The 72,089-nt window shown below is 39.0% G+C and overlaps 1 protein-coding gene across 1 annotated transcript; it reads right to left on the bottom strand.

Moving 5' to 3' along the window:
- Positions 1 to 26,084: 26,084 nt before the first annotated feature.
- On the bottom strand, positions 26,085 to 70,668 carry LOC114261823 (uncharacterized). The gene is made up of 8 exons (XM_082907528.1): positions 70,211 to 70,668; positions 69,907 to 70,048; positions 59,874 to 59,965; positions 36,935 to 37,040; positions 31,073 to 31,281; positions 27,546 to 28,016; positions 27,121 to 27,380; positions 26,085 to 26,521 (listed from the first exon to the last, which is right to left on the bottom strand). Exons 1-8 carry the CDS (start codon positions 70,511 to 70,513, stop codon positions 26,371 to 26,373), a joined length of 1,734 nt encoding a protein of 577 aa, XP_082763654.1. The 5' UTR covers positions 70,514 to 70,668; the 3' UTR covers positions 26,085 to 26,370.
- Positions 70,669 to 72,089: the final 1,421 nt, after the last annotated feature.

The following is a 72,089-nucleotide window of genomic DNA, read 5'->3' as shown; positions in this document are numbered from 1 at the left end:
CATGCATGATCGGTCGCCTCGTTCTGAAGTCCAACGCAATGCCCCGATTTGCCTCTGTTTGCAACTGTTCTCAGAACCTTGCACCAAGCTCCGAAAAGCTTCTAACTTTTGGGGACCTGTAGGAACATGGCCGACCAGTTGTTGATGTTGCCAACCACCTGCCGACCACTTTTCTTTGCTGCAGACCAGAAAAAGTGGTCGACTAGTGTAGACGTCCCCCGAACGCCCCGGGAGGGAATCCCGTTTCGTTCATTTGGGCTCATTACAGTTCAGGACTCAAATGGTCACGGTTCTAAATCTGAACCAAAGAGTCCAAATCCGACAAATCGTTTTTGAAAACAGATTTTTTTGTAAAGAAGTACCAAACATGGACTGCTTTGCCAGATACAGAGTCGCCACCTAAATATTTTTTTATGGGGGAATTTAGGAAACCCTGACTCGTTTGCCTAAGGCCACGTGTCCGTCATCACCAAAGTTGCTTCGGCTCGGGAACTTGGGTACGATTGGGGAAGGTCAGCTATGAGCACCCTTGCTCGCCCGATCCGAAGATCGGCCTCTACTAACCATGATATCTTGTTTTGAAAACCTTATGCGTTCTTAAACCGGTTATTAGCCTAGATTTACTACATGATGCGCGCAACACAAAAGTATAGACTAAATCATCTAATTTGGAACAAAGCATTGCATATCTATTTGTTTAGAAAACGTTTGAAATTTGCTACTCGCAAGTAGGCTAAAACACGGATTTCAACGAGTTGTTCCAACTCAAACAATCCAACCTTCACCCACAGGCATTCATGCAGTTATATCACATAAGCATTTAGCCACATGGTAAGCATGTTGTCATGGCAACACTCACACGCATGCAAGGATGCTAAAGCGAAAAGACTTACAGAGTACTCCAAGCCGAAACATAAGCTATGTTAGAAATCCATGCATGGTCCTAATTATACAAAAATGCCTAATGTATCACATGCAGGAATGCAACTACAATAGGCTTGGCTATTCTAAAATGACATGTGAAATGCTACAGCTAACACGTATTCAATTTGGAATTGAAATACAAATACAGTTAGTATGATGTGCCGAGCCCGGTGCATGCAAAAAGAATGAATGTATGCAAACATGTTATCATAAGTATGCTAATTGAAACATGCCCTGAACTAACCATTAAAAGCTAGTAAATAAAAAGGAAGAAAGACGTGGGGTTGGAAAACATACACACACTCACGCACACTTATTACACAATTGCCCTCGCTCAGAGGATTCGAATAAATATTACAAAACAAATAAATAATTAACACTTCTAACTAATTAAATATTACATATCTTCTATTTAACTAACAAAGTAAATGCAAAAAGAGGATGGCCGCAGCCCCACCTCGGAATGCTAGGATGATGCATGCTCGACTCGCCCCGCCCAGAAACCCGTGCCATGCCAATGTTGCCTCTGTTTACATTGCCTTGCTCCTCTGAAAATTCTGAAAGTCCCCAGACCCATTTTGAATCACCCTTTGAGTGCTCTGGGGGGTCACTGGCCACAATTCAAGTTCACCGGCCATAGGGATGGGTTTATCGGCCAAAAGTTACACCACTGGCTGGATATTGATGGTCGGTCGGCACTGTATGTGGCCGGCCGGCCATTTCTTCCTGCAAAAACCTATTTTTGACAACAACAGAGGGCAGACAGTGCATGGCAAGGAAATTCAAAGCAATGTATGCATGGCCACTCTCCCAATCATGCTATGGACTCGTGGGAGTGTGACCCTTGGTACTCGGGCCACCAATCACGCATTTCGATGCATGATGGCCTAAGGCACCAAGTTAGCAACTTAATGTAAATGCATGCATAAAAGAGATGAATGCCTTATGCCCTATCATGTTGGGGTCAAGGGCATTGGCGACCGAGGGTTGAGGCGTGTTTCGTCACTTTGAGTACGAACACACCTCACCCCTCATGCTTGGTTTGACACCCCAAACCAAACCATGCAATGCATGTATACAAACATGGCTCAAAAATGCAACGTGGCTCAAATATGCAACATGAGGCTAAGTTACAAGGCATGCCAAATGCAAGGTAACCTATCATGCAAGAATGTAAAGTGCCAAGTATGCAATGCTACAATGCGCTGCAACCTAACATATGATGCAAGCATGGTGTAATGTAAGCACGTAATTAGAGGCAATATGTCAAACATGCAACTATACACAAGGAGGGACTTAAACCGAAATGGGAGGCCTCAGCCACACCCCAAAACAGTGGCCAAAAGATGATGCAAAAGGGGACAAATTATGCATGCAAGTGTGCACACACCAAGGCCCATCACCCAAGCATGGAGGGCTACTCTCAAGAACACTCAAAGGTGATATACATGGACATTAAACACTCATGTTAAACTCTGAAAAGCATGCCAAGAATGATGCCAAAACATGCTAGGGAATGGATGCAAAAATGAAAGGGATTCAAGGCCACAAAAGAGAGCGTTGCTCAACACCTACCCTAAGCACTCATGGCGTGAACTAAGTAACCAAAAAAAAAGAAAAGAGTTTCTATGCATCAAAATACACCCCAAAACCCACTGATATGGTAGCCTCAAATGCCTAAACATGGTATCATACACAATGACTCATTTCTAGGCATAAAAGAACAATCCTTCAAGGCATGAAAGGGGTGATGAATGCAAGCATACAAGCATGGATTAGGGACTGAAATAGCATGAGAAGTGATTCCAAATCGCTGAAATAACCCGACTAAAGCATGCTCATGACTCACACCCTCAAGGCTCACAAGCCAAAATACAAAGGGGCTACCCTAAACACGGCAAATATGACCAAAAAAGTTCCCAACAAACCTCAAGCATGGTAAGACATGGCTAAGAACTTCACAAAGTTAGGCCAAAACATGAGAGCATGGTAGACTAAATACATGATGCACTTCTAGGCAAAAGAGAGGAATACAAAGCAAGTATATTAAGCATGGAAGGGGTCACTAATCCAACCAAAAATAGAGGCATAATATGACCTAATAACACCCAAAAACCTCTGGAATGAAGCCAAGAACAACTAATCATACATGCTACCCTTATGGGCCAAAAATGAAAACAAAAGAGAGACCAAGGGAGAGGGGTGTCCCTCCCCTATGCAAGACTTCAAAACCCCTTCTTCACCACTGAAAATCCACTGGATTTCAGTGGTGAGAAGGCCAATACACAAAAGTCCCCAAAGCTTATCAAAGAGAGCACAAAAAAGGCCAAACAAGGCCTAAGAGGGGGAGGTCGACCCCCAACACCGAAATGACCTTAATGAAAGATCTTAAGCAGGAAAATACAAGACTTTTTTCAGTTATACACAAAGCTTAAATCAGTATGCAAGATAGGTTAAAGACTAGTGCAAGATTGGGAAATATAAAGTAAATAGTGTTACCCTTGAAGAACACTTCAAGAACAGCAAGCTCAGCCCTCTTCTTCTGATCAAAACCAACCCAAAGCTCCAAGAATAGACCCTCAAGACCTCCAAAGTCAAAGTATGGTGTAATAGTAGGTGTCTTAGTACAAAACTAAGAACTAAATACACTTTTAGGTCCTCAAACACACACAAAATGAAGAGAGAGAGGGAGATATAAAGAGAGAAGATATATGTATCAGAATATATATGTTTTAGGTCTGATTTTGCTGAACCTTCCAAATGGAGAAGAGAGGTCTCCTTATATAGACCATGGAAAAGGCTAAGCTTCCAAGAGAAGCTATCCTAAAGGGGTCAAGTCTTCCAAGGGAAGCTAAGCTAAGGGTGCAAGCTTCTTGAGGAAGCTAAGACGAAGGGTCAAGCTTCTTCAAGAAGCTTGAGCAAAGGGTGCAATCTTCTAGAAGAAGTTTGGATCAAAAAGGGTGCAAAGGGGCCAAAACAGCCACACACATGTGTGAGGGTAGGGTCTATGCATCCCAGCTGGCACAGCTGGCATGCACCATGCCTGCAAGAGGCAAAAATGTGGTACCGGCCAGAAAAGGAGGCCATCGGCCAACTAAATGGTCGGTCGACCACACAAAGTGCCAACCGGCCATCACCAATGGTCGGTGGGAAGAAGACACGGCCGGTGGCCTCAAGCCATGGCCGGTGAGGAGTAGGGATGGCCAACAAGCCATTCCTTGCCCTCCAAACAAGGTGCAAAACCAAACACAACACAGTCGAGTCGAGAGGTCCTAAGGCAAGGCGCGTAGCCGAGACCTCTGAGAACTCAAGATGAACACAAACGTGGATGATCACCGAGTGTTCAAACGGTGATGTCCAAGTCTTGAGGACGGTCAAAAATGGGGTGTCTACAGCCAGCTAGTTTTTCTGGTCGGCCAACCAGTTTTTGCTGCACTTCTCCAATTTGCTGCAACCGAGAGCAAGAAAGGGCATGGCAATGTATTTGCAAGATATGTGTGCACAACCACCCTCCCTATCATTTCATAAGCTCAAGGGAGTGTGGTTTTCGACCCTCGGGCCACCAATCACGCATCTCAATGCATGATGGCCGAGAAGCCAAATTGCATGATTCAATGTAAAATGAATGCACAAATAAACACATAAAGCCTTGACCTCTATCATCTATGATCAAGAGGGTCAGCGACCGGAAATTAAGGCACGTTTCATCACTTCAAGTATGAAACGTCTCTCGTTTCTCGTGCTCAGATTAACACTTAATCCAAACACAATTCAAGGCAACCAGCATGCTAAACGAAATGCCAACAACAAGCATGCACAATGCAATGTAACATGGCATACACAATGCAAACAACAACATAGCATACACAATGTAATGTAACATGGCATACACAATGTAATGTGACATGATCAACTTAATAAAGCTAATGACATGCAAACAATGCTAATGCAACATAAGCATGCTGTCAAGGCTAATGCATGCATACACAATGCAAGGCAACATAAGTATGCAACAACATGAGGCAATGTAACAACATTCACATAAAATGCTCGATGGACTTAAACCAAAATGGACAGACCTCAGTCATGCCTAAATCAATGGCCATAATGCTAAGAAATGAAGGCACAAAAGCATATACAAGAATGCACATGCATTAGCCTATCCACTAGGCCTAAGAGCACAACCCTCAAGAGTGCTCAAGGAGTGATAAACATGGAAGTGTAACAACACTATAAGCTCTGAAATAAGGTATGAAATGATGCCAAATCATTCAAACAACATAAGCAGGGCATGCAAGAGTCCTTAAGGCATAAGGCTACCAAAGAGGACTACTCTAGGGACATGCAGGACATGGCACAAATGCATGAACCAGCTACAAACAGAGCTCAAGTAGGTCAAAACAAAGACCAAAACATGCTAAGATGAGAGCTCAAAAGTCTAGGCGTGCAAGCATACAAGCTAGGCCATAATCTAGGCGACAATGTATAACCCTTAAAGGCATTCAAAGCATGGAAGAAGTGGGAACATAGCAATGCTATAAGCTCTGAAATATCATGATAAATGATGCCAAATCATACGCATGATGCAAATGAAGCATACTATGGTGCTCAAAACTCAAAGCTAACATAGGCACTTGCACTATAGCTATACAAAACATGAAGCATATGGTCGAGGCAACCCAAAAACGTCCTAGAACATGTCAAAATGAGTCTAAAACATGCATGTAAGAAAGCCAAAACAAGCTAGCATGAAGGGCATAAGTCATGATACATACAAGGCCAAAAGGGAGGATTACATTACACCTACCAAGACCAAGCATGAGATGGCTTCACCAACAAAAATCAGAGTTATATCATGGCAAAATAACCCCAAAAACACACTAAAATGATAGCTCGCAAGCTTAGGCATGAAGGCATACGCAATGGCTCATGTTTAAGGCATAAAGGACAAACTCTTCAAAGCATTGAAAGAGTGATAAATGCAAGTGTATGACCACACTATATGGACTGAAATAACATTTCAAATGATGCCAAATCATGAAAATAGTCCAAGTAATGCATACTAGTGGACTTGATACACAAAGCTAACAAGCTAGAATGCATTATAGCTATACAAAGCATGGCATGCATGACCAAAACAACACAAATCAAAACTAGAGCATGCTAAAACATAGACAAAAGCTTCTTAGAGTTAAGCAAAAATCATGCTAGAATGATGGTCTAAAGCATGATACACATTAGGCTAGTTCATGGAATTGCACTACAAGTGCATGGAGCATGCATGAGGCTATCAAACCAAACCTTAACAGAGGTATATCATGGAAAAAAAACACCATGAACATGCTGAAATAGAATCAAATCATGCTAGAAAGGCATGCTACTTCATGAAGCATACAAGACTAATTTGCAAAATTTACACTACAAGTGTATTAAGCATGCATGAGGTGACAAAACCAAACCAAAACAGTGGTATGCCATGTCAAAATAACCCCAAATACATGTTAAGATGTAGCCAACAAAAGCTTAACAAACATGCTCACACATGAGGCATACAAAGCAAGTAACCAAGAAACAAGGAGAGGGGATGACCCTCTCCTATTTGGGACCTCAAATCACCATCTCCACTACTGAAATTCCTCTGAGTTTCAGTGGTGAGAAGGCCAAAACAAGGTGGTCCCAATAGCTTAAAAGGAAGGTTCAAAACAAGGCCTAACAAGGCACAAGAGGGGGTAGACCACCCCCAACACAAAAGGGACCTTAAACAAACATGTTAAGCCTTAAAAATCAAAACTTTTTGCAGCAGGAAGTTAAGCCTAAAACACCATGCAAATCGGGCTAAAAGCTTAAGAAAAAAGTAAGGTTCAAGAGTAGAAACTCACCCTTGTAGAACCCCTTTAAAGCTGCAACTACAGCAACTTTCCTTTATCAAAACTAGTCCAAAGACCTCAAAATCAACCTCAAAGAGCCTCAGCAATAAGAGTATGGTGTTTGTGTACAATAGTATAATGAATATACACTTTAAGGCACAAAATAAGAGCAAACAATGAAATATAGAGACAAGTGTGTATCTATAGCTCAAGCCACAAAATCTGACCCTAGAGGAGGCAGGGAGGGCCTCCCTCTTATAGAAAAATAAAGTGTAAGCTTGTTGGACAAGCTTAGGCCTAAAGCCATCGCTCCATACACGTGTATGGAGGATCACTTCTGTGCCCTCCAGCTATTACAGCTGGCTAAAAAATATCTCCAAAAAGGTGATGGAAATTTCAAGTGGTCGGCCAGCTACTTCTACTGGTCAGCCGACCAATGGAAGTGGTCAGTCAGGGCAAAAAGTGGTCGGCCATGGAGGGGAGATGGTCTGCAGCATGAAAGCAAGGCAATGGTGTGGTGGCCGACCAGAAAAGGTGGTCCAAAGACCAAGAAAACTAGTTAGCCTACCAGAAAACTGGCTGGTAGGAAGGAAAGTGGTCTCCAAGTGGAAGAACTGGTCTCCCACCCTTACACCATCCAAACAAGGAAAACAAGGTTTGTACCAAAAACAAACCAAAAAGGATGTAAGACAAGAGTCCGGGAGGCAAGGCACGCAGCCGAGAGCCTCGAAAACTAGTCTACGGGCACCAAAAGTGGTTTACAACCACAAAAGTGGTCTCCAAGACCACAGTGGCCCTCTAGGCCAAGGCAACAAGGCATGGTTCGAAAACCAAGCCAAACGGAGAACGTTAAGCGGTCCCGAGACAAGGCGCGCGGCCGAAGGCTCCAAAAACCGAAAACTGGTCTCCAAGCAGGAAAAGTGGTCTAAGACCACAAAAGAGTGGTCCACAAGACCTCTCCCTCCCTCCAGGGAAGAGAAACAAGGCTTGGTCCACAAGCCGAGCCAAAGCACAAAGAGTTCAGAGGCCTAGAGGCAAGGCATTCGGCCAAAAACTCCAGAAACTCGAAATGAGCACAACATGCGCAATCACCGAGCGCTCAATCGGTGACGTCTGAGTCTTAAGGTCGGTCAAAAATGGGGTTTCTACACATGTCGTATAAACATAGGCTGGAACATGCGAACATTCAAAATAAAATGTGTCCTTAGATTAATCGATTGGCATGAAGTGTACCAATATAATTAGAAAGTATGCTAACACTTGAAGGAAAAAATGTACTATTATTTAACTAGCCAATAATTACATAATTTTGCATTGTAATGTCTACAATGTCTACTTTGAGCATTACAATGTCTACTTTTATCCGGCGTCTCCCTCATCGTCACTCTTCTCGACTTTGAAGGCGGAAAAGGGAAAGTGATCACGTTGGTACAGCGGCAACGCCGAATCAACGCCCGCTACTCGGAGAGCCTCCGTGGCTTGAAGTGCCTTGATCCAACCGTGCTTAAATCCACGATTTTCACATCAGCAAACTTCCTCGGTGAGCTTTTCCTTGGTCTTCTCTATCCCTACTTTCCGGCCTTCATGGAAGCCTTTTTCATAAGCCCTCCCCTTCGCGGACTCTATGGCAAACATGCTCGCCGTATCACGATCAGCAATTGCATTACTGATAAGGCGCTGGTTCACCCTTTCTTCCACAACTGGGTTAGCTTGTCCGGCTGGTTGTGTCTGACCGGCCTTGACCTTCCTTAGCTCGCACTCAGCCACTTCCGTACGAGCTTCCAAATTTCGAATGCATTAATCCTTCTTCTCTATTTCTCGTCACACAGCACGAAGGTGCATGCTGATTTCATAGGCGGTGTATAGCCCTTTCACTGCCCCATAAACGCCCTCTCGAAACACCTCGAAGTCAGGTCGACCGACCAGTGACTGCTGGACTTCTGGCGGAAAGATCTATCCTGCAAATTCGACCGCCACGTTTAGGTCACGGATGATAGAATCTGCTTCTGTCATCGGTTTGTTCCCAACAAAAATAGAAAAGTTCAATGGGCGTGGTGGTCCACTGGCCTCACTTCGCAAACGAGGGGAGCTCCCCCGCTGGCACTTCTCCTTCCTTGGTGATCTGCTTCGTCGACGTGGAGAGTGGCGCCGCTCGTGCTCTGCAGATACCCTACCTCCAGTACGGGGAGGCTCGCCACCTCGATTCATTAATGAGTCCAGCTCCGCCAGAGTCCTGCCCTCTCCCTTACTATTAAAGAAAAGTCTGGTTGACATTCACACTTTTCCGGCCACGGAGGACGAGCAGCATCGAGTCGCTTTATGAAACTCAGATGGAATCTCTCACCTCCTTTTTAATCACTCAGGGGTGCACCCCACTCCCGAGGCGACATCATCAATGCGCACACTCCTGCAGCCACCAATATTCGACATTGTTGATTCATTCTGATCTAGAAGACATATTCGGCTTTCGGAGTTCATACATTGGTTGGGACAAAGGCAGATTTATTAATCTGATTGGCCAAATACCTAAGCCCAATGTCGATCGACTTGTACCGCAGCCACTCCATGAACTAATTATATTTGGCTTTCGGAGTCCATACATTGGCTGGGGCAAGGGCAGATTTATTAATCTAATCGGCCAAATACCTAAGCTCGATGCCGATCGATTTGTGTCGCAGCCACTCCATGAACTAATTAGATTCGGCTTTCAGAGTCCATTGGCTGGGGCAAGGGCAGATTTATTAATCTGATCGGCCAAATACCTAAGCCCGATGCTGATCGATTTGTGCCGTAGCCACTCCATGAACTAATGATATTCGGCTTTCGGAGTTCATACATTTTCTGGGGCAAGGGTAGATTTATTAATCTGATCGGCCAAAAACCTAAGCCCCATAAACTAATAATATTTGGCAAGATCACATTTATTAATCCTTAATTATCTAATCGGCAAGTGTACACAAACGTTTATCTACCGCGCGACAGACAGCAATAGTTTTACCCAAAATACCAAAAACAAAACAGTAATCTTCATCGATAACCACAATTAAATACAGGAAATAATGCAAGGCAAGGAAAATATTCATTCATAAATTGAATACAGCATAGTCATCATTTTATATATGAAGATTACCCCAAGCAAATAGATGTCTACTAGGAAAACAAAACATGTTTACAAGAACATAAATTGAAAATACCTAACAAAACTAAAATGTCTCCCAAATCAATCCTCGGGATCAGACTCAAGCGGCACAACGTCCACTTACTCGTACGGAATTGGCATGGCCAATGTCACTCCAGCGGCAGCAAAGGCTTTAAGCCAGCCGTGGTTGAATCCCCGATTCTCGAATTTGGGGACTTCTTCTACACAGTTTTCAAAGGCGACGCTCTTCCCAGCCTCAAACGCCACGGAAGCCTCAGAGTCGGCTTTTTCCTTAGCCTTCTTCGACTCTTCCAATTCAGCCTCCAGCTTGGCAAGCGCCTCCTTGGCTAAATTGAGCGATTCCTCACTCGCGTTTGCCCTCTCCTCGGTGTCAGATTTGAGCTGGTCAGCAGTCCGCGCCCTCTCTTTCTCAGCTTCGGCTCATGCACTTTCCATTGTGGCTCTCGCCGCCTCGAACTCGGCCCTGCTCCTCTCACCCTCGACTTCCGACTTCAAACGGCCAATTCTTTCAATGGCATCATGCTGGCGGCGGCCTATTTCAGCTATCCTTCCAACTGTCTGCAAAACAAAGAGTTGGGATCGTCACATACCAAGAAATACCATCTGCAAACCAAACCAAAACAAGGAGTTAGGATCAAGTCACATACCAGAAGGGCCGACTAGCAGCTAATGCTACTGCTACCAAATCCAGCTCCGCACGAAAGGTTGCCTTGTCAGCCGGCAATGAGACCGAGGCAGCCAAGCTCAACGCCACAGTTGGATCTTTCAAGGCCGACGCATCAGAGGAGATCGGCATATTTTTTATCTTTGGTTCAACAACAAAAGGAGCAACCACACCCGACTCCTCTAAGCATGGTCGTTTATTAATGGGGTTCTCCTCAGAGCCGACCTCGCTCTCGCTGGTACATTTTTCTCCTCGATCTTCTGGAATTGTCCATTCTTCTGGAATTGGCCGTTCGGCATCCTTCTCCGTCTCGGCCACATAAACTTGAGCTGTTTCTTCTACAATAATAGGTTTAAAAGATTCAGTCGGGGCAGGTCCAGAACGAATGGCCTCGGCTTTCCGTCAGGCGGCCATGCGTTTGGCGTTTTTCTTTCGTGCCAACTGCGTGAGACTTTCCCCTGCCATACCCTCAGAATAAGTTCAGGGAAGGTCTCTCAAATTTGTAAAAATATCTCTGATGGAGGCGTCCCCTCGGCCTGATGTGGACGGAGGGTCGAACGAGTTGAGTCCGGCTTCTTCAAAGGCCGGGTTAAGAGCTTCGTCAACCTCCACTGCCAACTGGTCCGGGTCCTCGGCGATTGGTTCGGCCGCTTGTTCTTCTACGTGTTCCGAATCGGATATTTCTAAACCAATCTGCCTTAAGTTCTTAAAGCTGGGGAAGATAAGGGCTGTAAGATGGTTGTCGCCTCGCGGGATTAGAATGTTGTCTGCCGCCGAAAATGTCGTGTAACTCGCCTCGTACCGCAGGAGAATGTGGGCCGCCCTCCCTTATTTTTGAAGGTTTGGATGACCGACAAATTGTAGCGCGGTTTAAATTTCTGCAAGCACAGCGTCGTCGTCTAAAACCAATACTCTCTTCAAGTCGCTGCCTGCATAAACAAAGCGATTAGATGTATATAGTGCCGAATACAGATATTGTAATAACAGAAACAAAAGTGATCTAATCGGCCACCTGGTTCGCCTTTTCGCCTTGGCACGGGGTCTAGGCGATCTTCACTCTCGCCGAATTCCCAATTGCCTCGGACAACGACCATCACGTCATTGACACGCTTGCCAGAGCTGGCAAGCATAGTCACTAAGTGATGATCAGTATCCTTGGCTCTAAAAAAGTAGCGTCCTAGCCGAACAGTAGATTTGGCTAGGACATAACAATGCCGAACAGCGGGTATACCTAAATTAATCCTAAGACGCCGGTTTTGCTCTACAATCCCCATTATGATGCAAAAAAAAATTCACATTGGGCTGGGAAGGGATTAGACTCCTGTATCGAAGAATGGCCCTCAAAAATGGGTGAAGGGGAAAGCGGACTCCGCCCTTAGCATTTGACAAGAGAGGAAAGACGATTGTGCTCTCATCATCCCTCTCCATATCAGTGGTGCTGTCTGCCAAAAATGACAGATGGACGTCATCGAGGATGGAAAAATGGCGTCGAAAGCCAGAGATTCAATCCGCTGAAAAGAGCTCCTTCAGATGTTTTGCCATCCCGGCCAGCCCAAGGATTATGGGAAACTAAAAGCAAATAAGGAAGTGGGATAGGAAGTGAAGGAGAAGAAAACTTACAGGAGATGAAGGGGAAAACGAGAAACAAGGAGTTGCAGAAGCCGCGAAGTGAAGGAGTTGCACTAGAAGGTGAACCAGATATTTTTTAGTATTCAAAACATACATTCGAAGAGACAATTGTAAATCACATTAAATGGAGGTAATGTACGAAGGGGCGGGAAATCGTTATAATGACCAAAAAGCGTGTACGCGTTCTGACATGCATTGGGAGGAGGATTAACCGCTGAATTTTTTACTTTCCAGGCTCGAAGCAAAACATGCCGACTAACTGATGCTAGTGGGGTGTTTGGGGGGCAATTATGGGAGCCGAATTTCATTGGATCAATAGGGACGAATGGATGAGTCCAGTCCGGGACATAATCTTTATTCAGCATTGACCCTAGTCAATGGAAGAGTCGAATAAAATAATCGGCTTTCCAATCAGTAGAACAAAGGCCGAGTAGAAGTACATGTAAAGGATCGAGGATAGGACTAGCCCTAGGGCCCAAAGAGAATAATATAAATACAGGATCATCAGTCAGAAAGAGGTATGTGAGAACTAGTATGTTTAACTTAAGATACAAGTAATCAAGAGAATATACACTGACTTGTCCGTCGAAGTGCTAATTCTGGAACCTCACGAGCGTCCCCCAGGATCTGAAGAGTATTTCCAAACCACTTCCCCACAGCGAGCATGCGAAACATGGTATTTATGGCAATTACACTCATGCAATATGCTAAAGCATAAAAGCTTACCGAGTACTCCAAGCCAAAACAAAAGCTAGTTAGAAACAATGCATGATCCTAACTATGTTAAAATGCCTAATGCAACACATGCAATATGCAATTAATAGGCTCGGCTACTAATATGGCATATGAAACAATTTGATAACATGCTTTCAAACACGTATTCAAATAAGTATTGAATTGACGATGCAGTTTGAATGATGCGCCGAGCCTCGGTGCATGCAAGACAAATGAATGGATGAAAACATGCGAGCATAAGGTATGCTAATCAAAACATGATCCCTAATCTAACCATCGACAGCAGATAAATAAAAGGGAGAAAGACGTGGGGTTGGAAGACATGCACACACGCACGCACACTTATTACAACATTGTGCCCTCACGAATGAGGGTCCAAATGAATAAGAGCTAAGCTAATCTAAGCTAAGCTAACTAATCTAATTAAGCTAAACTAATTAGACTAATTATTACAAACCAAATGAATAACTAGCAAACTAATTACTAATTATTACAACACTTTAACTAATTAACAAACTAGTTAATTAAGACAAATATGCACTAATTAAACATGCAAAGCACTAAACTACACTGCCACAGCTCTGTTTCGGGAAGTGAAGGATGCATGCACTTGGTTTTCGCCCCAAAAAGCCTTTCGGTTTGCTCTTGAGAGGCTCTGTTTGCAGGGTTGAGCTTATTTCAAGAACTTTCTGCTCCACCTTACCAAATCAATGCTGAGGACTGCAACAGTGGCCTGCCGGCCATGGGAGCTTGCTGCCGGCCCCCTGCCGGCCAAGCGTGAGCCACTGCTGGCCATCAATGAGCCACTGCTGGCCACTGGTGCTCTGAGTCACCACTCTGCAACAGAGCACAAATAGACGAAAATGAAGGGTTTTCCAAGGGTATGTTTGTACTGTGCCCCTCCTTATCATCTCAAAACATCAAAGGAGTGGCACTCTTGGATCCAAAACCACCAATCAAGCATTTTCAATGCATGATGGCCAAAGATCCAAGAAGAACAATTTCAATAAATGCACAAAAACAAGACTGTAACGACCCGAAAGTGCGTATAGAAAGTTATCCTTATTTAATTAGGGGTTAATGTGTTTGCTATTGGAATTAAAGAACTATCCGTTGAGTTATGTCTTTGAAACTGGAATTGGTGACCTTTACCAAACATTCTGAAATTTTTCCCTCCGCTCGAGCGAAGTAGTTGGCGCTCGAGCGTACTTTTGGGGTTTCCAGTAATTTTGCAGGCTGACTGAAATTCTGGGAGAGGTGATTTTCCGCTCGAGCGTATAAGTGGGCGCTCGAGCGGGTCGCTTGGTTAAGTTTCATTCTGAGACACGTGGACTCATTTTTGATGTTCTTCTTAGTGTGTTTGGAATGTTCTTACCTTATTTTGGGTTATTGATTGAGATGTTAATATGATGGTAAAGTAAGATTGGATCAAAAACTTTAATTTGAATATTTCGTTTACGACCAACCGTCACTCTTTTTCCCTTTTCTTTTTCCACACTTGTAATTTGGATGTGAGGTTAGAACCATTGGAAATTTTATTTTCGGGGCTTCAATTTGGACACAAGAACGACCTAAAACGGAGTCCGGATGGGAGAGTTACACCTGTTTGAAGTTTTGGAATCTATGCTGAGAGCAGGTCCGCTCGAGCGGGTTTTTCGGGACAGCAGCTTCAAAAACGAGATTTTAGATCATTTCTTATATCTTTCTTCCTCCCTCTTCCTTCCTCTTTGCCTAAGTCCGAAACCCTAACTCTCAAACCTTTGATTTCATCTATTTTTACCAACAATCCACCATGGATCGTGCATCAAGGGTGAAGAAGAAGTGAAGATCAACTTTTCCAACCGATTAGATTTTGGGATTTCGAGAGGATGCATTCAACCTAGCTTCTTTGCTTCCAATTTCGAGGTAGGGGGTTCTCTTAGCCTTGAATGTTTATGATTCAAAGTGATTTTGTTGGTACTTTGGGATTTTATTGACATTTTGGAATCTTGAGTTGATTATGGGATAGGGACACTTATGGCTTTATGTTTATGCACAATTGGGGCTTCCACTCTACTTCACAAAGGATGTTGAATGTTTTTAGCATATTGGCATATAGTAATTGTTGATTCGGCGATTTCACTAAGAAAAGAGGAAAACCCCCAATTTTCTTGGAAACCCTAGGTTGATTAATGATGACAACCAATGAATTGGCTCAAGTTGAAAGTAGAGTAATGAAATTAAAGTATTGAAGTATATGTGTTCAAGTTGAATTGGAATTTGGGAATGTTGAAACTTATGTTTGGAATTTGCGAATGAACCTTGTTATAAATGTTGAAATTCATGCTATCATGTAAAGGAAAATTAGAGAAATAATCTATTAAGGATATAGATGATATGAACTTGGTTTTAGAATGTTGAAATAGGATTCAAGGATTTATTGTGAATTATGTGAAGTTGCAAATGGTATTGATGAACCAAGTGGTGCTGACTTTGTTGGATCATGTTGCATTGAATAATATTGGAAATTGAATGGTGTTGTACTATGATGAATTGTGTAGGGTCAACTACAGGGGTGGACCAAGCATCGGAACACTGTGAGTAATAGTACTGCAAATGCACCGTAATTACTGTTAAGAAATATTATGAACAATATTCTATTCTCCGTGACCTAATATGTTGACCTGTGTGTTGATTGAGAACTGACGTGAACATTGAAAGAGTTAGCGCACATCAGTATGATTCTGAACCTACTCCGTATTCTGAGTTATGGCTAATGATTACTGTCAATGTGCCGTCCTAAGAATTACCTATACTTCTGTATAAAAATTGCATACAACTATTAACACTGTGAAGTTGGTTTATGAATTGGTCTGATTTACCTTCGGAGTATTGGTAATGTCAAGGTTCTGTTAATTACAAAACAAGTATGTCTATGTACAAAGAACCATGAGGAAATCTAAGCCCATCATTGTACCATATGTTTAGTTTGCTGTTGATAATTAATGTTACGACTCTGTTATCGGCAACGTTCTGTTAAGCTTATGTATCTATGTTTATTGATGTGATCAATGGGAAGAATGTGCTTATCTGTATTAATCTGTTCTGATGTTTTCTGGTATGGAACAAAGTGCTGTACGGAACTAAGTGCTACACCTTGGTGGGAGCCACCTCTAGAATTCGTACGAGCCACCTCTTGAGTCCATACATCTGTTATTTCTGTTACCCACGCTTATGCGTTCTGTTACCACGCTTATGCGTTCTGTTACCCACGCTTTATGCGTTCTGTTACTACACTTTATGCGTTCTGTTACCCCCGCTTTATGCGTTCTGTTACCCCCGCTTATGCGTTCTGTTATTTCTGTTATTTTTGTTAGTTCTGTTATTTCTGTTAGTCCTGTTATTTCTGTTATTTCTATTATTTCTGTTAGTTCTATTATTTCTGTTGTTTATGTTATTTCTGTTATTTCTGTTATTTTTGTTATTTCTGTTATTTCTGTTATTTCTGTCATTTCCGGACCCATGGTCGTTCGGCATCTGTAGGCCTATGGTTGTTCTGTATATACTGGGCTTAAAGCCATTCTGTTACGGAAATTGAATCCATGGCTGTTTTGGACATAATTACGGCATGTAGTTAATCATATGTATCTGCTGTTATATGTTTGATTATTCAGGTTGAATATTACATTATTTATGTACTGTTATTCACTGAGTTCCCTCATTCTGTATTTTGTCTGTTTATTTCTGTAGGTAACCAACCGGGAGTTCAGTCCTAACCTTAAGGCTTGTGTTTCTCTTGTCAACTTTGATGCGTCCAGGCACCACCTGAAGCCGTGCATTATGTATAGTTGCTGAGTTTTGATTTATGCTTTGAACGTCTATTTATGGTTGATTGTATATAATTCCTTCTTCATTAATATTTTTGTTATCAACCAATTTGTGGGGTTGAGTCGAGGCATATGTGTGTAAACTTTCTGTATAATATTTACTTAGTGTGAAGTTGAGATCCTGGCATGTTAGGAATAGCTCAATGGATGTTATTCTATGGATTTTATATTATTGAATGCTTCCGTTCAGGCCCCGTATGATATGTATAACAGGATTAGTGTCTGTTTTCGAATGGGTCATGCCCAAACTTTTAGGGGCAGGTTTAGGGTGTGACAAAGACTCTAGACCACTACCTTATCATGAGTGATCAAAGGTAATGGAGACAAAGGAGATTGGCTCATTTCATCACTCTGAGTATAAAATGCTCAAATCTACCTTGTGTTCAATATAACGTCCGATTGAACACATGCAATGCAAACACAACATGCTTATCTTGTTCAAGTTTTACTTGTCTTGTTTTATTTATACATTTTACATTACCAAATCATTCTTTAACCGGTTAGTCCAAGGTGAGTGTCCTCTAATGAGAGAGGGGTCAACCAAAGGATGATTTAAGACATGAGAGAGATCATGCCATTGGTTAGTAGAAACCCTCAAAAGAGGATTAAAACCATTAAGCACAAGTCTCAATCTCAAGCTTAAACACAACCTTAAGGCTAACCAACCCTCAAAGCAAATGAAAAAGTGAAGAAATGAGGGAGGTTGTAGATATTTCAGTGCTGAAATGACATGCAAAATGATACTACAACATACAAGCAACTCATGCACAACATGTTTAAAAGCCAAAAATACCAAACTAGTGAAGATCACTACACAATAGGCATGCAATACAAAGCTCAAAAGGGATAAACAGTCCAAAACAGTCCTAAAACAGCCTAAAAGGAGTCCTAAAACATGCTTGAAGTAAGCTAAAAAAGGCTAGAATGAAAGGCCAACACATAGCACAAACTAGACTACTAAGCACAATTGCATTACAAGCATGCAAGGCAAGCCTCAAGGGGCCAAACCAGCTCAAAATAGAGCTTAAACATGCCAAAATAATAGCAAAAACATGCTGAGATTAAGTCACAAAAAGCTAGAAAAACATGGTCACATGTTAAGCTACCTACTCATGCAAACAAGACACAAGGAGGGGAGGCTACCCCCTCCCATTTTGGAGCTCAAAATAATGTTTTTACCACTGAAAATCCCCTTGAATTCAGTGGTTAAGAGAGCCAAAAAAATTGTTTTAGAAAGCTTTGAAAGATAGCACAACAACTTAACAAGCAATCTACAAGAATGGTGGACCACCCCTAACTCCAATCAAACCTCAAACCACCATTTTAGTCCATGAAAATAGAGATTTGTAGAGGTTAAAACCAGCCTCAAAACAGCATGCAAAGATGGCCAAACAAGTATTTAAATTAGGCTTAAAATACAAGTGTTCTACCTCTTGAAGACAAGATGCTATTTAGGAAACAAAAGCAAGTCAAACCAAGCCAAGATCCTCTTCTAGAGCTTAAATAGGACCTCAAACAACCTCAACTCAATGGTGATCAAGTTTGATCAAGGACTCACATGCAAGAGTGTAGAGAATTTAGGCTTTAAGGCATAAAATATCAAGAGAGAGAGGATTCTAGAGAGAGAGAGAGAGAGAAATTTTTTTGTCTTCAAAATTTCCAACCCTTCACATGCAAGAGGAAGGCTTCTATATATAGAAGATACAAAATCCCCTCAAAGAGATCCAGCCATACACGTGCAAGAAGATGGCTCAACCTGTGCAAACAGCTAGCACAAAATATTAGAAAATATCTACTGATACACTGGTGGCCAGCTGGCCATCAGTGATGGCCAGCAGGGCACATCAATGGTCGACAGACCAAAATCCATGGCCGACAGTGCCTCAACATGGCCAGCAATGCATCAAAAATAATATGCTGAAAGGACCAAAACATGGTCCAAAAATGAGATAGAATTGATGCAGGGATTGGAAATCTCAAATCTATGGCATTCCGCCGCGAATTTCGAGTGCTCGACGAGCAATCAAACTTGTCACTAGATGTACCTGCAAGAACATCCAAGTCTTGAGGACGGTCAAAAATGGGGTGTCTACACCTCCAATGCCAACAAGTAAAAGCTGAGCACCAGAAACCGGAGGCTTACTTCAATCCCTCTCTATTCTATAATGGAAATAGGAGCATATAACCATGGACTTCGTCGTCGGTCTACCCCAAACATGTAGAGGTATGAATGCTATTTGGGATATAGTAGATTGTCAAAGTCTACTCATTTCCTCGCTGTGAAAACTTCCTTCAATGCTTATAGACTTGCTACAATCTATATAGATGAAACTATTCGATTGCATGGAGTTCTGGTGTCTATAGTTTTGGCTAGATATCCTAAATTCGTTTCTAGATTTTGGAAAAGTTTGCAATAGGCAATGGGCACAGAGTTGAGATTCAGCATTACCTTTCACCCACAAACTGATGGCCAGATCGAGAGGACTAACCAAATGCTGGAAGATATGCTTCATATGTGTGTTCTTGAATTTCAAGGAAGTTGGGAAACTTGCTTGCCAGAATTTGCTTATAACAACAGTTTCCATGCTAGTATCGACATGGCACCATATGAGGTGTTATATGGAAGGAAATGTAGGTCTCCAATTTGTTGGGCTGAGGTTGGTGCTAGGGCATTATATGGGTCTGAACTTGTGCAAGAAACAACCAAGAAGATAAAAATCATCCAACAGAGGCTTAAGACTGCTTAGAGCCAACAGAATAGCTATACTAATCAAAGAATGAGGGATTTGGAATACAAAATGGGAGATCACGTGTTCATCAGAGTAAATCCTATGAAAGGGCAAACAAGATTTGGCGGAAAAGGAAAGTTGAATCCACGTTACATCGGGTCATTCCAGATTCTAGAAAGACTTGGCCCTGTCTCTTACCATATTGCTTTACCGCGAGAATGGAACAGGTGCACAATGTATTTCACGTATCAATGCTCCATGGGTATCTTAGGGATCCATTCCATGTCATTGACTTCCACCGAATAGCCTTAGACGAAGATATGAAGAATGAGGAATGGCTGGTACAGATCATTGACCGACAAGCAAAGCAACTAAGAAACAAATCGATCTCAATGGTGAAGGTAGAGTAGAGAGAACATTTCAAAAAAGAGGCTATGTGGGAAAAAGAGGATAAAATGCAACAACGATACCCATGTTTGTTTCCAAATGAATGTAACTTAAGTTTGGAGGACCAAACTTTCTAAGAGGGAGAGACTGTGATGACCCCCAACATGCATATTATTTTTATGTATTATTTCATTGAGCATATTTGCATAATTATGTTTTAATTTATTCTTATCTGTTTGTTTATGGAAAATCTGTCTAAGTGCTTACTTTGAATTGGAAATTGCAAGCCGAAATGAATTCAGAAACTGAAATTGAATAACTCAATAAGCTAATTAGAATATTTAGAACCATATGGTAAGTTTAATTGAAATTTGATTCAGATCAAAATAATTAGAATAAATCAATTAAAACTAAGCTAGATTGATTATACTTAAGCTTAATTAATTAACCTTAATCTCACGTAAATCACTTCAGCTAATTAAGCGTATAAATATGTTATAAGCTTAAGCATTGAGTTCATTTTACTCATATTTAGCTAAGATCAGAGAGAGAGAGAGAGAGAGAGAGAGAGAGAGACTCTTCAACTTTGAGAGAGGATCTTGGAGAATTGTAGAGAATTGAAGGGGATTTGAAGAACTTTAGCTAATTCAAGTTCTAGGTAAGATTATCACCCTCAATTGTTATAGATAACTCATGTAGGAAATTGAATTCACTAAGTTCAAGGATCATTTGTATGAATTTGAAAGGAAAGAGTTAGAATTACTATGAATTTAGTGAGCTTGAGCTAATTGGGTACATGGATGCATAATTCATCATTTTCAAGCTTAATTCTTACATACATGATGTTTTACTAGCTATCTTTGAAGGTTCTTCATGATTTCACACTAAAAAATCTCATATGAACATGTTTTGAAATGAAAAGAATTGAGTTCAACTCATGCATGGCAAGAACATTAAATTTGGAGCTTTGTTTTGGATAATTGAAAGAGTATTTGAGGTTATGGTTTCATAAATTCCATGAATTCTTGTTTTATAAAAAGTTTCTTCACATTTCTAACAAGCCATGCAAGTTAGGAACAAGAGAGTTGTATTTTTTAACTTCAAATTCTATTCTGGAAATTCTAAAATTCGTTCGCTTCTCTCGAGCGATGAAGTTGTCGCTCGAGCGTACTTTGTATGCTCTCAATATTTTTTGCAAACTTTAGCAGTTGGCTCAAGCGACCAAGTGTGCACTCAAGCAAAGTCAACTTTGTTCAACACTTGGCTCGAGTGACCATCGAGTGCACATTTCGACCATCTAGAACTTTTGAAGACAGGCCACACCGCTCGAGGGACCAGAGGTGAGCTTGAGCGAACTGCTCTATTTTCAGGATTTTTGAAACATACTCTCATATACGTATGCATGCTTACATTCCCATGCTCTTTTAGGCATCAATGGGTATTGTTTAGGCATTCTTAATAGGGAAATGAACTAGAAACACATTAAAAGCAAATTAAATTATAGAACGTTTGATTGAGCTTTATGTTTCAATGTGTATTGTGTAGGGGGGACATCTGAGACCTAATATCGATTTAACCCACTATGAGTAATGTCTTCATAAAGCTATGTTCATAATGTATTTTGAAATTGTTTAAGATTGGTATTTTGAATTCTCTTTTGTTATGTGATACATTCAATATAGCATCAAAGAGACAATGTACCGAAGCCAATAGGACCGCAAGGGTCAATCCAATGGGACCACAATGGGTCAATCAATAATCCATAATTCATTGTGGACCATTAAGGTCCAACATCAGAGATCTCTGTGTTTCAATTAATCCAATGGGCCATGATATTGTCTACCCTAAGCAAAGGCCAATTAATCAATGGGCCACGGTATTCTTTACTTCAAGCGAGGGCCTCACTAAATTGAATGAATGATTATTGTTATCACAAAGAGATTGATATGATTGTTTATTCTAATGGTTTGCTTATTGATATGAATTATTTCAGAAACGAAAGATACGTTTGTAACATGCTGGACTTCATTCATATAAAACCTTTATACTGACATAACTCACTAGGCTTCCATTCACCCCTCTCCCTTATATATATGTAGGTGAGCAAGTGGGACGTCAAGTTTAAAGTAGCCTCAATGTCTACCCCTGTGAAGTCGTTTTTAAAGTGCCTCCGTGAAGGGGCGTGCTTGGACTCAAGAGGAGCCTAGCTTTGTTGACCCATCTTTTGTTTTGTTTTGTTCCTTTTGATATTTTAGAACTTGTATGGATGATGTTATATGAGAAGTCTAACTTTGGCGTAGTGTATATAAGTTTGTATGAAGTTTGAAGTTTTTAATACTTATGAATTTGGCATGTATGCACCCGTTATTATATTATAATTGTTTTGTCATTGAGGCTAACGGTAATCTCGGATTACTTTTCGGTCATGACCCAAGCCTATAGAGGTTGGTTTGGGTCGTGACAAATAGTGTGTGGCACGACTTTAGTTTGGAAAGCATTCTATCTCTAAAAAGAAGGAGAAATCATTTTTGTCAAAATAAGTTTGATTTTTTTTTACTACAAAAAATACTTTCTATTAAATTTTATTTTTTGTTTTACCAAAAAAAAAAGGAAAAAAACAAAAAAGATAACTAGTAGTACTTGCAATGCTTGGAAGCCAATCAAACAACATAGATACGCTATGTGCTCGAGGTCTACTTAGAATACATTTCTCTTGCATTTCTCTCTAGATTTTTCCAGTGGTTCCCCCACCTCTCTGATTTCCCTCTACTCTCCCTCCCTTCGATCCTTCTCTTAACTTAGATTTGATATTTGCCTCACCAATCCGGCCATCACCGCCTTACCTTCTCTACTCTCAAGCCAAAACTTTAAGATCTAGCTTCAAATCTTCTTACAGTCTGAAGGCTAGTGCTAGATAACGCATTTGTTTTAAGCTAAGTGACTAGTCCTCAATGTTCTATCTTGACTAGTAGAAGTGGGGTTTTCAAATTCCAAGTTGAAGGCTACAAAGCAATGGAGTTTTGGATGAGCTCAGTGGCGACTTGGATCTGATTTTTTTGTTTGGTTTTCTTAATTTTTAGTTTGGTCATATAATAATCCATCATGTGTAGAGGTTTGTTTCCCTCCCTTGTGATGGTCTTTTCTTCTCCTCTATAGAGGGTTAGATACTTCCTTCAATGGAAATTATTTATCTCTTTTTGAGATTGAAACACTCCAAATTTTATTACCCAAAACCATTACCATATCCATTATCAAGTCCATTTGAAATAACAATAAATATGCTAAAGCAATAAAGAAATAAATAAATTACAAATGTTCCTTTTTGTCTATACAATGAATTACTATGAGTGCCCTTAGGCTTCCATCAATAAATATTCAACAACTAAATGAAAGAAATGAATTAATCTCCTTTTCCCAAAAACATAGGCAATAACCTTCAAATAATAAGCCCCTTGGTTAACAATTAAAAGACACTTTGGTCATGAATGAGTCTTCAGCTCCATACTTGAAAAATGATTAGTAACATGGGATGAACATAAAGGTCTAGTAGAATCCTAACACATAGATAGCTTTATGATCATAAATGCTCCACATTATAATTATAATAGTAAAGTGACTTTTTGTATCCAAAATATACTTACATACGTATGTTTTTTCAAAAGATCCTCTTTAACAATACAAGAAACAAAACTATTCCTTATTTTCTAACCTTTTCATTTTAGTTCAAAATAATCCTATGATAACATTTATTTTCGAAAACAAGATCATGTGTTCAAGTAATACTCTCATCTTTACCGAACACGAGCCAGAAGGAAGCATAACCTATCTCAAAGTACCACGCTTTACCGGATCTCATGTCGAAAGGGAACAAAACCGCAATACGCTTTACCGAGCAAAAGCTAGAAGGAAACAAAACCTATATCAATGTGCCACGCTTTACCAGGCTTCATGGAAGGAAACATACCATCAAACCCATGCTTTACCTAGCGCAAGCTGGAAGGAAGTGGTACCTATGTCAATGCGGCACGTTTTAGTGGGTGCTAACCGGAAGGAAAGCAGAACCTCCATATAGCACTTCAATACCCATCATCACATGACACATTATTCTAGATTACACAATTTAATCAACTACACAAGACTTACATAATCCACTCTATAACAAGCCATACCATCATCCTCCTATGGCCAAGAACAAAACCTCTACTAGTAATTAATATAAAGCTTCATAATTAAAACAAGATAGGTCTCATATCATCCCTCAACTATCAACATGACATATAGAATATTAACTTGGCAATTTGGTTCATTATTCTTCAACGATAAGAAATAGTGAAGTCCTTGCTCTTCTCAATTTCTCAACGAATATAATAAAACTCAAATTCATGGTACTCATTTCATGTTTTTAATTCTCAATAATTACTATAGATCATCAACTATTACGACATTGCTTTTAATTCACACTACATCAATTCTCAATAATCGTTCAATTTCCTTCTCTACCCATTTTACCTTGTTGGTTCACTTACTAAATATAACCCGACAAATGTTTAAAACATCAAAATTTATCTCTTTACTCAAACTCATTAAATAAACAAAATTAGGGCTTTCCCCTTTCTAACAACATAGATGGGTCCCATTACCCCAAAAAGGTCAATAGTTAACAATAGACATGAGGTTGAACCCTAAAACTGGAAAACCTTAACCCTCACTTGCATGTTTTTGTAGAAAATTTCATAACAATCATGTTTTCATATAATAAAAGTACGACATGTCTATCTATAACAAAGTATTGAAGATCAAATAAATTCCTACCTCAAAACAAAAAAAAAAAAAAAAGAAGAGGAGTAAAAATCCCAAAAGTCGAAAGTGGCATAATGATGATCCACCTAGATTAGAATGAAGCCCTCGACATGCTCTATAATCTATCTCGAAGGAGCAAAGTGAGGGGATTACCATATGTGAGTAGATCTGAGGATTTGTGTGAAAAAGTAAGAGTTGAGAGAGAGAGAGAGAAAAGTGAGTTACGGTGCAAAAGGGGAGAGAGAGAGAGAGAGGAGGGTGTAAAAGGGCCTATATATACTAGGACAAGTGTGGAATATTTGCCCCAAAGTCAACTAAGAAAATAAGTCAAAGATCCCAAAAAGAAAGGCCTAAATGGTAGCTGAAATTCTGGGTTTTCTGTTAAGTGTAGACACCTCCAGAAGGGGTGTCAACACCCTTAAGCAGTGACGTTTCAAATATGTTTAAAACGTGTCGGGTGTCAACACCACCATGCCCCGTGTTGAGACCAAAAGTAGTCCTGAAAATTTGGTACACAGCTCTAGCACTGTTGACACTAGGACGGGATGCTGTTGACCCCAGAAAGCAGAAACAAGAGAGAAAAAAAGAAAGAAATGTTAGTGCTGACACCCTGAATAGAATTTCAAGGTTCTAAAACACGTCTTGGATAAAAGCAAACAAAAAAATACATCTCAATCAAGTCTAGATCGGATTACTACTCAACAAATACAACGACACACCAAAACAAAGACCCCAATAACAAAAGTAATGGAATTCTATACACTCTTGAATGGCTTAAAGAATATAGGCCTTACAGAGATCTTGTGATACCGTTGTACCAGATTGATCCGATCTTTTATTGGTTTTGCAATGAAGATTTTCTTCCTAATAAAGAAAAAAGGTCTATTTAGAATTGTTTTCATTTTTGATGTTTTCATTTCATCTTTGTTTTCGTTTGTAGTGTTCTCAAAAAATAAAAACAGTGAGAAGTTCCAAAACACCCATCAAACTGTAAATATCTTTCATGCATTGCATTTTTAAACTTTCTGTTTTTATTTTTATAATTGCTTGATGAGACGATTCCAGAGAAAATTATGGATCTAAAATGGTGTTAGAATTTGTTGATGTCTCCAGAAACCATCTTGTCAAGTGAAATTCCTCAAAGAGCATGGCTCAACCATCATGTCCTCTCATACATATAACCACATCCACTTGTTAAGAAGGAGAGGGAAATTTTTTTATATTGCAGTACCCACTTTGTTCTTGTATATATATCAAGTTCTTTGAGTAAGCCTATTACTAGATTTTTCAAAACCACAAGAAGTAGGAGATAAGAAAAGAGTATTTATGTTTCTCAATAGCACATAGGAAATAATCTCATCTTTGTGTATACAATTTAACAAAAATGTTCGAAAGCAGGATGTGACATGTTCCGACAAAACATAATTGACAAAAAGCATTGGAAATATGGCAGAAGAACGAGTGCACAATGGAGTATTACATTACCCTACATGGTTCACTATTTGACGATCCATTGCAACCAAAAAAACACAAATATTAATTGTAAAGCTCATAACAAATTAATTAACAGGTAGAAGAGGCTAGATGCCAAAAGAAGAGAAGACGGTGTTCAAAGTGCTCGTCCTTTTATAATGTCAAGGCTCATTTCACTAGGATCTGTTGCTTGCAGTTCAACTTGTATGCCATCCAGTTCCCTTTTGAATCTATCCTTGGAGCTGGCATAAACCATCTTCATCCTCACCTTTGATGTTTCCGGTGACCTACAATACGAACACAAGAAAATCAACCAAGAAAAGGAAGTAAATCACACAAATGAGACAATGCTAATGTACTTCTATTAGTTAGGCATGAATTCTTTTGTACTTTAAATCCATGGTCCTTTATGCTATTACTCAAACAAGCATGAAATGTATGCTTGTATATTTGTCCGTGGGATCCTCCTAAACTAACCCTAGACACTATAAAAAAACAATTTTCAAATTTTCTCCCATTTCGAGTTAAGAGATAGATATATAGACAAATCTTATTGGGGGCATCAGAGTAACTGAAGGGCACCAAAGACTAGAATTAAGGTATTTATACCAAGCATTCTTCTCCTGGTTCTTACTGAGAAATATTTTGTTTTCTTTAGCTCTTGCCTCTGGAGATTCTTATATGTTTTGATATGCCCAACACATCATATAGCTGAGATCAGTGCATTGGATAATGGGAAATGAAAATTTTGGATATGGAGAATTCCTTGGCGTCTGATAAAATTTTTGGATTTAATATCTAAACAAAGAAAATAAAATTTTGACCCTGCATTTTTGATGGAATGTGGCTTGAGATAAAGAAAATAAATAATTGACTGATATATTACCAAGCAATAAAGAAAATTTTGCTCTTCTGGCAATTTTCATTAGTAATGAAATCAAAATCAAAGACAGCATAGCGGCACTCATCAGCAGGGAGTGAGGCATTGAAATCCTCATAGCTTTCCTCTGGACCCCCAAGCTTTTCCACCACCACATTTTGGCCCTCAATCTTGAAGATGATGAAACGGTAGTTCCTCTTTGTTTTTAACTCCAAGAACTTCAGCTTACATTCGTCTTCCACGGCCATTCCAGACGCCGCATTCGCCTAAACCGCCCCCCCACCCCCCCCCCAAAAAAAAAAAAACAATTATTAAAACGAAACCAATAGGAAAGAACAGAAGAGACACAAAGTATGTTGTACAAAAATTGCTAACAAGAATAATGGTTAATATTTATTGTATTAAGGCTTATGATGGATCAGAAAGTCTACTTGTACAGAGTAACTACCACCCTCTTGTCTCTCTTCTTTTGTGTAAGTTTCTGTGAAAAAAATTATCGCAAATAACACAACTTTTGATGTGGCATTCATAAAACAAGAATGTTCGTGCCAGTATGATGGAGCCCACCAAAGTAATCGTTGTTCGCAATACCCTTTTTTTTTTTCACCTAAGTGTCTACACCATGTTGACATGTATTTTTTATTTTTATTTTTATTTTTTCCCCTTCTTTCCCCTTCAAAAAAAACAAAATTAAATGAAATAATAAATATGTCAACCCTGTGTTTGATGCTATGTGGTGCAAAGGAAACACAAGAGCTTCGCGGAACCATTTCTATTATCAAATACCATGTGCTCAAATAATGATTGTGGGATTCCCCACACCACATTGATGTGAGATTCATTTCTTCACAAAAATGACAATACCATCTATAAATGCGAAATTTCACCATATAAATTTTGTCCTTCCATTACAAAGAAATTAAAGAAATGTTCTCTATGGATCTAGAGAGAGAGAGAGAGAGAGAGAGAGAGAGGGAGTAGTACCATGGTGGGCTTTTGAAATCTGATAGGGGGTAGCAAGGTCTGTGAAATGAGAAAGAGAAGAAAGATGAGGGAGATTAGGGTTGGAGAGATCCTTGAATTTGGAAAGACATGAGATGAGATGAGATGAGATGAGATGAGAGAGAGAAAGAAGTGGGCAATTTTTAGGTGAAGAGAAAATTGCGGTGAAGGGGCAGTTTTTGAGGGAGGAAGTAAGGGTTGAGGATTGTCCAGGCCTCTCACAGGCTTTAATCATTTCTGCCCATCACTTCACCCTTCCTTGTTACACTATACTACACGTTGTCGCTCGCAACATGGGCATACCATGTCATTGGGATCACTGTTATATTGAATTTTTTTTTCTCCTGCATCACTTCATCACCATATTTTTCAATTTTTAAGTTTTCTTGCTCACCTTTCCTTTATTTTATTTTTCTCTACACTATTTTTCCTTCTCTCTCTCTCTAATTGAGTTTTTTATAACACTATTATTGTTTCCCTCGTCAATAAATTTGCCCACATAAATCAAGACCTTTAGCCTGATAGTTTGTTTATTATCATTTTACAATATAAGGTTGCGAGTTTAATTTCTTTTGAGAGGAGTTTGGCACCTTTTGTAGGATTACTACACAAACCAAGCTACTCGTGCTCAACTCGTATTCGGCTCGTTAAAAATTCGTTCGAGATCGGCTCATTATGTAAACAAGTCAAACTTGAACACAATTTTAAGCTTTTAAGTTCTCAAGTAAAACTTTAACAATCTATTGTTTGGTTGAGCTCGACTTGTGTTTGACTCGTAAAAAGCTCGTTTATGATCGACTTGTTATGTAAACAAGTCAAGCTTTAACACAATTTTAAACTCGTTAAGTTTTCAAATAAAATTTGAACAATCTACTTATTCGACTTTCGCTTTCAACCCTAACCCTTTGCGATGACAACAGCATAACAACGCTATCCTATTGCATCTATTACTTAGTAGCTTCCCTCCCCATCTCCCGTAGACTCCATTCATTTGTCAAGAATTTTGTGTGAGAAAGTTGTTTTCAATAAATGTGAAGTTATTAAAATAATAATAATAATATTATGTATATAAAAGAACTTTTTCAATGTGCATTCATTGGTCAAGAAAAGTGTAGTATTGAAATTCTTTCAAAATTATGTATAACATATCCTATTACGAAAGTTAAATCTATGAATCCCACAACTTTAAAGTTAAATGAATATGAAAAGAGTAAATAATTTTTTCCGTACTTCACTTTTTTTTCTTAAAAATAAATGAACTTTCTTTCCTTAAAATAAATAGATAAATTGAACGTGACAATATGTTCACATTGGAATTCATTTATGACGATGATGTTAACATGTACATTCTAACTAATATTTCATGATTTAATTGTCATTGAAAATACTGAGAAATTAATAAATGCAGTCACCCTATCAAATGTGAAAATTTTCCAGCAACAGAAAAATGACTGCCGAAGCGCCCCAACCAATCCGCCCCCCCCCCCCCCCCCCCCCCCCCCCCTTCCTTCCTTCCTTCCTTCCTTCCTTCTCCCAGAACATTAAAGCAAGGAACCCATATGGCCCAGTACCCCTTAGAAGCCTTTCTTACAATCCAAATGAAAAAAAAAAAAATGAAGAAGAAGAAGAAAGACTTACATGTAGATCTTAATAAGGCCAAGTTTGAGAAGACTAAAAAAGTGTACTTTTTGTCTTTTTGGACTAAAAAATTGAGGTTGAAAATATGGATGTTTGGGTTAACTTTTTGACTTTTTATTGAAAAATGTGTAATAAAAAATTATAAAAATTGATTTGTAGGAAAAAATTTGAATTGAGAGTTGTTCAGCCGTAATTGTTGACTTTTGGTGAATAGTGTTAACTTTTTAGCTTTTTGAGTAACTTTTTGGCTTTTTGACTTTTTTGGATCTTCCCAAACTTGGCGTAAGTAAATTTATTATCTAATAGATCCTATGATAATTAATTTTTCATCGAACACTATTAAAAAATGTTATTAATTGTTATTTTTCGGCGACAATTTAAAAATTGTCACAAAAAATATCACTAATTATAAGTTTTAGTGACATTGTAAAACAATCATCACAAATTTTCTACTTTCAGCGGCAATTTAAAAAATTCATCACAAAAAATGTCACTAATTGTAAATTTTAACAACAATTTATAAAAATCGTTGACAAAAAAAAATTATTATTTGTCAATTTTTAACATGCAACAAATCATCACAAAAATTATTTACAGTGACAATTTTACTAGAACTTAATTTTCAGTGAGACTTGATGAAATTAAATCTAACTATTATGACCTATTGGTAGTTTATCCAAAAAAAAACAAAAAAACCCCACAAAAACAGAAAAGTAAAATACAAATATATTTGTTTAAGAATATGAATTGTCTCTTGTAGTTTCTAAGTACTTTTTTATAAAACAATAAAATTACCCAAATTAAATTAAAATATATTTATGATATCATTAAAACTATTAATTGACTTTATGATTTATTAATAAAATGAATCATTTGTTATGTAATTAGAAACTTGAAGGGATGAGATGTATTTTCCAAAACCACAACACAATCGGTATTTTAAACAAACTTCAAGGGATGTATTTATAATTTATCCCCAAAAAAATAATAAGAACAAGAAAAATGAAATAATGCTGCGTTTGGCAACATAGAATGCCTCAACTTGAAATTGAATTGGTGAATTGGTGAATAACTAGTGGTTGAACTAAATCCAATTCCAAAGTGTGAAAACCATGCCATAAAAAGACATCAGCGGTATATTTTGGGAGAATCAGACCTAGCAATTTCATTCCTGAAACAAATCATTCTCCCAACAGAACACTATAATCAATGTCAAAAGACTAGGTCAAAACTCAAAATCAACTTAGACAATTCAATACATTTGGAACATTGTAATTATAGCTTATCAATGTGTTCCATACCAAGACATGAGTTATCAACCTACAAAATTCACTACTTTGGTCCCCTGTTTCTTCTTTGATTTTACATTCTTGTCTTTAAAATCAGTAGCAGGAGCAGGACCACCTTTTGACTCAGAAGATTTGTTATTCTTACTGCTGTGTGCGTCCTCTGTAATGAAGTCATCATCAAGATCATCCCCACTAACAAACTTGGTCACCTGTCCTCCTGGTGTTTCTTCTTCGTTTGCTGAAAAAAGCAATAGATTAGAGTATGAAAACACAGTTCTCCATCCAGATGTCTGTAGCATGAAGTAAAAGCTCACTCCGCATTTTGAATTATTTATTGAACATATAAATCACTCCAAAAGAGTACTCCATAAAGATCAAACAATAGATTAGAGTATATTTAACTCAATTAACCGATGATGCAATCAAAATTGGAGGACCAACTTTGGGAACAAAAACCCTGATCTAGCTTCAAGAAAAGAGATTGTAAAAAGCTGGATTTCTTCTAACTCTGTTACATGCTTAATTTAAGTATTTACTATTGGGTTTAGGCTACAATAAAGTTACTTGGAAATTGTTGAAGTTTTCCCAACTTAAGGCAACCTCCTCAAGAGGTGGTTGCTTATTAAACTGCTAATAATAGAGTTTACTACGTCTAAGCAGCTGATCACCTAAAAAGTTGGCTTTCTTTATTCCAAAGTATTTCATCATGAAATAACCCCCCTACCTAGTTCATAAATAGGGCAGCATTCTCTGTTTTGAGGAAGGTTTTTAAATAACAAAATTTGAAGAGATATTAAATCCACAGCCACAACGGTTATCTTGTATCCAAAACATCCTCTATCACATTGTAGGGTCGACTTATGTGAGAACAAGTGTCTTGAGAGCAGCCATTAGAGATGTGGATCTAGCACGTTCCTAAAATTTCTTAGTCGAATGTTTTCTTGTATCCTAGTTTTCTGTTAGCTTGATTTTGAGTCCCGTAGCTCATGGAATTTAAGCCTTCTTTGCTAGAAATTACAGGATCTGGTCATAAAATCTAAGTATTGCTTATATTTGGCCTTTATTGAAGTTTATGTGGGTACAGCATTTATCAAATTGCCACCATCCACCAATCAACAACATTTAGCAATCTACTTCTATGACCTTGTTTTGGTGAAGCCAAGTGTATTTCCAGGATTTTCTCACATCTATAAGCATGTCTGCTTTAACAATTAGTTAAAATGCCATGGTGAGAAGATCAAATGTTTGTACAAATTTAATCAAATGATTGGCTTCACAAACCAAGCAGGATTGTTCAACCTATCTGTAGGGAAAAAATGCAGTGAGCTAGCAAACAGACCTAGCGAAACTAAAAATCGGGGTCCCATTCATAGGAAGAACCTCCACAAAGGATACCAATCTTATGAATTTTAAGTTTTTTAATGTAGTATCAATAACCAAAAAAAACAAAGAACTTAACTGGGTATGAAATGAGCAAAAATGATCAAATCCTGAAATATAGCTCACAAGTCCGGATAGAGAAATATTCAACCTGAATATTACAGTGATACATAGACACTACTTGTAACACATCTGCCTATTTGATTCATTGGAGGCACAACTCATTGTACCAAGAAGGAAAAAGGAGCTAAGAAGGGTATTTTAATTATGCACAAACCACATAATGGGATGGTAAGTCAAAATGTCTTTTTCACATGCACTTTACATTTGAAATTGATACATGAATGGCACAAAATGAGACCAATCCTCTAATCCACTAGACACTGGCAAAAATAAATGAGTTTGTGTCAGCCTGCCAAACATCTTAAACATGAATCGACTTTGTGCATTATCTCTCTGTAAAGTTTATGCTGACAAACAAAAAAACACCATATTTTATCCGCAAAACCCATGATACAACATTCCCAATAATACAAAGTGCCACTTATTGTAAATAGTTTCAGTTAGCTACTTTATTGCATAGCAAATTAATTGATGTTTACAACTATAAAATTTATTACTATAATAATGAAGACGGTGTTGGCACATAAATTTCAACCAAATTTATATTAAAATTTCAAATACGTTCAATCAGTCAATGACACTTATAGAGCCTATGATAGGAATGTTATTCAAGACGTTATTCAAGATACTCAAATGACACGTGGAGCCTACAAAGGATGACACTTGTAGAGCCTACAACAAGGACACCACATGGGATGAAATCCAAAGGATCAATACGGTGATGATTAATCAAATATGATGACGCCTAAATTCAAACGGCGTTATCATTCAATTTGAAATTCATATTGAAGATAGTGCGCTCCTTAGTAGCAAGAATCGCACAAACAAGTGTTGTTTCTTTCTAAGAAACGCGATTATGCACTTCTTAGAGAGAAAGGTGTAAGTATCGCGTTTCTATTGAGAGAGAATTGCGTTTCTGTTGAGAGAGAAGTGAGGAAAAGAAAAACCTAATCTGGTCTTGCGATTAGGTCTACGAAAGTGAAGCTACTTTCCATGTATTTGCTTCGCAGGCTATTTATCTTCATCTTCTTCGATTGTTGAAAGCAAAATCCCCTCCTCTCTCTCAATCGCTGCCAGACCTCTCTGTCTCTCTCGACTCTCTCTCCCATCTTTTTCTTCATTAGTATTAAGAGACTGAAAAGTCTAACACTTAAATTTATTAATTTTTCTTTACATAATATTAGCGTATGCCTGTGCCTGAAGGCACGGTGTAAACCCGTGCATTTAGGCACAATACAATTAATTTATCAAATTTGTTGCTAAAATATAAATATAGATCCAGTTAGTTTCGACTTTCAAATTTCAAATGAATTTTGTAAAATTATTCGGGCATAAATGCACCCCAATAAATTAAAGTAAAAACTGAAAAAGGTAATTTATTGTAAGAATATGTCGCGTGAACTTTGTCACCGAGGTGGATAACAAAGTTCTTGGTGCTTGGATCTTCAACTTGAATGGATAGATAAAAACAAATGACCCGTGAGAGAGAGAATGAGATGAGTGTGATTAAGAAAAAAAAAAAAAATTAGAAAGGATGATGGGTTTAATTAATCAATTGTGGACGATGGGTTGTGATTAAAAAAAAAAAATTTGTGGGTTTGGGAGAATGGAATTCAAATAAAATGTATTAGATTGTTTCATGTGATTTTAAAAATTGTAATCAAATTGTCCCATCCAAATTCTAATAATAACAAATTTTAAAATCAAATGAAACAATTTAAATGATCCATATATAAAAATTAAAATAAAATATGTTATTATTATAATTTCCCTAAAAATGTATTTAAAATCACATGAAGGCACGGGCATACATGTCAAAAGGATTAAAAAACCTCAAGCTTCTCAATAACCCACATTAGAATAACGAAAAAGAAGAGAAAGAACTGAAGAAAAACCAATGTAAAGTACCTCTATTTTGGTGTTGAACATGGGTCTTGAAGCCATTATCAGAACCTTGAATCTCCACAGCAAAGATGACTCTCTCTCTCTCTCTCTCTGTGAGAACACACCCCTTTTTTAAGCTAAGAATCTTTCATTTTCCGAAGCTAATATCGCCGACGAATTTGAATGGTCTACACTGCGAAGGGAGAGAGGGCGGCTGGGGAAGGGGGGCTTGGGGGCGAGTGGTATGTTTTTCAAAAAGTTTTGAAGAGAGAGAGAGCAGAGAGTGATTGGAGGGGGGGTTGTTAGAGGCAGTGATGAGCGTAGGTTGTTGCCATGATCTTGGTTGACCACGGAGAAAGGGATGGCAGAGGAGGCGGCCATGGTGGTGTCCAAAATCCAGAGCCCAATCCACCTATACCGATCAAACCCCCCCCCCCCCCCCGGCGGGCGCACGCGGGCGGGCGTGCACGCGCCTCAAAACCCAAATTTGTAATATAACTCTGTTAAATCACATCAGTCTACCCAGCAATTACATGCACCATAGCAAATTTTAAGCACATAATACGTCATTTAAATAGGCAAGTTTGATGTATGTGTAAGAATCTGTATGTTGAATTGGATGTGTGCTGTTTGCTGAATTCGATCTTCCTCTTCAATGGTGGTGGATAGTCGCGGAGTTGCTATGGCAGTAAACTGATGTTGATCAATGGCGATGGTGATGATGAGCAGCGGCGGTGGTGATGGGCGGCGGCGGCATCTTTAGCTACTCTTTCTCTCTTGGTCGATCTTAGGCTAGAACACAACACCCATCTCTTTCTCTGTACTACAACACCATTTGAAGAAGATTATGGGTGATGAGAGAACATGTGGAGAGAGAGTTGAAGAGAACGTGTTTGGTACTTAAACTTATGGGCAGACGTGGGAGAGAGAGAGAGAGAGAGAGAGAGAGAGAGAGAAGAGCGTTTGGGGGGGAGCTAAATGTATCTGAACCATTGATATAAACTTAGAATTTATCTAGACCATTAAAACCAAATGTATCTCTGATACATTTTGGACATTTTCAAAAACGCTTCTGTCTTATTATATATATTATAAATTAATTTCTTTTCATTTAAGTTGTGCCTTAATACCGTATTTATACCAAATGACTTTTCATTTAACCTTTCTCTTTTACAATTAATGAAATTTGTCCCGCTAGTTGTGCATTGCACGAATACATATAAATTTCACCTAACTAATTTATTATATTGGCGAGATCAAAAAAATAATATATACGTACTTATTATTTTATATTTCCATAACTTTTAAATTCTACCTAACTTTTTTTTATTTATTTTTTTATTTTTTTGTGTGATTAAAATGAATGTCTATTTGCTATTCATTTTTAAAAAAATATTTTTTATGTTGTATTTAATTAATTAAATATTATATTTAAAAAAATTAAAACTCATTTACAGTACTTTTTCTCCTCTCCCTCTCTCTTCTTTTATTTTATTTTTGTAAGAAGATAAATAAAACAAATAATTTTTGACAAAAACATTTTAAAATAGATAGATAAAAAAATAATATAAATATTTTAGAATAAATATTCTATAATAAATGAAAAAAATCTAATAAAAGTATATAATTATAACATTTTAACATATGATTTTTTATAGTACTTTTTTTATAAAAAAAAAATTATAACATATTTTCATTATCATTAGAGGAAAAAAAATATACAATCTTGCAATATATTTTTATATATTATATTATTTAATATATATTCAAATGCTCCCTACCAACGATTCTTGGAATGTCTTCAATTCCCCGATCCTGCTCCCGCTTTGTACAACTAAGGTGCGCTCTTATCACATAGATGGCCCTCTATAAATACGAAAAAAATGAAAGATCAAAAGATCAGGGATTGAAAATCAAAAGTCAGAAAATCAAAGGTGAGAGAGAGAGAGAGAGAGAGAGAGAGAAATTAAGAGTTAAAGAAGTTTTCACAAGAAAGAAGAGGAGAAACCCAGACGGTCAATCCTAGATTGGAGAAGTATTGGACCAGAGTGAGTATCATTCTGGTTACCAACTTACCATGTAGTCTTTTTCATTTCAGAAATTTCCAAGTGAATCCATGGTTTTTTTATTTCTGTAAACATGTTCAGTCTACAAACTAAATAATGAAAAATGGGATACATATATCAATACATAATGGTTGGGGGAGCTCTCGACTCTTAAATGATACCGTGACCGAGGGATGTCGAAGTAGATATTATCATGTTACGCATTATGTAATTGAATCATAACAACCACAATTTCAAGGGGTCACCACACAGTATTGGGATTACTTACATATTTTACTAACTCCGCTAGCTGCTGAATTAGTTGGGGCAGCTCTCGACTCTTAAATGATACCATGATCAAGGGATGTTGAAGTAGATATTATCATGTTATGCATTATGTAATTGAATCATAACAACCACAATTTCAAAGGGTCACCACACAGTATTGGGATTACTTACACATTTTATTTACTCCACTAGCTGCTGAATTATAACCTTTGTATCCTTTATTAGGACAATCTTTGGCTAAATGTGTTACACCACCACAAACTTTACAACCACCACCCTGCAGAATAATCCATTTTGAAAGATGTCAGATTAAATCAATGAAGCAAACTGAGAAAAATAAGGATTAGTTAAAATAATAGGAAGAAATTTAAGAGAGAGAGAGAGAACTCGATTTAGAGAAAAAGAGGCATAAAACCAAAAATTAGGTTTTTCCTCTACAGATGTATTTATACTAAGTGAACAAGTACAAAACTACCCTTCACCAAACTTAACACTCTCCCTCAAGTTGTGCATATATCTCTCACGCCCAACTTGCATACAATGGGATGAAAAAGCTTATTACATAATCCTTTAGTAAAAACATCAGGTAATTGATCTTTTGATTTTACAAAAGGCATACAAATCATGCCCCTATTTATTTTCTCCTTGATAAGATGTCTATCAATCTCGATGTGCTTAGGCCTATCATGCAAAACTGGAATACGGGCAATGTTAATAGCAGCCTTATTATCACAATTCAATCTCATTGGTCCCCCATTTAAAAATCCTAAGTTGGCCGATAAAAGTTGAAGCCACATAAGCTCACAAATGCAGGCCATTCTGCCTCTGCACTCGACCTTGCTACAACTGCTTGCATCTTACTTTACCAAGTCACGAAATTCCCTCCTACAAAAGTACATTAACCGAAGTAGACCTCCTATCATGAACTGCACCAGCCCAATCTAAATCAGTCAAGGCCTCCAACCTCAAATGATAATGATTGGAGAACAAGATCCCTTTTCCAAGCATTGATTTGAGGTATCTCAAGATCCGATTAACAGCATCCAAATGCCCTATTCGAGGGTCATGCATGAATTGGCTTACAACACTAACTGTGCACGCAATATCTGGCCCTATGTTACCAAAAAACACTAATACCCTAGCAAATTACGTATTGGTACACGTTCCAAAACATGGTACACTTTCGTTCCAAAACGGTAAATTTGGTGATCCAAAGCAATCCCAAAAGTTGTTTCCAATATATTTGTTTAAATGTTACCGTAGGAGAAAAAAAATCAAATATATTAACTAAAATCTACAATGAGTTAAGTTTTGACAAGACAAAAATATAAAAATGGGTCATAATTTTCATAGAAATGATTTGCTACATGAAAATATATATATATATATATATATATATGTATATATATATTGGATACCTATATATATATAAGTCTACTCTTATCGTACCACATTAAAGCATGTGGCATACCACATTTCCATTCCCATTTTATGTACCGAAATGATCCACGTTCTAGGTAACATGGATCTAGCCTAGTATGAGAAACATATATTAATCTTCCTACAAGCCTCTGACATCTTCCCTTAGCCACATGATCTCCATCACTATTGCTAAGTCTATGATTAGCCTCAATAGGGAAATCTATTGGTCTACATCCAAGTATGCCTACTTCCTCAAGTATATCTAAGATGTACTTTCTTTGGGAGATAAAGATGCCCTTATTTGATCTAGCAATCTCAATCCCAAGAAAGTACCATAAAGGACCAAGGTGTTTTATTTCAAATTCCTTGGAAAGTCGACCTTTGACTTGGGACATTTCTTCTACAACGTTACCAATCACCACTATATCATCCACATAAACAATGTGTATAGAAATTTTATCCCCATACCATTTGGTGAACATAGTATGATCAACATGACTTTCTTTGTATCCAAATCTTAGCATTGCCTTCAGAAACTTGTCAAACCAAGCTCTATGAGATTATTTCAACCTATACAATGCCTTCTTTAACAGACAGACCTTCCCATCAGTGGTTGGAGAAGAAAATCTTAGAGGAACATCCATATGCACTTCTTCTACAAAATCACTATGGAGAAAATCATTCTTCACATCTAATTATTGCAATGGCCATCCCAGAATTGCTGCACAAGAAAGGACGCTAATAGAATTTATCTTAGCCACCAGAGCAAAGGTCTCCTAATAATTAATGACATAAGTCTAAGTGAACCCTTTAGCTACTAGTCTCGCCTAATATCTATCAATAGTCCCATCAGCTCTCTGCTTAATTGTGAAAACCATTTGCAACCCACGGATCTTTTACCCGATGATAGAGAAACTAACTCCCAAGTGCTATTCTTACTCAAAGCTCTCATCTCCTCTACCATACCTTCTTTCCACTTAGGATCATTGAGTGCTTCCTTCCAACCCTGCAGAATAGAAACGGGACAAAGACGAAACAAAGGCATGGCATGATGGAGATAAGGAATCATATGACACAAATTTGAAAATAGGATGTTGAGTACAAGTTACACCCCTTTCCTGATAGCAATAAGGAGATTTGAATCATCAACTTGATGAACATCATTAACAGGAATAGTAGGAATAGTAACCAAAGACTCATTAACTAAGGACTTCATAGAAGAATTAGTAACTGGAGCCGGAGATGGTGATTGGCATGGCAACACATAGGTCGATTGTTCTTTGTCGCCGAGAGTAGGTCTTGAGATCTGGCCTATCCAACCTACTAGACTCCTTTAAACAAACTTATTTGTATCCTCCTCACAACAAGTCTCCTCCCCCTCATAACAAATGGTAGGGAAAAACAATATATTAGGAGAAACAATCTTTTTTGTAGTAGGGACCTCCCCCTGAAAAGATTGACAAGAAGGGTTTAGACGCACAAAAGGTGAACTCCATAGTAAAATAGGCTTTATGAGAGTAAGGATCAAAACATTATAGCCTTTTTGGATGGAGGAATAACCAAGGAATACACACCATAGAGCCTTCGGGTCTAGTTTGCTCTGAGTGGAACGAGGAGAATGAACAAAGCAAACACAACCAAACACCTTAGAAGAAAGAGAGATAGGAGGAACAAAAGTGTGGGGAAGAAGGTCACGAGGGCTTTGAAACTAGAGAACACTAGAAGGCATATGTGGTTAATAAGATATGCAGCGGTGAGAATGACATCACCCCAGAATGGTTTAGGAACACGCATTGTGAACATAAGAGCACGAGCAAACCCAAGAAGATGACGGATTTTGCATTTGGCAACTCCATTTTGTTCAGGGGTACCAACACAACTGGTTTGATAATGAATACCATGTGCTTCAAGATGTGCCTGAAACACTCCATCAATATATTCAGTGCCATTATCACTCCAAAGGACTTTCATTGGGATGGAAAACTGATTAAGCGCCATCTTATGAAATGTCTGAAAGCAAGAAAAACTTCACTTTTGGTGCGAAGCAAGTAAATCCAAGTTACACGAGAATAACAATTAATAAAAGTGACAAACCATTGATAACCAAACACAAACATAACATGAGAGGGACCCCATACATCATAATGAATAACCATAAATGGAAACATACTTCTTTTATTAACGGAATGATAACAAGAATGTTTATATTTGGCAAACTCACATGCATCACAATGAAAATTATTCCTATGACAATCCTTCACTAAAGTAGGAACAATTTTTTTTTAAACAAAATTACAGGGATGTACTAAACAGAATGAGAAGGATAAAAAGTTATGGAGTAGTTTAAGGACTAAAATATAGTAAATTAGTAGAGAACTGGGAAACATGAAGAACAAACAACAGGGAAATAGAGGGGGAACAATGAATAGAGCCTGTTCCAGCCACAAAGGAGGACACATCAACAACTCTTACTTTATCCTTGCCTAAACAAGGAGAGTAAGAGTGAAAAAGATTGAACAAACCTATCATATGATCGGTAGCACCAGAGTCAATAATCCAAGGACATGAAGAGACAGCACTCATGGCACTCATAAGAATACTTGTGGAAGGAAAGTTGGAAGGAGGATCAGAAACAGTGGCATAAGAAGAATCAAGTCGAGCCATCATACGCCGAAGACTGTGTAACTCATCCTGGGAAAGAGCTACAGAATCACTCGAAGTGCTTGCAGAGGACTCTAAGAGATGAGCATGAGCAAACAGTACCGCCACGACCACTTAAACCACCACGGTCACCACCTCACCCGCAATTAGGACGACCATGTAACTTTCAATAATGTTCCCGATCATGCTTTCTTTTTTTTCTTTTTTTTTGGGGTAAGTCCTAAAATAAAACAATGAAATATAAAAGTTTACAAAAGGCAGGTCCCAGGCAATTCCTACTGTTGGCTACATATTTTGTAAAAGCTAATCGCAGCTTGACACATGGTACATGAGGGGCAATTCGGAAAATTAATACAAGTCTCCAATCAAAGACAGACACCTGGCAGGTCATATTGGTTATAATGGATCTGCGCAACACTGGAAAAGCTAGAAGGCGCAAGATGACGTGGCCTAACAGTTACTCATGAATTCAAATTCAAAATCCAAGAGGGAAGCCTAACTGCAAGAATGGCGTAGTGAGACTAACTGTGAGAAAGAATGGTCAGCAATCATGGAAGGATATTTCGATGGTTGGAAGCCCACTTCCACGGTTACCCTTGGAGAGTACAAATTGCAGGGAAGGCCCCAAATTGAAGGACTCAGACTCAGATTTAAAAACCAGTTTATTTACTTCATATTTCTTTCCAGTTTTATATTTCAGCATTTCAATTCCTGTACTACACTTCATTTCTTAAGAGTAGTCTCAAGTAGTCGTTGCTGTAAACCTATTCAAGGCTGGGTCATTTTATTGTAAGTTCTTATTTACTCAACGAAATTCAGTTTTTGAATTGTTCTGTACATAACTTCTCATAAATTACTTCTGAAACAAGTCACCAGTAAAAGTCCTCTTCATTGAGGCTGAAAGAACTTCTACACAATCGTCTGATAATTGGTTGGCAATTAAAATTTTGTAAGGACTGATTGATCCTTGTTGGCACGCTTCAAAGTACATTATTAACCTTCAAAAGCCAAAAAAAGCCAACAATACCCCAATGTATGAAATACATGGGGAAAGAGAAATGAATGAAACAGATAAGGCTCTTAAACAAACAGAATTTGAATTGAAGGCCCAGCATCTCTTTTTCCAACTAAAGGCTCGTCAGTTAGATAAACCAAATTTAAATAGGATAAAAGATAAGTTAGGAAAAGAGTATGTATTTGTTGAATTTTGCTGAACAAAGTTCCATGATCTGGTGACTTTGTCCATTCCTTAATTTTATGAAATTGAGAATGTAACCAAGTAGGTGTTCCCAATGTAAATATTGCATATCAATAAAACTGAGCTTTTCAACCATCATTTGTCATGATCTGGCTTTATATTCCAATTGTATGATCGATTGCATGGCGAATATGGCTTTATGCCTTACTCTGTTTATGTAATCTGTGAACGACAACTTCAAAGCAACCAACTTGCTTTGATGCCTGGTTTCAAATGTTGCAAATCATAAAATTCCTCATAAGAGTAATGGTATTTATCTTAGGATTTCACACTCCAATCGTATGGTTAATATAATCTGTGTGAATAACAGCACCAATCTTGCTTCGAGGCCTGATTCAGGTATTTCAAAGTATGAAATTTCTCTTAAGAACAGCCCTATTTGCCTTCAAAGGATTTATATAAGCAAAAGCGTAAGATCAGTCCTTTGGACATTATATAATGCTTGACCAAGAACTGGTTTCATAGTACTTATTTATGTTGAAAGAATAGGCAAGAACCATATTCTAACTATAAGTCATTACAAAGATCCCTTCGAAGGAAACTTCCTTTGTTGGAAAGTTTAAAAACACACCTCCAAGATTCTTGAAGTGAGCAAATCTTAACTATGCTTGAATTCAAGGTATAAGACTGGCTTCGAAGCCAACTACCCGTTCTCAAAGTTAAGCTAAGTATTTGAAAACTGGCTTCGAAGCCAACTAACACCTTTCGAAGCCAACTATCTGTTTTCAAAATTAAGCTAAGTATTTGAAAACTGGCTTCAAAGCCACCTAACACCTTTCGAAGCTAAGCTGGGTATTTGAAATGTGTTTCCCTCCTTCATAAAGTATCTATATTCTGGCTCAGAGGTAGTTGTCTTTCTTGTGTTCTCAGGGATATAAAATAAAAGCCTTGATCACACATAGGTTAGAACCTAGGTCTATTTAACCCGTTATGTTAAATAGGTAACTTTGGACAGAAAGGTTTTAAAACCCCTTCCCGCGCTTTATCTACACGCTTGTCCAAAGTCTCTCTTTCACTCTTGTTGCTCTTATCTGAAGCTCTTTGCCCTTCCGTTCACTTTCTTCTTTCAATTCTTTGCTAATGGCTTTTTCTTCTAAAATACCAGTCGTCGAGCGTGGAAGCCCATCTATTGCTTTGAAGAATGTGACAAATACAAGACTGGGGAACGGTGTGCTATCAATTGTCGCATCTTTATTCCCCGACACCATGCTCAAGGGGAGATTGTCCTTGGTCCCATTTTCAAAGAAGCCCCCACCCAATTCCCTGCTCTGTATCCGCGCTTAGAAGATCAATGCCTCCTTTACGAGGGTGGCCTTGATTTGGGACGTTGGAAGATGAACCGTCCCCATTGCTACCGGCCCACATTAAGGCCAGAATGGAAGGAATGATACGACCGAGTTGTTCCTGCCCGGAAGCTAGACCTCCAGGAACTCTGTCTCCTTAACGCCCTTCGATTAGCCAAGTTTTCCATTCCTGAAGACCCTTTTCTCATACCCGCTACTCTTTGTTTTTGGAACCTAACTTTCAATTTCTTTCAATTTCGGTGTGGTACGATGGCCCCCATAGTCCTTGACATATGCCATCTTCTAGGGTTATTGCCCGCTGGTACTCCCTTCGGTCCTGATTATCTTGATATTAATGTTCCTTTCTCTGTTCCCCCTTTGACTTCTTCCTTTAGTGATTTTGTGAAGTCTAAGAATAAAAAGGAAGGTCCTATGATTGATCGGGAGTTCTTTTCTTTTCTCTTATATTGGCTCTGCAAGTTTTTATTTTGTACCTCTTCATAAAGGATTATGCCTGAATTCGCCTCTTTTGCTAAGGCTCTCGCTTCGATTAAGAAGATATCCTTAGCTCCTTATGTACTGGGTCATGTATACAGAACTTGCTCTCAGTTTTGTAAGAAACCTCTTGATGCCAGCCAAGGAGAACCACTCTAGATGTTGCAACTCTGGCTTTTCGCATACTTCACTAACTTACATTCCAAGTGCCTGAGATTCTTGGTGCAAAACCCTAGCACTTATGGAATGAAGTATGCCAGAGTTTCACTCTACCCTTCCAGCTTTGCTTATTACCTTACCTTCTTCCATCAACTTCCAGTTTCCCGTTCTTCCACCTTCTTCTGCCCCATTGTGGCTAACACAGGGCCAACATGGCTGACTTTCCTGGCTGACAACACCTGCTCCATCTCCATTCATACGGATATATGGGCCTTGATTTTGATTCCAAGGGAGCTCTACATTGGTACCTTGAGCTTTCGAGCTTACAAATGCATTGTTGAACCTTACTACCTTGCCCACTTTGCTAGGCAATTTGGTCTTACTCAAGGAATTATTGTCCCTCTCTGTAGCCAAACTAACACAAATCTTACAACCAGAGAGCTGAAGGTGCCAAGAACCAGACTGGACGAGGCAACTTCCAAATTGATACAAGACTTTGTCGAATTCAGGTTCACTCCCTTCATCCCACACAACACTGCATTGAGGAGGTACTAGAATTAGTGGACAGCCAATATGGAGGTGCTCCTGGCCATCTCTCCTCGGGATCTATTGGTTAGGCTGGATGTACCCTCTCAAGCTAAGTCCAAAGAGACTGGGACCACTACTATTGCCTCTACTGCCCCTGTCATTCCAACTCTTACTCCTGCTGTCACTGTGTCTGCTCCTGCTACCTCACCTCCTCCAAGAGTTACCAGAGCTACCAGAGCTACTTAAAAGAAGGGTATGCATTTCTATTTACTTATAACTATTCTTTGGTGCAGGAGCCTCACAGGAAGACTCTCCTCAGAGAGTTCAAGCTTTGAATATCCTCAAAGGCAAGCAACAACAACAGAGGAAAAGAAAACTTTTGCTTGATCCTGAGAAGGAGATACCTGAGGCTCACTTGGAAGAGGAAGAAGCAGAGAAAGGGAAAGAAACTCCATTGAAGAGAAGGAAGCAAAAGACAGTTTCTCCCTCCGACCTTATTGGGGACTCTACTCATGAGGCAGCTGCCAAAGCAGTGGAAGAAGAGCACTCCAAGGAAATCATTGTATTTCAGAGGTCTAAGAGAAGAGACAGCAGCAAATACTAACGGATGAAGCTGCTGCTGCTAATGCACTTCAAAAGGAGGCTACAAGGAGGAAACAAACTGCTGAGCACTACTCCATTCGCAGCTCTCCAAACAACACCACCACCACAATCTTTGAAGCTGGTAACCTCCTTCAATCCCTTGTGATAATTTCCCTTTCCAGGTTTCAGCATAGAATTAACACCCCCCCCCCCCTTTTTTTTTTTATGCAGCAGTAATCAGTTCATTCCCTCTTCCTTCGACACAGGCCCCTCCATCTTCATCCGTGGATGAAAGGCCTTCTCAGACTTTTGCAGAATTGCAAGCAGCCTCAGAAGGAGAAAGGAAGACTTATAGTGAAGTGCTAATGAAGATAGAACCTATTCTGGCAATATTTCCACTTTCCAGCTCTACACCTTCCATGCCCTTTTCCTCGCCTCTTGTGAGGCAGTCTTCCACCTTCCTTGTGTCCAGGCTTAACTCTATATTTTCCTCCTCTATCCTTTGTCTCATCCCAATATACTCCTCCTATAGTCCTGGCTGCCCCTCTCCCAATTGAGAATACTCCAATTACCAGTTCTACTTCAGTGGTCATTGGCCTACCCAAGCTGCTCAACAACTTCTTTCCAACCACCCAGCTCCAGTCCTTCTTCTTTAGACTTGCTGGTAGCCAGGACTATCGACTCTGTGAGGGGAACTTCTACTCCTTCACCTACCCCTATACTTCCATCTCTTCCTTCAACCAGCAATTCTTCTATACTGATAATGTCAGAAAAGAAGATGGACATCTTCAAGGCTTAGCTGGCCAGTTTGTTTGGCATCTCTTCACTAGCTCGGGTAACAAACAGTGAGGCTGAGCCATTGCTCCTTGTTGATTCTTTGCTAGAGATTATTGAGAGCTCCTCCACTGCTGCTGAAGCCTCCTTACCTTGAGTGGACTTGGGCACTTGCTTGGATTTACTGCAAACATTTTCGAGGATTCCATTTGAAGCATTACAAAGGCCTATCATCAAGAAAGGTTTCCTTAAATGTTGCCAGACCTTCGAGCAATCCAATCTGGCCTTTTCACGCCACCTATCTCAGGCAGCAGCCACCATAGACTTTTACATCAATATCTGCTAAATGGCTAAGGCTGCAAAAGAAAAACTGCTGAAGGATAAGGAGTTTGTATCCCATATCCATGCTTAAGTGTTTGAATTGAAGGGACAACACTCCTATGCATCCCAGTTTTGATCCCAACTGTTGGAGAAGAAAGCTCAACTGGAAGAAGAGCTAGCAGCAGTCAACCTAGCCTTGGATCGAAATGCCAAGAAGTTGCAAATTACTAACTAGGAGATGGCTGACAAAAGGCAAGACATGGCTATAGCCATTTAGTTGTTCTCATCCCTTAAAAGTAGAGAATCAATTGTAAGGGAACAACTAAAACATTGTACTATTTTTGGGCCAATTTGTGGCTGTGTATTCAATTCTTTATGAAATGAGATCTTTATTTGTTATTTGAGTGCTTCATGCCCTTTTATTTATTTTTACTTTAGCATTTCTCACATTTCTTGTGTTTCCCACACAGTTGGATAGTAAGACTTCAAATTCCTGCCATTGATTTTCTTGGGATACATATATCCGTTTAGATTTCTCAAATAGTATGCTCCCTAAGGCAAGACTCTATGAATTTGGTATGGTCCTTCCCAATTAGGTGACCATTTACAAAACTTATAGCTTTTAATTCCTATTGAAAGTATTGTTTTCCATACTAAATCTCCTTTATCAAAGCTAATGTGCCTAACTTTCTTATTATAGTTTTTGACTGCCTTCTTCTTTTGGAAAAGAATACTATTTAATACCAAAATTTTAGCTTCATCCACATTTTTTAATTCCAAGAACATACTTCGATGGTACTGCTCAGAAGTTAACTGGTCTTAACATTTTACCCTCAAGGATTTAATATTAATTTTCACAAGCAACACTGCATCATGTCTATATACTAAAGCATAAGGAGTGATTCATGTACTTGACCTTGGAGAAGTTCTATAGGCCCACAACACATCTAACAACAAGTTATGCCAATCCCTAAGATTGTCTTCAACAACTCTTTGTATTCTTTTTTTCAAGGATTTGTTAGATGACTCCGCCTGACCATTTGTTTGTGCATAATAAGGAGTGGATAACAAGGCTAATTCCAAACTCTACTACGAAAGATTTTACCATCTTTCCATCAAACACAGTCTCATTATCTACAATTATGGTCTGTAGGATGCCAAACCTATGGATCAATTCCTTAATAAATCCAATAACTTCAATCTGATCTGCTGCCTTATAAGGCTTAGCTTCTAGCCATTTAGTAAAGTAGTCTGTGGCCACTAGAATGAAACAATGTTGCTTCCAAAAGGAAGGATGTATTTTCTCTATCATATCCATTGCCCATCCTCTGAATGGCCAAGGCTTCACAACTGCATGCAAATCAGTTACTGACACATGTCTTATCATGCCATGCTTTTGGCATGCTTGACATCAGTTTACATACTCTATGCAATCTTTTAGGATAGTTGGCCAATAGTAGAAGTACTTTCGAAGCAACCATCTCATTTTCACACCAGGCTGATAGGCACCACAAATACCTTCGTGCACCTCAGCTATAGCAGTCAATGCTTCCTTTGGCCCTAAACATTCTAACAGCTACCCATCTGCACCCCTTTTGTAAAGAGCATTGTTATACACTATATATTGCATAGACTGTAATTTAATTTTCCTGCTGGCCTTCGAAGATGGGCCAGTTAAATATTGAATAATTGGATGTCTCCAATCATGCTCTTCTAAGTTATTCTGGTTAACTTCTACCATAATACCCCTTTTAGCCAAAAGTGGTATTAACTTCTGATATATTGTTTGACTTATGTCCACTTGGGTCTTCCCCTTTCTTCTGAAATTCGAGGCCTTTTGAGCTACATCATTGGCCTCATGGTTCATGAATCTTGGGATATAAGTCACATTGGCTATCTGAAACTGAGAAAGCAAATGCAGTGCAATAACATAATATGGTAATATGCTTGCACTTTGACATTTGAAGATTCCTTTTACTTGGTGGATTACCAATTGGGAATCCCCAAACATATCAACTACATGAGCTTGTAATCCAATAAGTATCTCAAGTTCCATTATTAAAGTTTCATATTCAGCTTGATTATTAGAACAAGTAGTTTCATCCACTCTGAAACCACGTGTGGTTTCTACCCTCTATGGTGATTTAATTATAACATCAATTCCAACCAAACCACTAGTTTTTGATCCATCAAACAACATTTGTCATGATTCAACATTGACCATACCAAGGTCCATTATCTCTTGGCTTTTTGTTTGATATGGATGATCTGCCAAGAAGTTAGCCAAAACTTGTCCTTTTACTGCTTTTTGGGAGACATATTCTAGATGAAATTTTGATTAATATCCATTTGTCAATTCTTCCTCTCAACATAGGTCTAGATAACATGTACTTAACCAAGTCTGTGGTTGCAATTACCAAGACAACAGTAGGCAAAAGATAATATCTTAACTTCATTGCTGCAAAGTACAATGCAAGGCACAGCTTTTCTACAACTGAGTATTTACATTCACAAGAATTTAAAAACCTACTACAGTAATAAACTGCTTGCTCCTTACCTTCTTCATTGTCCTAAGCTAGGAAAACTCCCAATGAATCTTCTGTTGCAACAATGTATAACTTCAAAGGCTTGTCTCTCATTGGTGGCATCAACACTGGAGGCTTGGCCAAGTAGGCTTTAATTCCTTCGAAAGCAACTTGATGCCCTGCTATCCACACAAACTCTTCTTTATTTTTCAACTTTAACAAAGAAGAAAATACTTTAATCTTCCCTGCAGTGTTAGAAATAAATTTTCGAAGGAAATTAATCTAACCAAGGAATTTTTGTAATTCTTTCTTACTTGATGGAGGTTTGGCCTCAATGATGGTTTTGGCTTTATTCTGATAAATCTGTATTTCCTTCTTGTGCACTACATACCCCCAAGAAGTTTTCAGCTGATACACTTAAAGCACATTTGAGAGGATTAAGCTTCAACTTAAACTTTTTCATTCTTTCAAAAGCTGCTACCAAGTGAATCAGGTATTCCTCCATGAACTGGGACTTTACAACAATATCATCAATGTAACACTCTAAGTATCCTCTAATAAGATCATGAAAGATAGTATTCATTGCCCTCTGATATGTTGCCCCAGCATTCTTTTGACCAAATGGCATTTTCACCCATTCGATGGTGCCAATATTCTTAGGACACATGAATGCTGTCTTGTGGACATCCTCCTCTGCAATGCACATCTGGTTATAACCAGAATGCCCATCCATCATAGACAAAATCTTGTGCCCTGCTGAACTGTCCACCAATAGATCAATTATAGGCATGGGATATTCATCTTTTAGAGTTGTCAAATTCAGATTTCTAAAATCGATGCATACCCTCATCTTACCATTCTTTTTAACCACAGGCACAATGTTAGACAACCATTCAACATACCTGGTTGTTCTAATGAAACCAGCTTTAAGGAGCCTAAGAATCTCCTCCTTCACTTTCTGAACCACTTCAGGGCTTATTCGTCTTGGTTTCTGCTTGTGTGGCTTGAAGTTAGGCTTCATAGGGAGCCTATGTTCCACTAATGACCTATCTAATCCAGACAGTTCATTATAAGACCATGCAAAACAATCCTTATATTGCTTTAGAACTACCAACAACTGGTTCCTGTCAATAGGACTTAACCAAGCACTGATATAAATGGCTTGTTGTGCAGAACCCTCCTCTAAATTGACTTCTTTCAAAGGGTCTTGTACTTGAGCATTTACTAATGTTTCTCCTTTGACTTCTTTTGTCTTCAAAGCAACTTCATTTTGTTCTGCTCCCACCTTCTCTGGTTCAACATCTTTGCTTTCTTCCTCATAGACAAAATATGTCCGTAAGGCTTTTTCTTCCTGTATTTCCTAGACTTTTGTATCGATATCCAATGCACAGTACTTATCAAGGGCCAAAGGCCTGGCCTTTTGTTGCTCCTGATTATAGCCAACCACCATGGCTTCCTTCTCTTGTTCCTAAACCTTCTAGACTATTGACTTTACGTCCAATACTGAAAACTTGACTAAGGCCAAGAGCCTAGCTTCTTGGTTCTTATCTTCTTACCTAAAACCAGGCATCATTGTCATCTTTGGTGATTAACTCTTCATCAACACTCTTCTGCACTAAGTGCTTCAGGTGTGCTACTTCCTCATCAACCGTCACTTAGGCTGTTCCATCAGGCTTCCTTAGTACACTGAGTGGTGTCACTCCTTCAGTGTATAACTTGGCCTCCACAAAATCAGCACAAGCGATAAAGGGTTGGGGGTCTACGTTGATCTCCTCTGTTTCTCCATTGCATAGTGCTATCATTATTTTCTGATGTAGAGAGGAAGGTATACATTTGTTGATGTGGATCCAATCGCTGCCAAGCAAAGCATTATACTTGGCATTACTGTCTATAACAAAGAATGCTATCATGCAATCTCTAGTCCCCACACTCAGGTTGATGGGCAAAATGCCCTGAGCCATCTGCTTATCCCCAGCAAAACCAACAATGGTTATGCTGGTTGGAATTAATCTGGGGTTTCTTTTTCCCAATTTCTTCAAGGAAGACTTCGGAAGCAAGTTCACTGCTGCCCCATTGTCCACTAACACCCCATTCATTTGTATCCCATCGAAGTAAGCCTTAATATACAAGGGCTTAACGTGCTGAGCCATAGATGTTGTAGGGTAGGGGTGGTCACAGGTCGGATCGGATCGGGTTCTTGGTATATCCGTCACTCGAACCGATCATATCGGATGAGAGAATTTGTCATCCGATTCCGACCTAGCAGCTCTTCAAAACCATCCACTTCGGGTTAGGGTTTTGGCAGTCGAGTTTCGGTCAAAATTGTAAAATCCTTCAGACCATGAAAAGATTTGAGAGGGATGAAGGAAAGAGGATTTTGGAGGAGGGCATGAGGGAGGCGGTTTCAGAGATGAGCATATTTAAAAGGAAAACAGAGAGATATGAGAAAGGCAGTTACATTGAGGAGGATGCAGAGGAGGAAGACTTCATCAAGGTTGTGCATTGGAGCCATCGCCGGTGTGAGAGATGTGGTGACAGAGCTTATGTTCTCATCAATCCAAGAGAGAGATCTAGATAGCAACATAACCACTTCTTTGTGATTGAGAGAGAATACACAGTAGAGATAAATCTCTGTAGTAAGGTAAACAATAATAATATTGATTGAGAAAATATGTTGGGAAGATAAAAGGACCTCTTTTTTAGAGAGAGAGAGAGAATATAGAGTGAGAGAGTGGAGATCATCTCTGCAGCAAAGAAGGTGATAAAAAAGAAAGAACAAAAAGTGACTGACAAATAGAGAGAAAAGAAGTTGAAAAGAAAAGGTGTGGTGAAAAGTTAAGTGTAATTTTTTAACACCCAATCATAGTGTATACGGAAGAAAGAGATTGGTCTAAGAGCATTAAATATATTTTAAACTTTCAATCCTAGAAAGCCACGTACAAGATAATCGGACGGTTCGGGCGTAGGCAGTAATTTTTTTTTGAAATTCAAACACCGACCGATCAACTAATTTTTTTTGCATTTTTAAACTGTGGTTGGACCGTGTAACATTCGAAATCGGCCATTGCTCAACAGTTCAAGTCGGTTTGGTTGGTTAAGTCGAGTCCAACAGGTTTATCAATAGCCCTATTGTAGGGTACTCGAAGATATATGAGAGGTTAATACTCACCTCCTTACTTTCTTCTTCAATTTCCATTGGTGTAGCCACTTCAGACTCATCTTGAATCATACTGGCCTGTGAATCTTCACTAGAAACCAGAATGGCGTCATTTTCCTAGCCTTCTTGGTTTCCCTCTTCAATCTAGAACTCCTATGGCAGTATATATACCATGTTTACTAGCACTAGAAGAAATGGGCCAAACTGAACTGCTGGCTGTACTTGTTTCTCTTTTACACTAGCTTGTTCTGTTATTTATGAAGCATCTTCCATGCTGCACTTTAGTACCTCTGTGCTAGCAGATTCCTTTGAAGCAACCTGTTGGTGATCTACCTCTGTTTGCTTGTCAACCAAAAAGGTTTGTTCAGCCATAAAGGGCTCAAGCATTCCATCTTCAACCAATGTTCTCTCTTGGCCTAGCTCAGTCCCTTCATCTGTTTCATCATCACTTTCCATTAAAGCCTTCTCGAGGCCTGCTAAACTGAATTTTTCATTGGCTCTTAGTTCAGCATGAACTTTAGCCAACTGCTCCATACTGGCGCTCCTCTTGATCTTGAGAGCAGGCTTCGAACCTAGCCCTTCATCTGTCTGGTCTTTTGCTTGTGCCATGGAAGTGCTCTCTCCACTTTCTTTCAGATCCCTTTGATACTGGGTATATCTTTGTTGGATTTTCCTCCTTTGAGAACTAGAAATTATAGAAACCACATCTGACTTCCTTGTTTTTTGGATTCTTTAATAACACCCAGTTATTTGGAGCCACCAAGGGAGGTTTGATCATTGTTCCCTCGTCTCTAAAAACATTTGTTTGAGTAGACATTTCCTTAGGTTGGTTCTGCATGACAAACCAATCTGGAACTCCTGGGACCCATGAGCCCACTGGTCTGGCTACTAGATCTGCTGCCACCCTCTTTGAAACAGTCTTCGAAGCAGCTCTTCGAGTTATCAGTCCTGGTCCCATGCCCTGCACTAAATCCATACTTCCTTTCAAGCTGGTTGTTTACTTTGTAATAATTGGGTGGCCTAGTTTCATACAGAGGCCTCTTTCCTTTTGATTGCATCCTGGTGTCTGGTGGCGCTACCAAGGATGACTGCTGTCTAGGGCCAGTTCGGTATGGCCTGTTGTTATGGGTACTGGTTATTCGGTCCCTCTGCACCTCTTTGTAATGCTGCTTCCCATCAACTGGAAGCCTTTTTAGCCACTTGTAACACATCCTACACCTGAGACACATCCTCTACACTATAGCAACTTCAAGAGAGTCATCATCCAACATCTCTTCACTAGAGCCTTCTTTTAGGCCTGCAGAGCTTTGTCCATCAGCTGGTGAACTTTTTGGGTTCTTCCTGAAAGCAGCCTGGCTAGCCACATGCATTTGCACCGTAACTTCCTCCAATTCTTTCAATGATAGGTTTTGGAAATCTAGCATGCCAATATTGGCTGCAGCCTCCCCAATCTCTGGAAACAGGTTGGTGTCAATTCCCATAGCTTTCTCAGACTTGACTGGAAACTTTAGCCTCCCCTTCCGAATCTGTTCTTGGATCTGTCTCGAAAAACAATACAGTTTTTAGTTGAATGAGACCAAGAATTGTGCCATTTACAATACAGTTTTCCTTTAAGTTCTTCAAGGGTAAGTATCTTAACTCCCTTTGGTAACTTTAGGAAATTTGCTGCAAGCAAATAATCAAAAATGTCATCTGCTTTTGTTAAGTCAAAAAAATACTTTCTATGCAGGTCTTTCTTTTTAAACTGTTGGTCTATTGTACTGTCTTTCTGAATTAATGTCTCACAAGTCATAGGTTCTTTTTCCACTATCTCTGCTGTATCAATTTCATAATTAGGGTCCCTATAGTAGGTCTTATATGATGCATTACTTCGATCTCATTCTTCCTCGAATAGAGTTTCATATCTAGACACTTTATATGTTAACTCTACTAAGTCTTGAAACTCAGTTGAGTCAAACTTTTTTCAAAACCTAAACTCCAAACCATTTTGAGCCAATCTTACAAATTCAGGCTTTGGTAGCATGACCCTACATTTGTTCTGTGTCCTTTTAAATCTGGCAATAAACAAAGCAGCCTTCTCATTAGGCTTTTGGCTTAATCTTGCCAAGTCTGCCATGGAAACTTCGGGTTCTGTTTGAAAAAATTGGGCATAAAAAACTTTCTCCATTTGCTGCTAAGTTTGGATAGATCCAAGTGTAAGGTTTATGTACCATACGAAGGTTGCCCCAGTTAGAGAGTTTGGAAAAAGTCTCAGTTTTATATAGTCATTATTAGTGAACTCACTACACTGGCCTGTAAACCTAGCAATGTGTTCTATAGTCGACTGATTTCCATTTCCATAAAAGAGTGCAAAGTCTGGTATTCTAAACCTCCTTGGATATTCGTGTACCCTGTCTACCTATTCTAGGTAGGTTTCCTGTACACCGGAGTTTGGACCCCCCGAGCCATAGGTCCACACTTTTCTCTAATGATGTCAACAATCTGATCCCTAGGAACCATATTTTGTGCTGGCCAAACCACTACTGGAGGAACAAACACAGGGTTTGGCGGAACTCCATGTGCTTGTGGGCCTCTTGGTTCATATATGGGTACATTCAGGACGGCTAGCTACTGTTGAAGGTATGGCTGGCCTCTTGGGGCCTGCCCTGTGAAAGGTACCATAGAAGGAGAAGCAGGTGTTGCTTCTCTTCCAACTGCAGGAAATCCTTCCAACTCCCTAGGTGCAAACTCAAACACAGGGTTGGTGAAACCCCTTGTGCCAGGCATGTTTTCAAACATAGAATTTGGAAATGCCCTCATGCCATTACCTAGTGGTGGCCCGGATCCACCAATTTGTATGATTTCGCTAGGAGGCAATGGTACAGTTTGGTTCGCTAGTGGTCTCGAAGGAATTTTGTACCATGACTAAAGCACAGGTGATGACCTCTCATGACTCTGATTGCTAGCCTGACCATTAGTTTGTCCATTAATTTTTATAGGCTGTTTATCTCGAGCCAATCTATACTGAAGGAAACTCATGTTTTCTTCAGCCTGTCGTGCGATCATTGGTTGATGAGAGTTTACTCGATCCAAAAAAGATGTTGCTCATCTTTCCATTGTATATATTAATTGTTGCCCCATAGCATCTACTAAACCTCCCTATGGATTTATTGGGTGGGTAGAAGGGACATTCAAAGGTCTAGGCTCATGGCCCTGTCCAGTGTGTTGGACATGTGTTGTATACTCTGAAGTGCTGGTCTGTTTGACTATTTGTGGAGGGTCTGATGAGACAAGGGCATCCATTACATTCTCCTCTGGGTTAGGTATTTCTACCTCTCCTTCCACACCCTCTTCCAGGCATTCATTTTCTACTCTTGCACTACGTCTAGCCATTTTTAATAGTCCCACTGCGCGTGCCAAAAAATATATATTGGCTTTTTTTGGCTTTCTAAGGTTAATAATGTAATTTGGAGCGTGTCAGCAATGATCAATTAATCCTTACAGAATTTTAATTGCCAACCAATTATCAGACGATTGTGTTAAAGTTCTTTCAGCCTCAATGAAGAGGACTTTTACTGGTGGCTTGTTTCAGAAACAATTTTTAAGAAATAACAAGTACAAAATAATTCAGAAATTGAATTTCATTGAGTAAATCAGAACTTACAATGAAATGACCCAGCCTTGAAAAGGTTTATAGCAACGACTACTTGAGACTACTCGTAAGAAAAGAAGTGCAATATAAGAATTGAAATGCTGAAATGTAAAGAGCTGGAAATGCAAAACTGGAAAAAAATATGAAGTAAATAAACTTCTGGATCTGAGTCTGAGTCCTTCAATTTGGGGCCCTCCCTGCTATTTATATTCTCCAAGGGTAACTGTTGAAATGGGCTTCCAACCATCGAAATGTCCTCCTATGATTGCTAATCATACTCTCTCACAGTCAGTCCCACTACGCCATTCTTGCAGTTAGGCTTCCCTTTTGGATTTGAATTTGAATTCGTGAGTAACCGTTAGGCCATATCATCTTGCGCCTTCTAGCTTTTCCAGTGCTGCGCAGATCCATTATAACCAATATGACCTGCCACGTGTCTGTCTTTGATTAGAGACTTGTATTAATTCCCCGAATTGCCCCTCATGTACCACGTGTCAAGCTACGATTAGCTTTTACAAAATATGTAGCCAACAGGTATCTCCTCCAAACTCTAAGTCTTGGTTCTTGAAGTTCTCATACTCTTCAAGAAGATTCTCTGCCTCATACTAAATTTGAATACAAGCAGCGGAGGTTTCCTCTAGCAACTCACTGGTAATGGAAGCATTTGTGTGCCAGTTGAGTAGAAGAGGAAGTTTATCCAAGAAAGTATAAAGCTCTATCTGGGCTATAGGGTTAAGGATGTAGCTTCGAGTGATAATATCACGAGACCATAATAAGTTCTTGTGAGGAACATCATCTCGAAGGGCATCAAAGGATAAATGGGAGAAAGCGGCAACCAGAGGCTGGGCTCTATACTGTTGGTAAGTAATGGGAAGGACTGAGGCTTGGTAGAGAGCAAAATGCTAGCTCTCGAAGAGGGTGAGTTTCAGTTCTTCAATCCAGTTAGGATTGTAAGGCAGGGAAGGAGCAGTTGGGTCCTCTCCAAAGAAAGGTAGGAAGTCAGGCCTGTTCATACATTCTAGCTAGTTAGAGGAGCAAGGTTTTGCCTTTTGGCTAAGAATGAGGGACTGAGTTCCAAGGATTCAATAGGGTGTGGAGTATTTCACACTATTCTGGACGGCAAGGTGGAAATATACCATGCCGAAAGCAAGTTGTCCTCAAGGCTGCGAAGACGGTCGAGGGGGACGTATGGATATACTACGGAGCTGCGCATGGAGGGATGGATTGCAATGGGGTCATCAAATTCAGGAAATCGATGGTAGATTCGCTCCCTTGTTTGAGGTTGAGTAGGTTTAGGCCAAGTTCCCCAGCCAATGCTGTTAGAAGTGTTGTTAGAGGAAGAGAAGGCAGCTTCATCCCATGCAGAAAGTTGGAAGGCAGAAGAGGAGCTTCCAAGATCCATTTTTGCAAGTTCTTGGTCCAAAGGTTTGCAGTTGGCAGATTCTTGGTCCAAAGGTTGATAGTTTGCGAAAGCATCCATAACTTGAATAAATGGAGGCGGATAAGCGTGGCCAATAAATGCATGAAGGTTCCTTCGAGGATGAACATCATTGTCTAATACCTCTTTGTATGTACGATCGATGAAAAGAAAGGTTTGTTTGGCCATGAGAACCGTATCAACCCTTTCGAATACTCAAATAGTGAAAAATGTTCAACACAGGAAAAAATTTAATGCAGATTCAGTGCTTCATTTATGGAAGACGGTTGCATTTCTAAGAAGATACAAAGTCTATGCACATCCTAGGACGTGGACAAAGTGCATTGAGTCCACTAATATCACCATGTATTGGGCAAATTAGTGCGTGGTGGTAATGTTGGCTACATATTTTGTAAAAGCTAATCGCAGCTTGACACGTGGTACATGAGGGGCAATTCGGAGAATTAATACAAGTCTCCAATCAAAGACAGACACGTGGCAGGTCATATTAGTTATAATGGATCTGCACAGCACTGGAAAAGCTAGAAGGCGCAAGATGACATGGCCTAACGGTTACTCACGAATCTAAATTCAAAATCCAAGAGGGAAGCCTAACTGCAAGAATGGAGTAGTGGAATTGACTGTGAGAGAGCATGATCAGCAATCATGGGAGGACATTTCGATGGATGGAAGCCCACTTCGACGGTTACCCTTGGAGAGTATAAATTGCAGGGAAGGCCCCAAATTGAAGGACCCAAACTCAGATTCAAAAACCAGTTTATTTACTTCATATTTCTTTCCAGTTTTACATTTCCAGCTCTTTACATTTCAGTATTTCAATTCCTGTACTGCACTTCATTTCTTGCGAGTAGTCTCGAGTAGTCGTTGCTGTAAACCTTTTCAAGGCTGGGTCATTTCATTGTAAGTTCTTATTTACTCAATGAAATTCAATTTCTGAATTGTTCTGTACTTGTTATTTCTTAAAAATTGCTTCTGAAACAAGCCACCAGTAAAAGTCCTCTTCATTGAGGCTGAAAGAACTTCAATACAATCGTCTAATAATTGGTTGGCAATTAAAATTCTGTAAAGACTGATTGATCTTTACTGGCACGCTCCAAATTACATTATTAACCTTTGAAAGCCAAAAAAAGCCAACACCTACGAACCAAACAATTATCTACGGCACCCCCCTAAGATAATGGGGAGGTGAACTATAACATAATACAATCAAAATGTGTTGCTTATTCTTTTCCACAATAATCACAGTTAATCTGATCATGATCACTAGAAGGACCTTTACTCCCAGACTCAAATGAACCAAATTTCCCATCTATGGGAGCAGAAGAAACAACTAAAGTAGACCAATCCTGGAGGGGCTAATGAACCATAGCACTCTGCTTGCTCTCTTCATATAAAACATGACCCCACACACAATAGGAAACGAATGTTGGCCGAGAACCTAAACATGAATCTAATCACACTTTATGTTGAGACCAGCAAGGAAATAATAGACACTCTCCTTTGACAACATCTACTAAAAGGTAGTGACATCTTGGGAACAGACAACTTGAAAATTTTGATAATAATCAGGTTCCTACCACAAACTGCTTAACTCTCCACAGCACTCAGCAAGGGACCTACCCTTCTAATAAAACCCCTGAATCTTTTTTTGTGGGTTGTAGGTTTGTGCATCATTACCCCGTTGAGAATACATCTGAGCAGCGGCAATCAAAATCTCATGAGCAGTATCCATCAAAACAAAAGAACGGCTAATGTTGGGATGTATGGAATTAATCAACCAAGTCATGACAAAAGCATTCTCCTTATTCCATTTGTCACGAGCTGGCCCATCCTTCGAGGGAGCCTTAGTAACTCCTTTAACGTAACCCAACATGCCACAAGCAGTAATGGCCAACTTAAACAAATGTGACCATACCAAATAATTGGTGCCATCTAACTTAAGGTGAAGAGAGGAGTTATCACCAAGAGTGACACTAGGACCAAACCTTTCACCTCACGGCCCACAGGGTTCTTACCTTCATCAGTCATGAACTACGAACACATAGCTATACCCAAAATCTGAGATAAAGTGGGGATAAACTAAATCAATCAACAAAAGCTTTGCAAAGAGGAGTGAGTCCTAATATAAACAGGCTTAAAGCATCAAACGAAGCCTAAAAATAGTCGCGAAATTAGAGCGAAGGTCGAAAATCACACTGTAGGACACACGCAGCAGTAGTATGAGACCAAAAACCAGCCAAGGACAAGCTAGGAGTAACAACTAAAGCCAAGGAACACTTCCCAAGACCTGGTCGGCACCCATAGAACACAACCCAACCATGAATCAAGAAAAAATCTGACAACCAATAGATCGAAAATAAATGCTCCATTTTTTTGAGAAAAAAAACAAAACAAATAAAATCGAATAATGGCAACGAATACCACAAAAAAAATTAAAAATTTTCTAGAGATCCCCTTGCCCTATTTGACCATCATGGTGATTTTTCTTCTTTTTTTTTTTTTTTTTACATTATCGAACAAAAAATAAATAAAAAAAGATGACCAGGAAGATAAAGAACAGCAGATTCTTAGTTCCAATACCAAGTTAAAATAATAGGAAGAATTTTAAGAGTAAAAGAGAAGAAAATATAAGAGAGAATAATTTAGAGGAAAGAGTAAAACCAGTAATTAGGTTTTTCCTCTCTACACATGTATTTATACTAATAAGCAAATAAGTAAATAAGTACAAAACTACCCTTCACCTAATTTAACAGGATTCAATGTGCTGTGATGGCTTAATACATGAAACAATGAGAATTTATGTGTCATTCAAAAAATTAAGAATATAACGATCTCTATTCTAACAAAGAAAAGCATCAAAATAGTAATAATTGTACCTTGGGATAGATCCCATGAGTATTTTGGGGGCAGTTCTTACTTAAATGTCCCCGTTGATTGCAAATAAAGCAATTTGCAAACTTTGTTCCCCCTGCATTACCCAAAGAGATCAATCATTACATATGACAAGAAAATCACAGGAACCACAATTCTTAACAAAGGTACACTCATTTATAATTCTCACGCGCATTTTGGGTATGTAAGCCTTTGTATGTTATCACAACCCAATTCAAACAATCTATCAACTAATTCATATACTAATCTAGCACTTCTTTCTGCAAAAATTCCACAGTTACCCAAGCTTTTACGACATTAAACCCATGTCGATGTACCAATACAGAACAAATAGTGATCGAGTGAATGATAAATTAAAGAACAAATACATAAAGCTCACTAAGTAGGACATGTAAATGCAATTTCCAACCCATCAAATTTAAGGAAATTTTGAACCACTTACCACCACATTGACATATAAACTATGTTACATGAACTCTGACACAGGTGTTAGGCGTGAAAATATTAGTATAAAATTTCTCTAATTTCAATGTCCAAGGACACGGGGATAACAAATGTATTTATATTTGTTAATACCCTCTTAGCAGGTAGAGAAAGAGGTAAACATCCATTATTTGTCAGCCCTTGACCAACAATATATCTAAGACCAGCTTAAAAGACAATGTGAGCATCAATATAATGATAATAGGGTCTTTTATGAGAAAATATATTAGGAGACTAGTGTAATGACAAATCCTTCGGTGGTGCCGAAGAGCAGTTCACACCAATGGATCCTTTTCTTGGGGACCCGGTCTTTCGAATTTGAGGACCAAGAGGTGGACAAGATTGGTCGGTGTCAAATTGCGATTGTGGAGAGGGGATTAGGTTTACGTCGCGAGGTTGTTTTGATCGGTTATGAGATACAGTGGCTTGTGTCAAGGATGCAACTAGCGATGAAATATGGAGAACATGTCAGCTTCTTAGGCTGTCTGCAGGGTGGTCCGAGGAGCATGGCATGTTGGTTGCGAGAGGACGAAGATGGACCTACAATCCAGGTGGTGGTTTTGATGGAAGAATCACCGCTAACAAATTTTCATTCCATTCTCGACTTCGGGGGATGGTTGGGAGGGAGTTGCATTGGTCCTTGAAAGGTGGTGCACTCGTCAGCGTGTCATGTCAGTAGGAGGGAAGATAGCAAGTCGTTTAGGGGAGATCGTAGTGGTTTCGAGAGGGAGGTCAGACTGTGATGTTGAAGTCAAGGTTGCTTCTAAAAGGGTTTTTGTGAGTTTTTTTGGAGAAGTGTCTGGTGAGTAGAGTAGGGGAGGTGGGCGGGAGGCCAGTCGATGTTGAATTGCAGGGTTGGGTGCAACATCTGTGGAGGGGCGTTTGGGCTAATGGAGGTGGTGGAATTTTTTTTTTTTTTTTTTAAGGGGGAGGGGGGGTGTAGTTTGTTATGTTTGCTTTTGTGGTTGGACCAGTGGCAGCGAAGGTATTGGTTGCACGTTAGTCGGTTGATGAAGTTCGAATCTTTTTGGACTGGTGGTCGCTGGCGGCATAGTGTAATAGAGAGACTATGGCCAGATCGACATAGATTTGAGTGATAGGGTTGCTAGTGCGTTTGTGGGGCAAAGAAGTGTTCATAGCCATTGGCAATCGGTATGGTGGTTTTGGGAAGTTAACAAAGACACAAAGGAGATGAAGTTTTGATTTTGCAAGGCTAAAGGTGTGTATCCCTCTGACTGGTATTCCGGTAAAGGTGGTTCTACGGTGGGGTTGGTGGCGTTATTTCTCGCCTATTTGGTCGAAGGAGTGGCCGGTGATGTTGGCTAGTGGGGTGACAGAGAGGCGGCCATCAGTAGGTCAGACATCATCGAGATCTGCGACAAATTTTGTCTATGATGGGCAGCAGATCGTCTATAGTAGATCAGTGGAGCAAAATTTTGAGAAAACAGATCGTTCCAGAGCTGTGCAGCCTACCCAACAATGTCATTTGAAGCGAAGTGGGCTCAATGTGGACCAAGAAGAGGCATTAGGCAAAGTGGGGGTTTCAGGTATGGAAATTGGGTGTTTGGAATTTGTGGCTTGTGTGGATCACCCCAATGGGCTTACAAATGTTGTCTAGGCTACTGGGGACACTAATGATGTTAAGGCCTAGATTGAGGATAAAGGGCTTCGGTTTGTGCCTGATTGGTTGGGCTTCACTAGGGGGGCAATAACTGGGCCAACTAAGCATATTTTAGTTGTGCAAGTGTCAGCCGACGAAGATTCTTTGCTCTTGAGTCAAGTAAAATGGGTTTGGACCTGACTATGGATCAAGTTTTTGACCCTCTTAGGAGGTTGTTTGTGAATGAGTGGGTTGGCCAAAGTGTGCTAGAGGTATTGACAAGAGGCAGTGATGAGCTGGGCTGTTGTAGTCCTACCGCGATGGGTCTTTAGGCCGAGGGGGGTTCGCGATTTTTGGGGCAGTCGCTTGATGTAGAGCATGTTTTGCAGTAGCCAGATGTAGAACCAATCATATCGGAAGGAGATGCTTTGATGGTGATAAAGGTTGGGGCATTGTGTTCCCCTGGTTTGGTACTAGGTATGCTGCTGGACATGGGGGAAGGTTTTGGTTCTCTGCTAGTCTAGCCTATTGTAACGATGGCAGGGGAGGGTGTTTCAAGTTTGGCTAAGGGGTATCTAGGGAGTAGTCAAATGGTTGTTGGGTCAAATCAACAAGGTTAGTCGTCTTTTTGGAAGTGTCTTTCGAGGGGCATGAAAAGAAGGGTTTGAAGCTATTTTTTGCAATTGAGACAACATGGAGTAAGGTGCCAATTCAGGTGGCAGTGGAGGAGTGTCTTTTGATGGGTGCGAAAAGTTCGAAATCTCGAATGTTCGATTAATTATGATCGGACAACAACTATCGGTTTGGAGGGGAAGGGAAGGGAAAAGAAAGGAAGGAAGGGTTAAGGGTGTTAATTGTTATTGCAATGAGGTTGAGGATTTTGTCCTGGAATGTGCGTAGGCTAAATGATAGAGCTAAATGGGTGGCGGTTTGGGCATCAATTAGGGTTGCCAGGGTGCATGTTCGTTGTTTACAAGAAACGTAGGTGATGGAGATGGGATGGGATGTAGTGAGGGAGGTGTGGGAAGGGCAATTTGTGGAGTGGACTTGTTTGCCGTCTAGGGGTTTGACGGGTGATATTTGCTTTGTTAGATAAAGGGGTGGTAGTGAAGGAGGAGGAGAAAGTTGGGCTTTCTCGGTTTCGTGTTTATTTAGGTGTCTGGAGGATGATTTTAGGTCGGTCTATACTAAGGTGTATGGCCCAATTCAACTTTGTGATTTTAGGTGAGTTAGAGAGTATTGCATTTCAGTAGAGGATTCTGTGGTGTGTGGGAGGTGATTTCAATGTGGTGAGATATCCGGTGGAGAAATTGGGGAATCATCCATTCGGCGGGTCGGTGCAGGAGTTTTCAAGTTTCATTGATGAGTTGTAGTTGTTTGATTTACTTTGTAAGGTGGGTGCTTTACCTGGTCTAGTGGTCGCGCTGGCCTTGCGTATTGATCGTCTTGTTGATTGGGGATTGGAAGGAGCATTTTTCCCATGTTGCCCAAATCGTTGTTGGATCATTGGCTGATTTTGCTTGATAGTGGGGGTGTTTCTAGTGCTTCGTCACCTTTTCAATTTGAGAACATGTAGTTAGAGCCCGATGGTTTTGTCAATAGAGTTCGGGGGTGGTGGGATAGTTATAGGGTGCAGGGATCCCCAAGTTGTCGGCTGGTCAAGAAGTTGAAGTGTTTGAAGAAAGATTTAAAGGTGTGGAATAGGGAGATTTTGGTCATTTGGAGGGATAGAAGGCTAGGTAGGATGTTGTCGGTGATTCAAGAGTTAGGTGATGTGGAGATTGCAGGATGTCTATCAGAGGCGGATGCTCTGTGTAGGGAGCAGGCTAAGGAGGAGTTTGGGCGTATTGCTCGGTTGTTGGAGATTAGTTTTTGGCAATGGTCTCGGTATTTACGGCTCAAGGAAGGGGATCGTAATTCAAAGTTTTTCCATTGCATGTTTAATTTTCATAGAAAGGTTAATCAGATTGGTAAAATACGGGCAGAGCGGCAAGAGCTGACGGTTGAGGCAGAAGTGAAGGATAGGATTGTAGAGTTCTATAGACGTCTTTTCCAAGGTGATGGTGGGGTGTGGAGCCCAAGCCTTGAGGGGGTGGATTTTGATAGGGTCACGGAAGAAGATAACGTTTGGTTCGAACGTCCTTTTCGGAGGAAGAGGTTCTAGGGGCGTTGCATGATCTTAGTGGCAATAAGGCCTTGGGTGCGAATGCTTTTACGAGGGCTTTTTTGGAAGGTGGTAAAAGTCGATGTTAGGAGTATGATGCTTCAGTTTTTTGAGACGGGCTTTAAGAAGAGTTTTAATGCTACGTTAATAGTTCGCTCCCTAAGAAGGGAGGGGGGGGTAGAGGACAGTAAGAATTTTAGACTTACTAATTTGCTTGGGAGTGTGTATAAGTGATCTAAGATTCATGTAATGCTTTTGTCGCATGGCGTCAAATTCTAGATGTCGTGTTAGTGGCTAACGAGTGTTGATTCTCGAATTCGGGAGGGTTGTGCAAGGGTTATTTATTAGTTGGATATAGAGAAGACGTGTGATAATTTGCATTGGGAGTTTTTTCTTTATTCGTTGGACAAAATGAGTTATGGGGGTAAGTGAATGGATTCAATTTTGTATTTCTGCGGTTCAGATGTCAGTTATGGAGAATTGGACACAGCAGTTTTTTTCCGAACCCACTGCAGTTTGAGTCAAGGTGACCCTTTGTCTTGTTTGTTGTTCATAGTGGTTATGGATGCATTGAGCAAGTTGCCATCTCAGGCAATTCGGGGAGGTTTGACGGAAAGTTAAGGTGGGGATGGAGAACACGGTGCCAATGATTGTGTCACATTTGTTGTATGTTGATGATGCACTAATTTTCTAAGGGGTGAGGCGACCTAGTCAGGGCATTTACGTTGTACGTTGTACGTTGTGTTTCGAGGCGGTGTCAGGGTTACGAGTTAACTTGGCTAAGTCTGAGTTGACCTATGGGGGAAGTGGTGAATTTTTCTACTTTGGCTACTATTCTTGGTTGTAAGGTTGCTCATTTGCCAGTGTCTTATCTAGGTTTGCCATTGGGGTCTTTGTTAAAGGCTACGGCAGCTTGGGATAGGATTATGGAACGGTTTCAACGCCATTTGGAAGGGTGGAAGCAACAAAATTTGTCAGTAGAGACTAGGAGTTGTGTGTTATTAGTTTATCTTGTTGGGTTTTTGGTGGTACACAGTGGGTTGTGTTGATGGGCTATAGGATTGGACCAACATTCTATCTACTAACCACTCTGATGATTTTGTTACTTCATGTAGCACTTTCTGTGGCTGTTCTCTGACCACTTCCAACATGGCCTACGTGATAGAGGGAGTCACTAGCATGGGGAATTGAGACCTTTGAGGAGCTATGGGAGGGACCGAGAGCTTTGAGATCACTAGTTGGTTGGGATGTATTGTAGTCTAGTTTACTCCTACGGCCTGTTATTTGTGTTGATTGTAGAGATTTTGTACTTTTGGTTAATATGGTTATCTCGTTGTAAATTTGTCCATGTACTCTCCTCGAGTTCCCATCTATCTCTTTGATAGTCGGGGCAACTAGGGAATGTTGATACACTATAAAACACGGGTACGGGTACGGGTACGGGTACGATACGGTAAAATCTAAAAAAAGTAGGGTACGGGTATGGCTTGGTACGTTTATAAAAAAATATTTATTTTTAATATAGAGCAATGTAAAAATTGATTAAAATGATTTAATTTGTTAAGATCCAACCTACAATTAACATTTAATGCCAAAACTAAAGGTATAAACCAAAATTAAATGTCATTATATTAAATAACTTACAAATCATAACTTAATTTTAAAATCATATTAAGCATATAAAATTAAGAATAAAAAATAAGTCTAGTGAAAGGAATTTTATCTCTATAGTAGACGAAAATATTGTTACGATTAAGGTATGGTACTTGGGTATATACTAGGTACGTCTTGGTACGCTAAAAATTATGGGGAAAAAAAATTTAAATACGTGTTTCGTATACCCGGTACGTATGCAGAAGTACCATACGAAGTACCATACGAAGTACCATACGCCAGTAAGTATCCGGTACGGGTGCGACATGTTTGTCAAAGTAGCTATGCTTCATAGTTGATACATGGGCAAATGTGTTACTTTTGTGTTGGACCTTATGGAATATTCAAGGGTTGTTTATAGTTGTTTTAGAGTGTTTTAATTTTGTACCCCACTTTGGTGGGAGTTTGTTATAGCTTCTTGTTTGTGTATTAGTCTCCCCTTTCTTGAGGAGCGGCGTTAGATTTGTTGTATTACTTGAGGTATGCCCCTTGTAAATATGTACATTTTTTGCATTTATTTTATGACTTGATTACCCTAAGAAGGAATATTTGTCAGAAGGGGAGAAGTTGATGTTGGTTAAGAGTATGTTGCCGAATATTCCAACTTATTTTATGTCGGTGCATGTCATCCCAATGTCGGTTGCTCGCCAGTAGGAGAAAATGCAGCAGGATTTCCTTTAGGGCAATGTTTTGAAAACTGGACCTGTAAACAAACTGGAAAAATCATTGGGCAAATGGGGCACTGGTTCAACCGCAGATGAACCGGAATTGAACCGTAAAGTCATAATTATGTCATAAATATATTAAAATTTATAAGTATAAAAAATATAGCTATTAAAATTGCAAAAACAATAAATAATAAGCAATAACAAAAAATATATATATATATATTTCTTAAAATTTATTCTACTTTTTTTATACATTTATTTTTAGTAAAAATAATTAAGATAATATTGAATATATACTATATATACTCATTACCCTATCAACAATTATGTTGATGGCTTAGTGATTAGATTTCTTACTTTTTATGCACTTGATTCCATGTTCAAGCCCTCTCCACAACATATTTTTGGAAGAAACTTCAATTCTTCAAACCGGTCGATTAGGTCGACCCGCAACCTGTTCGTCGGTCATTCCGGTTGAATCAACGGTTCTTCCGATTTTTAAATTATAAGCTGGTTTCGAGCATAATCCGGAGGGTCATCCGAACTTTAACTAGGTCTAGTCACCGGTTTGGCCGGTTGGCCGGGTTTTCAAACATTGGGGTAGGTGGGGAGATGAGTTTAAGTATCATTTGGTGGGTAGAGATGAGGTTTGCAATCCAAAAGAGAAGGGTGGGTTGGGGTTATGGAAGTGACATCTAATAGGGTTTTATTAGAAAAGTGGTTATAGCATTTTGTCGAAGAAAATAAGTGATTTTGGCGTTGGGTGGCAACAGAGGTGAAGTATGGGGTTGGGTGGGGGGATTGGAGTTCTAGGGAGATGGCTACATCTCATGGTATGGAGCTGTGGAAAGGTATTGCTTTAGGGAATTGGGAGTTTGATAGGTAGGCTGGTTTTCGTGTGAGGAGAGGGGAGTGGGTGTACTTTTGGAAGGATAGGTGGTGTAGTGACCAGATGTTGGAGACTTTGTTTCCGCTAATTTTTCATATAGCGATGGATAAGGAGGCGTTGGTGGCGTCGTATATGGGGAGGCTTGGTGGGTAGGTGGTTTGGGATGTGCAGTTTCAACTTCTTCTTATTGAGCTTTGGTGGCTATTTCTTTTCCCTGGCGGAGTTTTTGGATTCCTAGAGTGTCGTCCAAAGTGGTGTTCTTTGTGTGGACGGCAGCACTAGACCCTATTTTGACTATGGACAATCTTATTCAACAACGACATATCTTGGTCAATTGGTGTTGTATGTGCTATTGAGATGCGGAATCTATTTCACATTTGTTATTGCATTATCCAATGGTAGATCAACTTTGGGGTTTGATCTTTTTTTGTGTTTGGTGTGTTTTGGGTGCAACAAGGTAGTGTGAAGGGTGTGTTGTGTAGTTCGAGAGGGGGTCGGGTCGGGAAATGATGCTAGAAGGCTTGGGATCTGGCACCTTTGTGTCTAATGAGGTTGATTTGGTTGAAACATAATTAGCGGACCTTCCAAGGGATTGAGTTACTTGTGTTTGTTTTGAAGCATAGGTTGTTGGCCATTTTATATAGTTTGGTTTCTGTGAGGGTGTCTCCAGATATATTTTCGTTGGTGGACTTTTTAGATGCTTTACATGCATAGGGTGTCGTAGTTTTGGTGCTTCATTGTATTTGTTTACATCATCTTGATGCTCGTTTCTAATACCCTCTTTTATTTCTTCAGGTAAAATGGTGTCTAACAAAGATGATCTGGCGCATTTCATGTTTGCCTTGATCAAATGTTAAGTGTCTGGTCTTCACACATTTAGAAGAGTTTGTGTAATATAACATACAAGGCATTCTAATTGGCACTCCAATATCATATTTTCTCAAAGATGAAAGATTGGGGGCACATGGCCTAGCACCCAAATACCACTCTACCAAGCAGCAGTGTATAATTGTTGATCAGAGCAACAAAGAGTTTCCACTCCCTTCTAACTTCTGTCAAAAAAAGTAGAAGCTGGAAGCAGTTATGGGAGCCAAAATCAGGAGCCAGGCACTCAGCTAGGATTGCTCAGGTGCCTTCCTCTCTGCTCTGCTCGGGTGCACTCTGCTTTGCTTGGGTTGCACTACTCAGCCAGGACACTTTGTTCAGACAAGTGACTGCTTGACCAATATGTAAGGCCATTTGAGTTGAGAATATCCTGGGAGCATCCCAACAAGATATTTGGATAATGCCCATCACATCCAGATAATGAGGTCACTATCCCACAAATAGTGAAGCAACTATCTCAAGTTAGTTATTCAAATATATATACACCTACAAATAGTCAGGTACACAATAACATAATCATTGGCACTAGATTTCAATAGTTATTTCTATCTTCATATTCATGGAATTGGTGCTAGGCATCAGAGTGACCGCCTAACGTAGGCCGGCTGGGCACTAACAATGCCTTATTTTGTAGATTCACAACACATTTATCTCTTCATTGATTCCATCATCAACAGTGTGGGCCTTATTTTTTCCCGACACATTTACTTTATATGAATTTTACATTGGCTATATTATTAAAAACAAAAAATTGTATTTCTATCGTAATTACTATATGAAATGATGAATTTGTTGTCTTTACATACTTTATAAATTTAAAGAGTACTTGTAGAATTTCCAAAATGTTTTTATAGGTAGAATAGAATTAATATTAAGGGTTAATTACATTTTTGGTCTCCAAAGTAGGACTCTTGTGTCGTTTTCACAATTTAACTATTTGGGACTAAATTGAAACACTTCTATACATTAGGGACTAGATTGACATAATTTAAACATTATAACCAAAATGATATAGACTCATATTTTTGGAACTACAAATCTGATTAATCCCAATATTTATTTAGATGATACTATAGTCTATATATAGTGATAAAATTTTGTAGCCTAGAAACGTGGAATTGAACCAAAATCGAACCATTTTTACAGTTTGATTTTGTTTGATTCCAAAGATTTCTTGGTTCGATTTGGTTCTCAAATATTTGGAACTGTAGGGAATGGTTTGGTTCTTGGTTCACCTTAGAACCGGACCAATCCAGTCCATGAACACCCGTAATCACTCCCTTGATAAGTTAAAAGGGTTGAGCTTCTCTCCAATTCAGATCTGGCAACCGAACTAGACGTCCAGTCCAAGCTCTGGATGTTGGAGATGTGTGTTCATAGCGACGAAAACTCACCTAAGCGCATAATACATTAATTATCTTCTAACCATTTTACTAAGTCGTGAAAATGAGGATCACCACATCAACAAATGTTTATCAACAATATTATGATGCATTAATCAATGGGAATTTAACAGAGCATTGCCAATACGCTACTCGAACAAACAAGCTACAGGAGATTTCTAAGCAGACATCTAAATTTAATAACAATATTAAAAAAAAAAGAAAATAAAGGATGTTGCCCAAAAGTACAAAATATACTACAAATCCTGTAAAAAAGAGTAATGGAAAATTACCATCTTGAAGAGGTTGGGTACACATAGCAAGAGAATGCCCGGTTTCCCCACAATTATAACACAATTTCTTATCCATGGTCTCATCATTTTTGTTAGGACAATTCTTGAGACTGTGCCCACGGTGCCGACAAAGCAAACATATCTACAAGCATGAGAGTAAAACACAACACCACCAATATTAGTTGACCCACGAAGAGATTCAAGCTTTTTGATAAATAAAATGAATGCCAAACTGAGAAAACTCAAACGCATCATAGATAAAGAAAGAAGAAGGATTGGAAATTGAAAAGAAAAACGGCTAAACCTTGTTCTTATCCCACTGAGCTTTTTCGGGGCAGTGCTTGGCAATATGGTCAAGGGCTTTACATATGTAGCAGCTCTCACCGGGCTTCATTCCAGGAACTCTAAGTGGGTGTTTGCTAAATTTAGATTGGAGGGTTTTGGTTTCTTTGCTATTATATGATTTCTTGCGCTTGAATTTGCTCTTTGTTTTCCTCTTCATCTTCATGTTTGGGTCTTTTGGGGGTGTTGACTCTGGCTTTGGGAACAGTTCAGGGTTTGCTTCTTTGTACCGCTTGCGAGCTAATACCTGTCTTTTGCTCACCATCTTCTCTCTGCAATAACGATGAACAACAGGTCTCGCAGAGAAGCGAAGGGAGGGGAAGGGTTTTCTCGGCTGACAAAAAAATAAAAAAATAATAAGTGGTGCTCTCAGATCACGTGTACGGTGTAATGGGTTGGAGTGAAATGTTAATTATATATAGAGTTATTTTGAGAGGGCGGTTATAAGGGCTTTTCTCAAAAATTAGTAACCTACTTATCAAATTAGGTCTAGTTTGAACGAAATTCTCAAATTAAGGTAGTGAAAGTGTTATTATAAATTACACTTTTAATTAAGAAAGCGTGATTACAAATCACGCTTTTAAGATAAGTTTGTTTTTTTGAAGAAAACGTCATTCCAAACCACGCTTTCCCTGTACATATATTTTCTGAAGAAAAAACGTGGTTCCAAATCACGCTTTCACTGTGTTGTGAAGAAAGCGTGGTTAGAAACCACGCTTTCAACACTACCCCAAACACACAAACACTACACTCACAAACACACACTCTCTTTCTCTCACTCTGACATAAATACAAACAAACACAAACATGACTCTCACACACACACACTCACACTCAATATATATATATAAATTTTAATATATATTTATAATTTAATATATATATATATATAAATTTTATTTCATAAAATTGAAATCAATAAATATGTATAATAATTTATAATAACAAATAATAATCAACTATATAAAATGATTATTTTTTTATATTAATTCTTAATTTTTTTATTTTACTATTTAGAGATAAAATTTATTTTTTTTATTTTAGGGTTTAAGGTTTAATTTTTAAAATTTATTTTTTTTATTTTAGGGTTTAGGATTTATAAAAAAAAATTTAAGAATTAAACTATAAATTCTAAACTCTAAATCCTAAACCCTAAAATAAAAATAAATAAATTTTAAGAATTAAACCCTAAACCCTAAACCCCAAAAAAATAAATAAATAAATTTTATCCCTAAACACTAAGGTACCGTTTGGTAACATTTACGTTTTTTGTTTATGTTTATAAAAATTTTATAAACTGGTTTCTATTTATTTTTAGAAAAACATAAATTACAAACGTATTTGGTTTGAACAAAATGTTTAAAAAAAATTTAAAACATAAACTAAAAAATATGTTTGTTCAAACCTAAAATATTTATATTTATATTTATCATTTATGACAATGGGATCACACATATTATAAGTGAAAAAAAAATAATTAAAAAAAATATTTGAAAATAAATTAATTGGAAAAAACGAGGTTTGTAAAAATTATTGAAAAAAAATATTGAAAAAAAAACATAGTTTATATTTATTATTTATGACAATGGGATCACACATATTATAATTGAAAAAAAATTAATTAAAAAAATAATTGCAAAAAAAATTAATGCAAAAAAATTTAATTGAAAAAAAAAATTATTTTTCAAAAAAAATTGAAAACTGAAAACGTAAACTCATTTTTTAAGTTTACGTTTTTTCCTCAAATTTATAAACTGAGACAACCATATAAACCAACGATTTTTCCAAAAAAAAAAATTCAATAATTTTTACAAACCACGTTTTTTCCAATTAAATTTTTT

This window comes from Camellia sinensis, chromosome 1 (assembly GCF_055761805.1).
Source record: "Camellia sinensis isolate YWXY chromosome 1, ASM5576180v1, whole genome shotgun sequence".
Classification (NCBI taxonomy): Eukaryota; Viridiplantae; Streptophyta; class Magnoliopsida; order Ericales; family Theaceae; genus Camellia; species Camellia sinensis.
Note: the sequence above shows the minus strand (reverse complement) of the source record. Positions and strands in the feature narration are given on the sequence as shown.

What these genes read in the sequence shown, in the direction of transcription:
- LOC114261823 (XM_082907528.1), bottom strand. Translation starts at nt 70,513, where the DNA reads ATGGTGAGCAAAAGACAGGTATTAGCTCGCAAGCGGTACAAAGAAGCA. An exon ending in TACCCAACCTCTTCAAGATG is followed by an intron (nt 59,966 to 69,906) that starts GTAATTTTCCAT and finishes TGGGTAATGCAG; the next exon opens with GGGGAACAAAGTTTGCAAAT. An exon ending in GTGGTAGTTACTCTGTACAA is followed by an intron (nt 27,381 to 27,545) that starts GTAGACTTTCTG and finishes GGGGCGGTTTAG; the next exon opens with GCGAATGCGGCGTCTGGAAT.